The sequence below is a fragment of the Panthera tigris genome, chromosome F3, assembly GCF_018350195.1.
Source record: "Panthera tigris isolate Pti1 chromosome F3, P.tigris_Pti1_mat1.1, whole genome shotgun sequence".
Classification (NCBI taxonomy): domain Eukaryota; kingdom Metazoa; phylum Chordata; class Mammalia; order Carnivora; family Felidae; genus Panthera; species Panthera tigris.
The window spans coordinates 67,236,894-67,302,417 of record NC_056678.1 but is presented as its reverse complement, the minus strand read 5'-3'; the positions used below and the strand labels follow the sequence as shown (position 1 = coordinate 67,302,417).

At 60.8% G+C, this 65,524-nt stretch overlaps 6 protein-coding genes across 14 annotated transcripts in view; 1 reads left to right on the top strand and 5 right to left on the bottom strand.

The window, feature by feature from the left end:
• The window catches only part of NES (nestin), a 9,144-nt gene extending 7,717 nt beyond the window's left edge, over positions 1-1,427 (bottom strand). Inside the window, exon 1 of the mRNA XM_042976519.1 lies at positions 513-1,427. Coding sequence (XP_042832453.1) covers positions 513-1,292 — 780 coding nt within the window. The 5' untranslated portion in view covers positions 1,293-1,427. The remainder of the gene's footprint in view (positions 1-512) is intronic.
• Positions 1,428-16,557: 15,130 nt separating this feature from the next.
• Positions 16,558-21,743, bottom strand: CRABP2 (cellular retinoic acid binding protein 2). Of its 5 annotated transcripts, none has more exons than XM_042976009.1 (6): positions 21,433-21,743; positions 21,081-21,255; positions 20,531-20,761; positions 17,694-17,872; positions 17,431-17,547; positions 16,562-17,019 (listed from the first exon to the last, which is right to left on the bottom strand). In XM_042976009.1, exons 3-6 carry the CDS (start codon positions 20,598-20,600, stop codon positions 16,969-16,971), a joined length of 417 nt encoding a protein of 138 aa, XP_042831943.1. In that variant the 5' UTR covers positions 20,601-20,761; positions 21,081-21,255; positions 21,433-21,743; the 3' UTR covers positions 16,562-16,968. The 5 variants fall into 5 exon arrangements, with proteins under 5 accessions (XP_042831942.1, XP_007087956.1, XP_042831943.1 ...); XM_042976010.1 differs by having other exon boundaries at positions 21,081-21,236; XM_042976008.1 differs by lacking the exons at positions 21,081-21,255; positions 21,433-21,743 and adding an exon at positions 18,231-18,435 and having other exon boundaries at positions 16,558-17,019; positions 20,531-20,610.
• Positions 21,744-35,200: 13,457 nt separating this feature from the next.
• ISG20L2 (interferon stimulated exonuclease gene 20 like 2) lies at positions 35,201-39,636 on the bottom strand. Of its 2 annotated transcripts, none has more exons than XM_042975470.1 (4): positions 39,533-39,636; positions 38,154-39,002; positions 36,161-36,361; positions 35,201-35,466 (listed from the first exon to the last, which is right to left on the bottom strand). In XM_042975470.1, the coding sequence occupies exons 2-4, from the start codon at positions 38,883-38,885 to the stop codon at positions 35,353-35,355; spliced, it is 1,047 nt and encodes a 348-aa protein (XP_042831404.1). In that variant the 5' UTR covers positions 38,886-39,002; positions 39,533-39,636; the 3' UTR covers positions 35,201-35,352. The 2 variants fall into 2 exon arrangements, with proteins under 2 accessions (XP_042831404.1, XP_042831405.1); XM_042975471.1 differs by having other exon boundaries at positions 38,154-39,121; positions 39,533-39,619.
• A 379-nt stretch (positions 39,637-40,015) lies between these two features.
• On the top strand, positions 40,016-46,713 carry METTL25B (methyltransferase like 25B). The gene is made up of 8 exons (XM_042975469.1): positions 40,016-40,208; positions 43,103-43,227; positions 43,324-43,516; positions 43,945-44,007; positions 44,263-44,406; positions 44,855-45,336; positions 45,910-46,094; positions 46,466-46,713. The coding sequence occupies exons 1-8, from the start codon at positions 40,098-40,100 to the stop codon at positions 46,585-46,587; spliced, it is 1,425 nt and encodes a 474-aa protein (XP_042831403.1). The 5' UTR covers positions 40,016-40,097; the 3' UTR covers positions 46,588-46,713.
• MRPL24 (mitochondrial ribosomal protein L24) lies at positions 46,707-50,660 on the bottom strand. 3 transcript variants are annotated; one of them, XM_042975476.1, is made up of 6 exons: positions 50,640-50,660; positions 48,177-48,419; positions 48,005-48,100; positions 47,705-47,808; positions 47,303-47,433; positions 46,707-47,203 (listed from the first exon to the last, which is right to left on the bottom strand). In XM_042975476.1, the coding sequence occupies exons 2-6, from the start codon at positions 48,357-48,359 to the stop codon at positions 47,067-47,069; spliced, it is 651 nt and encodes a 216-aa protein (XP_042831410.1). In that variant the 5' UTR covers positions 48,360-48,419; positions 50,640-50,660; the 3' UTR covers positions 46,707-47,066. The 3 variants fall into 3 exon arrangements, with proteins under 3 accessions (XP_042831410.1, XP_007087953.1, XP_042831408.1); XM_007087891.2 differs by lacking the exon at positions 50,640-50,660 and adding an exon at positions 50,507-50,573; XM_042975474.1 differs by lacking the exon at positions 50,640-50,660 and adding an exon at positions 50,431-50,518.
• An 803-nt stretch (positions 50,661-51,463) lies between these two features.
• Positions 51,464-60,720, bottom strand: HDGF (heparin binding growth factor). Of its 2 annotated transcripts, none has more exons than XM_042975472.1 (6): positions 60,499-60,720; positions 54,593-54,669; positions 54,327-54,465; positions 53,480-53,665; positions 52,999-53,222; positions 51,464-52,817 (listed from the first exon to the last, which is right to left on the bottom strand). In XM_042975472.1, exons 1-6 carry the CDS (start codon positions 60,583-60,585, stop codon positions 52,811-52,813), a joined length of 720 nt encoding a protein of 239 aa, XP_042831406.1. In that variant the 5' UTR covers positions 60,586-60,720; the 3' UTR covers positions 51,464-52,810. The 2 variants fall into 2 exon arrangements, with proteins under 2 accessions (XP_042831406.1, XP_042831407.1); XM_042975473.1 differs by lacking the exon at positions 60,499-60,720 and adding an exon at positions 60,158-60,281.
• Between the last annotated feature and the right edge of the window lie 4,804 nt (positions 60,721-65,524).

Below are 65,524 nucleotides of genomic sequence, written 5' to 3'. Positions count from 1 at the left end.
CCATCGCACCGTGCGAGGGGGAGCAGCTGTCCCAGGCCTCTGGAATGTGCGAGGAGAGCTGAGAAGCCTAGACACGGGAGAAGGGCTGGTGGCCGCACACCCAGGGCCCCTGACCCCCCCCCCCCCGTAGGAGGGAGGAGGGCAGTGGCCAGACCCGCCGACTCCGCGCTGCGGGGGCGCGGGCGGGGGCGGGTAGCGGTGTCGCGCGCATCTTCCGAGGGAGAGGCCCAGGGACCGTCCGGACAGTGAGGAGGAGGCCACCGCGAGCTTCCTGCGCCCCTCTGCCCTCCCGGGAGGCGGGGCGGGGGGTGGGGGGGGCGCTGTGACGGGGCCCCGAACCCCCGCCGTTCCCGCCCTCCTCTAGACAAAGCTGGGAAAGTCAAGGGCCTCCGGCCCCAGGTCGGCCTCCCTGAGAAGCGGCCCCCGCATCGGCAGCCCCTCCGCCCCCGCTCCCATCCCCGGGCCACCCCCCCCCCCGGGGCCCGCCCCGCTCGCCCGCACCCCGCGGTCACCTGAAACTGCTCGGTGGCCCGCAGCCGCTCCTGCCAGCGGCCCTCCAACCGGTGCTCCAGCGCGGCCCGGCGCTCCCGGAGGCCGCCGCGCTCCGCCCGCAGCTGCCGCAGCTCCAGGCGGCCCTCGCGGGCGCCCTGCACGGCGCGGCCCAGGCGCTCGCGGGCCTGGCCCAGCGACGCCTCCATGAGCGCCACGCGCTCCTGGTAGCCGCGCACCGCCCCGCGCCACGCCTCGCCCAGCCGCCGCGCCAGCTCGTGCAGCTCGGGGGCCGGCGCGGGGGGCCCACGGGGCGCGGCGGGGCGGCGGGGGGCGCGCGGCCGGGCGCTCAGGGCGGCGCGCTCCTGCTCGTGCGCCGCGCACACGGCCTCCAGCTCCCGCTCCAGCTCCGCCGCCCGCGAGCTCAGCCGCGCCCGGGCGCCCTTCTCGGCCTCGGCCTCGCGCCGGCTGCGGGCCGCCTCGGCCGCCGCCCGCTCCCGCGCCCGCCGCTGCTGCTGGCACCGGGCCGCCACGCCCTCCACCTCCTCCGCCAGGTTGTCGCGCGCCACCTCGGCCGCGTGCTTCTCGCGCCAGCGCCGGTCGACGAGCGCCCGCAGGGCCGCCAGCTCGTCGTCGGCGCGGGCCCTCCACGAGGCGTCCCCGCTCTGCGCCCGGAGGCCCCCGAGCTCCGCGCCGAGCAGCTCGTTCTGCTCCTCCAGCGCCTTGACCCGCGCCACGTAGGCCTCCAGGCGCCGGTTGAGCTCCCACATCTGAAAAGATTCCTCCCCCAGGCAGCCCTCCATCTTGCTCGCAAGGCTGGCCCGCCGACGGTGGAGAGACGCGGGGCGGCGGGGGCAGCCAGCGACTCTCGGAGCTCCGAGGACGGACGGGGGACGGAAAGGGAGTCCGGCGGGGACAATGACGGGGCGGGGCGAGGAGCGGCCCGGCGACTGGTCGTCCGCGGAGGGAACGGGGCTATTCATACTCCCGCCGGGCTGGCGGGAAAGGGGGCGGGACCCGGGCCTTAACCCCTGGAGTTCGGGAAGCGGGGCGGCCCGCGTCCCTGCGCCCCGCCCCGCCGTGCTGGAGTCGCGGGGAAAGACGCCACGCAGTGGCCTTCTGAGGGAGGAGGCCGCGAGGAAGGGTCATAGCCCCCCATAAAAGCGGACTGTGCGCGGAACGGGGCCGGTGGAAGGGGGGCCCGGGGCCCGGGGCGGCGGCGGGGCGCGTCTCAGGAGGGGCACCGCTTCTTGCGCTCCTCGGAGGCTCGGTTTCGTCATCCATACGATGGGGGCAGTGGTGGGAGTCTCACGGGGCTGCCGGACGTGTCCCTGCCCTTCAGGTAGCAAGTGCTCACCCTGCTGAAACGCAGACCGACGACAGAGGGACACTGCCCGGCACGTGCTCACGCCCCGGGAAACCGAGAGGTCCGGAGAAAGGTGCGCGCCCCGTGACTCACCTCCGGCCTTCCTACCGCTCTTCCGGGTGACCTGAGGTTCGCAGACCCACTTTTCAGGGGGGTCGGAGCCCCCCCCCATCCCCGTGCTCCGGACGGGGCGCCCCATCCTGCTCCCCCCCCCCCCCCCGTGTCAGGGGGTTTTTGGGCAGAGGGTGCCCCCTGGTGGCGAACAGATCAGGCCCGGAAAGGGCCGCTCTTTTTCACAAGCAGCCTCTTTTTCACTCAGCCTTTGTAATGTGCCAGATCCCGTTCCAACGTGTTACTGACAGTCTCTGCATCCTCAAAACGTCCCCTTGAGGGTTCTGCAGTTCTGGAAGCGGAGAGCTCACTGGGGTGGGAGCACTTGGGCGGGCCTTCTGGAGGAGGGGGCGTCCTGGGGCTGGGTAGTGAGGGGCAAGGAAGATGTGCAGTATGTAAAGGGGAGGCGGGGTCAAAAGGGGAGACTTGGGGATCTCCTGCTCACGGAAATCCAACTTAGGCTACGAAGTATGAACCGAGTACCTGCTATGTGTCAGCACCCCGACAGAGAACGGAGAGGGCTTCTGGGTGGGCGGAGGAACAGGGTCAGTGACCAGAAGGCCCTGCCACCAATACCCCACCCCTGTCCCCAGGCCAACTGCGCTTTGGAATTGGCCCGGGAGGGGTGGGGAACAGAGGAACTGAGTCAGTGCAGACCGAGGCTGAGGCTTCTCCGTTCTCACATGACCTCACAAAGCCCGCTGTCTGGCTTGGGATGGCGGCTCCCAAGAGCTGTGTCCAGCAGAGCTAACTTCCGGTCTGTCCCCTTTCAGATCCTGGCTGCGGGGAGAGATGCCGCCTACTCGTGATCCCCTGGGGTCCTTGATGGGGCTCCCTGGAGGGATGGGGGGGGTGGCAGTGGGGTGGACAGGCCCTGGCACTCTCACCCAGGTGGGAGACATTTGACACTGTGTCATGCAGAGAGCGCCGGGTCTGACTTTTGTTACTTTCTGGCTAAAGGACCTTGGGCAAGCCACATAACTTCTCTAAGCGACCCTCAGTTTACCTGGTTGGTAAAGGAGGTTACTATGTATCCATTCCCCTAAGTTTGTTCTGAAGCTCAAACAAGACCAAGCGTCGGGAGGTCTGGGAGGGCCATCACCATGAACGCCATTACACTGGAGCAAACTCTCCCATGAACACTCTTGGTGAGTTTGGGGGTCGTGGGGAGCAGCGATGCTCTAGAATGCTGGCGAAGAGTGTGCTACTGATTTTCCTAAGGCAGGAGAAGGTGGGGACAAGCACAGCCTAGCAGAGCTGCAGCAATGCTCAGCAGAATCTAAACAGATAACCGATCCCTGAAGCAATGACAAATTGGGGAAAAGAAGGCCCTTCGTGGAGGCCAGCAGGTGCTTAAGGGGCACAAGCAGAGCCACATGGCCTCCTCTCCTCCCCCTGGGGTTGCGTTGGATTACCCGGATTTTTGTGAGGCCTTCGGCTGCACTCGCTCTATGCCCGGGCTCAAGACACGTGGGCCACATGGTACCACAGTGGGCAGACACACAGTTCAGTGGCCATCCCCAGAGATGTCAGAAAAGTGGGGAAGGCTCCATGGGCCGCCACTCAGAGCTCTGTCCTTGGTCTTGACTGTCACACGTTTTTGTTAAAGACCAGGATGAAAGCATAGAAGCTGTATTTGTGGAATCTACAGATTATGCAAGAACTGAAAGATTTTGACAGGATAGAAAAAAAAATGAACCAGGTGACATTTAATAGGGATAAATGTAAAATTCTGTTTTTTATTTCTTTTTTTTTAATTTTTAAAATGTTTATTTTATTATTTTATTTTATTTTTATTTTTTTTTTTTTTGAGAGAGAGACAGACAGAGTGTGAGTGGGGAAGGGGCAGAGAGAGAGGGAGACACAGAATCCAAAGCAGGTTCCAGGCTCCGAGCTGTCAGCACAGAGCCCGACGTGGGGCTCGAACTCTCAAACCATGAGATCATGGCCTGGCCGAAGCTGGATGCCCAACGGACTGAGCCACCCAGGTGCCCCTGTTTTTTGATTTCTAAGTCAACAGCATAAGGAAGGAACAGTAAGCGGGAGGGGGTGGTGAGGAGATGAGGGGGTGGGGGGTGAGAGGCACCTGGGTGGCTCAGTTGGTTAAGCCTCCGACTTCAGCTCAGGGCATGATGTCACAGGTCTGTGAGTTCGAGCCCCTATCGAGCCCCTGGTCAGGCTCTGTGCTAACAGCTTGAAGCCTGGAGCCTGCTTCAGGTTCTGTCTCTGACTCTCTGCCCCTCCCCCTGCTCAAGTGCATGCGCTCTCAAATATAAAATAAAACACAATTTAAAAAAAAAAAAGGAACAATAAGGAGTAGAGTGTGCAGCGAAGACAGCCCGAGGGTCTTAGCAGACCACAGCTTGTCATGAACCAACACTGTAAAGCGGGTGTCCACACAGGCAAGTGGTTAATGGATGCGAGGTGTCCACATCAGAGGTGCTGACATCCTCATTGCCCTCCACACCTGGAGTATAGTTCTAGATACTGTATTTTATTTTATTTTTAAATATTTATTTATTTTGGGGAGAGAGAGAGCGCAAGCGGGGAGGGGTGCAGAGAGAGGGGGGTACAGAGGATCCAAGCGGGCTCCATGGTGACAGCAGAAAGCCTGACGCGGGGCTCGAACTCGCAAACTCGCCCCTCTGGATACTGTATTTTAAGAGGGACCTTGATAGGTTGGAATTGATCCCAGAGAAAGAAGACTGAACGGCAAGAAAAGTTGGAGTCATGTTTGATGAAGACTTTCTGAATCTACCCATGTCCCAGCTGAGCTCCAGAACTAAAAGCGACAGCCTCTCAGCCTCTGAGCACCGCACACACCCTGAAGAGCTCCCCCAGAGCCACCCGGAAGGACTCTGTGCCTTGTCTACATGCACGGAGGCAGATGGGGCTGGAGGACCCTGTGTGCAGGTGCCCTGGGGGTGCAGCCAGCCCTGGAGGGCGGCCCGCGGCCTCTCCGTCCTCTGCTCAGAGAAGAGTGATGTCCCCCAAGGTGAGTGGGTGTGGGCCCCCAAGGGGACAGCTCCTCAGGGGCGGGGGTCTCCTGGACAGGGGGCTTGCTCATCTGCCCTCTGGGCCTCACTGAATAAGGGACACAGACTCTGGAGAGGGATGGCAGGGAACAGAGGGGGACACAGGGAGGGGCAGGGGAGGTTTTGTGTGCCAAGAGGTCCCCGCCTGAGGGAGGCTGACTGCCTGCGGCACGGCTCCCACCCCTGTTTCCCCCCTCCTACAGAGGAGAGAGAAGCTCAGACGGGTCTGCTAGAATGCTCTTAAGGGACAGGAGAGGGAGATAGGCCAGGATGTTATGGAGGTGGTCACGGAGATCTCAGATGACCTCATTTTTCTTACCTCCCACCTTCTTCGCCTCATAATGCAGAGGCTGGGGCATCTATCCCGAAGTCAGCCCCTCCTTTTCTCTCCCTGTCCCCGCTCCTTACCCAACCAGAGGACGGTGGGGCTGGCCTGGCTGCCTCCTCCGCAGCAGGGCACACAGCCTTCCCAGCCTCCATCCTGGCGAGGCGGCTGAGGGACAGCAGATGGGGTGGAAAAGTCACTGTACAAAGAGCCCTGTCCCTTTAGACAACTTGGACGAGTCAGTGTACCTCTCTGGGTCTCGGTTTTCCCATTTATTTATTAAGATAATACTTACGAGGCAATGTTGAATGCCAGGTGCACCATATGCACTAAATAAATATTGCAAAGGAATCACCAAGGATGAGTATGGAGGCCCCCCCGCCAGGTCCTGTGGACCTATTGGAGGACACACATGGGGGCCACAGAGCGTGATCGGTAGACAGACGGGCAAAGGACGAGGCAGTATAGTTAAATCTGGGCCTTTGTTGGGGCGCCCGGGTGGCTCAGTCGATTAAGCATCCAACTTCGGCTCAGGTCATGATCTCACGGTTCGTGGGTTCTAGCCCCGCGTTGGGCTCTGTGCTGACAGCTCCGAGCCTGGAGCCTATTTCAGAGTCTGTGTCTCCCTCTCTCTCTGACCCTCCCCCATTCATGCTCTGTTTCTCTCTCTCAACACATAAACATTCAAAAAAAATTTTTTTTTAATCTGGGGCCTTTGCCCTCAAGGCAGCAAGAGGGTTTCAAGCCAGTGGAAGGGTAAATCTGGTCAGACCTTCGTTTTAGGAAGATCACTGTGGAGGGTGGAGGTGGGGTGGGGTGCGGTGGGAGAGAATGGTCGGTCAGGAGGCTGTGGCCACCACCAAGGTGGGGTGTGATGAGTGGGGAGGCCGGGAGTGCAGAGGACGGAAGAGACGTGGGAATTCTTGGAATGTCAGTTCCAGGAAGAGTGACAGGTGGGGATGGGGGTGTGGTGCTGTGGCCTGGGGAGACGTGCAGGGCGGGCCTGCCATTTAGAAGGATGATGCACCAGCGGGGCGGATAAGGGGGCCCGTGGGCGTGGACGAGGCCGTTGGGGGAGAGGACGTGGGGGTCCAGCTGTTCCCTTCGGTCTCTGGCCGCCCGCGTTAGAAGAGCAGCTTGCAAAGAGGCAGGGCGCCCCCCGGCGGGCTCCGGGCTCCGCGCAGACCTGTGCCCTGCGGCGCGGCCACCAGGGGCCGCTGCTGCCTCAAGAAGCGCGGCGTCCCCGGGGACCGATCTCTAAACCCTAGAGCAGGCGATCCTGTCGTCATCGTCCGTGGTTTTTGCTGGAGGAAACCACTCAGAGAGGTCAAGTGACCTATCCAAGAGCACACAGTCAGAACCTGAGCGCAGAGCCCAGCCTCAGCCTGCACAACCACCCTCTCTCCCGGAACTAAGCTGGTGGAGGCGGGGGGGGGGGGGGGTGTCGGAGGATGAGTCAGAGGGGACCTCATAGGGAGGTCTCATCCCCTCATCTTCCTCCAGGGCCACCATGGGCCCCACGGAGCCAGGGGGTGACCGACTTGGGACTCAAGCCCCTGTCCCTTGGTTAAAGTTTAGTCTTTCTCTCCCACCACCGGCGCCCCAGCCTGGGGAGAAGCAGACAGAGAAGAGCTGGACTGGACTGGACTGGAGCAGAGGCTGGGGGCGCGCTGGGGGTGCAGGCTGGGGGCTGGGGGCAGGCTGGGACTGGCTGTCCTGCCCACACGGAGCTCCCGGCAGGTGTTTGCTGACTCACTGACCGCACCCCAGGACTGAGTTTGGGCCGGAGCGGAGCACTGAAGGAGGGCACCGACACCATAGCATGCCTGTCCGATGAGCAGGCCCCTGGAAATAGTGGGGCAAGTGGGGAGAGCACCGGCCCTGGAGGCAGACCTGAGTTTGGGTCCTGGAGAGACACCTGACCTCTCTGAGTCTCAGCTTCTAAGGTGGGGACAGTAATACATACCCGACCTGATCCCAGACCGCTCACTTCTGTACCTCTGTCCGTCCTGTCCAGATTCCCAGCGCCTGGCCCTTAACGGGAGCTCAGTGTGCGTCTGTGAGGTGGGTACATGAATGAAGAAGGTGGTGCATCTGGGCCCTTGCCACCTGCCGCCTCTGGGTGCCCTCACCCAGGCCTCCTGCAGAACAGGTGCACGCCTCGCTCTCAGGCACCCTCTGGGAAGGGTCGCTGGTTCCAGGGAGCACACCGTCTTCAGCTCCACTGGACAAATAAGGCCACACTGTTTTTTATTTTTATTGTTTTATGTTTATTTATTTATTTATTTTGAGAGACAGAGAGCATGAGCGGGGGGGGGGGGGGGAGAGAGAGAGAGAGAGAGAGAGAGAGAGAGAGAGGAGAGAATCCCAAGCAGGCTCATTACTGTCAGCACAGAGCCTGATGTGGGGCTTGATCTCATGAACTGTGAGATCATGACCTGAGCCGAAATCAAAAGTCAGACGCTCAGTCGACCGAGCCGCCCAGACGCCCCCGACACCGTTCTTCCCAAATGTGCCTAGCGGTTTCCTCCCCTCCAGCGGCGCACAAACAGGTCCGGTTTGCGACACGTAGTCTTGGTCCGTCAGGTCATTAATCATTTCCCGCCGTGACGTGTATTCATTTGCTACGGCTGTGGGATCACATCGCACGGATGACCCTCGCGAGCTTCGCGCTGAGAAGGGAAAGTGAGGGGCAGAGCGTAAGTGTTCAAACCCTGCCTCACAGTGTGTCCTTTGGACATTGTGCTCATGGAGTGAAATGTGGGGCTCGATCTCACCGCCCTGAGATCAAGACCTGAGCTGATGGGGCACCTGGGGGGCTTAGTCAGCTGAGGGTCCGACTTCGGCTCAGGTCGTGGTCTCTGGGTTCGTGGGTTGAGTCCCATGTCTAACTCTGTGCTGACAGCTCGGAGCCTGGAGGCTGCTTTGGATTCTGTGTCTCCCTCTCTCTCTGCCCCTTCCCTGCTCACACTCTGTCTCTCTCTCTCTCACTCTCAAAAATAAATAAACATTTAAAAAAAAGAAAAAAGAAAGAAAATTTTAATAAATAGAGTTGGACACTAAACCCGCTGAGCCACCCAGGCGCCCCTATTGTGAAAGTATTTTTGAAAGGCAAATTAACGATAAAGCTAACGATAAAGCTAACGGCAGTTCCCTCTGGGGAGAAGGAGGGAGATGCTGGGGGGTGGACGGGTGTGCTCTTGTGTGTTCTATCATTCTTTACGGCCGGAGTGCGTGAAGTCTTTGGAAATACAGGCAGAGGACAGGGTATCTTAAGCATCTGAAGGCTCTTGGTTAAAAGGGCCCAGACTCTTCCGGTGTGGACCCGGGACCCAGTTAGGCCTGCGAGGCGGAAACTGTGGGGCCGGGTACCAGGCCGGACAGACGCGAGGTCCGAAGCCTCGCTGCTGTGCCATAGCAGGTGCCGCCGAGAGGGCGCGTGCCCGGCGCCGGTGCACAGACGGCTACCTTCTGCAGGCCGGGCCGCCTGGGATCTGTCCCAGGGCCTGGGCGGAGACAGACACCCCAACCATCTAGGAACGAGCAACAATCCGTCCTGATCCCAGGCCTGCTCTTCGGCCCTCCCCAGAGCCGCAGTGCCTGCCCTGAACCAGTGTTCCCTGACCCAAAGCAAGAGGCCCAGACGTTAATTCCAGAAAGAACTTGCTTGCGTGGTGGGACCAAACAGGAGTGGAGTGGGGTCAGAGAGGAGGCCCACCAAGCTGCAGGAGCGACCCCCCTCCAGCACCTCCTCCCCAGGGCTCGGGGAGGCCTGCGCCAGCCTCCCCCTGCCTCCCGCTGCAGGGGGAGGCTCCCCTGGGAGCCCTTTGGCAGATGCCGTGTCTCTAGGACACCTCCCACTGGGAGTCCAGGGCCCACCAGGAGACGGAGACCCACCAGGAGGGCATGTGAGGAGAAGGCGTTAGCTGTGAGTCCCCGTGTGAGGAGACTGGGTGAATGGTGGGGGAAGGAGGGACTCTGGGCAGCTGGGGGGTGGGGAGGTATATTTATCTTGTGAGCTGGTGGCATTAAAAATAACCGGGGGCCCTGAGTAACCTCCTCTGTCGGTGGATGCAACATGATGAGGAAGCAGAGTCTGGGATGAAGTCCTGCTCCCCCCCCCCCCACCCCTGGAAGGGACCGGGCAGGCGGGTGCCCAGGGAGCGAAGGAGGAGGGGAGCAGGGAGCCTGGCGGGAACAATGCTGGCTCCCAGCCAGGAGCTGGAGTGGGGGGCTAAGGCGAGGGGAGGGCTGGGAGAGTGGGGTGGAGAGAGAGCAAAGAAAGGTGAGGTGACGGCGGTGTCCCCGCCCGGGTGCGCCCACACGCTCCTCTGGCCGGTCCCCGAAGCCGTCTGAGAACGGAGCCTGTCCTCTGGGTTCCGTCCGATGAGGCGCTAAGGCCGCAGCAGGTGGCACTCAAGTTAGCCTTTGGGAAGGACTTCCCGGGAGGGCTGGGTGCGAAGGGAAGGGGTGAGCCAGAGAGGGCTGTGGGAGGGCGGACGTCTCCTTCTCCAGTAAGTGCCAGACTCCGCTGGCTCATGGCCTGCGTTCTTGCCCCGAGACAGGCTGCTGGAAGGGTGACCTCACCTTTCTGCCTCTGCATTTCCACAGTCCCTTGGCTGGTTTCTGCGTCGGAGCCGTGATGACAGGACAATTACAGGAAAGCTTGTCTGAAAGGTCTGGCCTCTGCGCGGCTGGGAGGGGAGGCTGGAGCTGAGCCCCGGGCAGCCTGAGGGTGGGGAGGCTACGCTGGGGAGGGGGCCCTCCTCCTGGGCGCCCTGTCCCACGCGGCGGGCTCCCAGGTCCCAGCCTGGCTCCGGAGCCGAGGGGGGGCCGTGGGATGACGTGCTTGGCACCTGGTCGGGGGTCGGGATATTTCCTCAGTGGCCCTGAGGTTGATGACAGGTGCCAGGGAAGGCGCTGGCTCTGCCCCCCACGGCGTCTGCACCGCGCTCACGCTCTGAAAATGGTTGTCAATAAATGCTGCCCATCCGAGGCCTGGCCTGGCCTCTCCCTTTGCAGGGCCTTGGAAACAGCGACAACACCTGTGGCCGTGTGCCACGCAGGGGGGCGGTGACCCCCCCCCCCATCTCCTTATGCTCAGACACATGCCTGGGTGGGCTGAGATGGGTGGGGGGCTGGGTGTCCCTCCCGCAGCACGCTGGGCCAGGGGAAGGTGGCTCCCCCCTCCCCGGGCGGCTCCGGGCTGAATACCTCTGGGCTGGACACCCTTGCCTTCAGGCTCCCGCTGAAACCTTAGCTTATAATCCCTCACCTGAGGCTGAACGGCCCCCCGCACCTGTCCTGGCCTCATAATCTGCGGCCCAGAAGGAGAGGGAGGCCCGGTGAGGGCACAGGCTTGCTCCACTCAGGGTGAGGGATGGAAAATAAGAACACAGGGAACAGAGTTCTCTGCACCCAAGAACCCAGAGAGCGAGAGGGTGTGGAGGGGCCCAGCTGACACCTGCTTTGTGCTAAAGCCAAGCAGCCCCCTTTTGTGTGACCAGTGATTTCCCTGACGTCCTAGCGACCCCCCAAGCAGGCCACACCCCTTTCTGGTCCCCAGTTTCCTCTCAAACAAAGGAGAGGCATGATCCCCGAGGGCCCTTCCTTCTGGGACTCTGTTCCCTGGTTCTAGAATTCCCAGCTTCTAAGATTCCACCTCGGGGCGGCGGAAGGGAGGGCTGGCTGCGGCCGTGGACCGTGCAGCTGTCGGCTGCTCAGGCTTGAGTCACCAGCTTGAATCCCAGCCTGGCTTGTCACACCTGCTCACCTCCAGGGGTGGGGGTGGGGGCTGGGACCTGAGTCAAGTCTCCTCCAGATGCCCCAGGTCTCCCCGGTGGCTGCCAGAGCTGCCCTCCCCTCTGCCTTCTGATCTCCCACGGCCCCTGCAAGCGGTTGGTTGAGTCCCCGCAGGCATTTGGGAGAGGCTGGCCAAGCCAGCGCAGTGCTGGTGAAGGAGCTGGGAGCGGTCTGAGGTTTCTGGGGCGCCGGGCAGGGGCAGAGGTCAGGCAGACATTTGACGAGGAGGCAGAAGAATGCAGGAGATGACCTTTTAAAGCCCTTCCAGTTGGCAGAGTTGGGGGGTGGGGGGAAAGCTCCGAGGGACGAGAAAGGGACCAGAATGTCATGGGAATGATGGTTCGGGAGGAGACCATGGGCTGGGGTTAAGTGGGGTCAAGCCCGTGTCACCCTGCCCCCTTCCGTGCCCACGACTGGGGCGAGGGGCTGACCCCGCCGTAGGGAGCAATTGTCAGGGCCCCGTGGGGAGCCTGGGAGCCTGGGGGGCGCCGAGGGGGCAGGGGGAGAGGGACGGGCCTCTGGGGCACCCAAGGGAGAAGGCAAGGGAGGCCCCCTGCCCCTCACAGCGCTGCTGGGAGGTCTTCCTCGAGGGGAAGGAGGCCAGGGCAGGACTGGTGAGGAAGGGGCAGGCCACCCGCCCCCCCCCCCCCCCCGACGTGGGGAGACCCCGGCGGCCCTGGCTGGTGGCAGGGGTGCTGCAGGCTGCCAGGTTCTTGCCGTTGCCTGGGAAGAGCCCAGCCCAGAGATCCTTATCCAGGACGGGAACAGAACTGGTTTCTCGACTGGCAGCGCCTGGGGGGGGGGCCGGGGACAGGAAGAAGCCGAGAGGTCAGGAGGGCAGCAGACCGGCAGGAGACGCGGGAGGGCCTGCCCAGGGGACCCCTGGCCGGCCCCCAGAACGGCCTCCCCCAGCTCTGCCGGGGTCCTGTTGGTGCTGGCACACAGTCTGCATCTTACTTCGCTTTCTCTACAGACCAAAGGGCCCCCCAGACCCCCACAGTCCTTCTACCTGCCCCCCATCTTTCCTAGGTAGGGCTGGCCCAGCCAGGGGAAATACCTGGTTGGACTCAGCTCCCCCCCATCTCCTACCCCCCTCCACAACACTCCAAGGCTCCCGAGGTCACTGGGGGAGGGGCAGGGGAGCCAACAGTCATGGGGGACCCGGGGAGGGGGACGCTCCTCAGAGCCTGCTCCCTTTCATCCCCCGCCACAAAGGGCCTGGCCGCCCCAGTGCCATCCATCTTGTGCCTGTGGCCGTCCTTAGGAGGCCCTTTGTCGGGACCTGGGGTCAGAGGGCCTGACCGGCAGGCCTCTCTCCTGACTCCCACCCCTGGGGCCCTCAATACCCTCTCCTCCCCCCTGGAGCTCAGCTCTCCTCCTGGATTCCCTCCTTCTCCGGGACCCTGTCGCCTCCTCCAGGCTCCTCCCAGCACCCCCCCCTCCTCACCTCCCTCAGGGTCCCCAGTCTCCAGCCCCACTTCTGGCCGCCCTCCCCTGTGGGTTCCTTCTTGTCACACGCAGGCATGGAGGTGCCTTTGGGCTCTGGGGGGCCCCGCAGGCTGTAGGCTTTCCCGTCTTGGGTCTGGCTGTGCCCCGAATCTCTTGGTTTTGACACCTCTAGGCCTGTCCCAGCAACGTGCTCCTGTCTCTCGCACAGCGTGCGGGTGTGTGTGTGTGCATGAGTGTGTGTGCGCACCTCAGTTCCCCTAAGATGTTGGTGCAGGTCTCCCCCCCCCGCGCCCGGCCAACCCCGGGGGAGAATCAGTCACACGTGCCCCCTCCCTGGTCTCTGCCCTCCTACCTTCTCTGGCCCTCCTCGCTCCAGCACTCGCCCTCTGGTCGCAGGACCAGAGGAGGTTCGGTGGCCCAGGTCCCCGTGCTGCCCCCTCCGTGCTTGAACTCTGAGAAGCCTCGATGGCAGAGAAGGTTCTGCCCACGGCGGCGTGCAGGCAGGGGATGGGGGCCCCTGTGCATTTTCTTCCAGAGGCGCTGCTGAGTAATGAAGGCCCAGGTAACGGGAGACGAGGCAGAGGAGGCAGAGGAGGCAGAGGAGGAAGAGGGCCTTCAGGGTGGGAGGGAAGCTGGAGGGACTTTCTCACGGGCTGGGCCAGATGGGTGAGGCGGCCCCTCCCTGATCCCATCTCCTGGTCCAGGACTGTAACTTCCCTGTCACCTCAGGCTGGAGGGCGGGGAAGTGCTGGGGAAACAGAGCCAGGAGACGAGCCTCACCCTCTGGGAGCCCAGTCTCAGGGGGGACACACAGCCATTGTCCTCTGGGAGCCCCCAGTCTGATGGGGGAGACCCAGTCTCTGCCCTCCAGGAGTTCCCAGTCTGGTGGGAGAGGCCCAGTCCCTTCCCTCAAGGAGCCCCTAGTCTGAGGGGGAAGACTTAGTCCCCGCCCTCCGGGAGCCCCTAGTCTGAGGGGAGGGACCCAATCCCTGTCCTCTGAGAGCCCCCAGTCTGATGGGGGAGGTCCAGTCCTGCCCTCATGGAGCCCCTAGTCTGAGGGGAGAGACCCAAACCCTGTCCTCTGAGAGCTCCCAGTCTGATGGGGGAGGTTCAGTCCCTTCCCTCAAGGAGTCCCTAGTCTGAGGGGAGAGACCCAAACCCTGTCCTCTGAGAGCCCCCAGTCTGAGGGTGGAGACCCAGTCCCTGCCTTCTGGCGTCTTGGGAAACAGAAACATGCCTCTAGTCTCTGCTCTTCTCAGCAGCTTGATTCCAGAAAGAGACAAACTGGGCGGCAAAGCAAGAACATATGCTCCAGCCACAAAGGCCTGCGGAGGGGAAGCAGAAAGGAGATGAAGCCGGGCCTCGGGTTGAGGAGTTACGGTGCTTCTGGATTAAAACAAAGCAACCGGCATCCAGAAAGCCTAGATTCATCTCTCCATTTCTGAAAACAGAACCACCGGCCCCCAGGACCGAAGCCAGAGAGCCGTTCTGGGCACTCTGCCTTTTCTAACCCCTGGTCCCCTGACTCGTGCATCATGGGGTCTCTACCCTCTGCCCCAGCGTCTCCCCAGCCTCCTGCCCCCCCCCCACCCCCCGCTTGTCTCTGCTCCATCTTTGCGTGGCAGCCAGAGGGATGCCACCCCCTTCAGTGGCTCATCAGTGGCTCATCACTGCTCTTGGAATCAAATAAGAAATATTTACCGTGGCCTCGGGCCCCTCAGGTTCTGCCCGGCCCGACCCCCGAAGGCCCCAGCTGGCCTGCACCCCAGTCCCCAGGCCCAAGGCAGCCCCAGACTGTCCCTAGGGCCTTCCCCTGCGATTCTCCCTGCCTAGAGTACCCTCCCGTCTGCTTCACCCCACTTCAGGCCCCCCGAAGTTCTCCGTCCTCCAGAGCACCTGCGCCCCCAGCACCTCTGCCCGCCCCCAGGGTAAATGAGGCCTCCTCTGGTGCTCTCCCCCTCTGCCCCCCTTTCCTTCAAGCACCTACATGGTTACGTGGTCTGTGCTTATGAGTTGACCGGTGCGTTTATGTCTTTAATCTTCTGGTTCCCCGCTACAGGTCTGTTCCCTCCCGCAGGCCCCACGAGGGCAGCCGTCTTGTCCATTGGATTCATTTCCAAGTTCCCAGCACCCAGCAGGGTGCCCGGCTCCCGGAAGGCTCTCAGGAAACAGTAGGCGGATGTGGACACGAAAAAGGGCCCACCATTGCCCCCACCCCCCACTCAGGGGACTGGGCTGCCCCAGGACTCTGGACATCGTGTCCCCACTCCGGGGCCCTGACCTTCTGCTCTCAGCTGCAGCACGTGGCCTCTCGTGGGGCAGGAGCTGGAGGCCCTGGCCCCAGGGCACCCCAGTCTTTCAGGGAGTGGAGGCTCACCTGCCACACACAGGCTGTGAAGCGTGACTGCTGGCTGTCAGCACTGCTGGGGGAGGGGCCACTGCCACCGAGAAGCCAAGCTCTGGAGAAGCGCTGGGCGCCCGTGGGCCAGAGGGTGCCTGTGGTGCAGGTACGGGGCAGGGGGGCGGGGAGCACACGCAGGAGGGGGTAGGGGCCACGTCTTAAATGGCCTCTGATGCCAGTTTGGACTGTATTCTGGACAAAAAGAGGGGCTGCAGCTGATGGGAGTTTTATTTTGTTTTATGGATTTTTGAACAAGGCACTGACATAATACAGCTCATTTATTGAAGAGCCCCCTCTCTCGCCCCCGGCAGCATTTTGGAGGGTGGGTCAGAGAGGTGGGACCCTCGTTTCCTGAGGGCTTACTATTGCTAGGTGCTATGTACATGCCTTTGTGAGGTGGACGTTGTACATAATTGCTATGTTATAGATTAGAAATCTGCAACCCTCCTCACAAGAAAGCGCTCCTTCCCATCCCATGGGGCTCTGGGGGGCTTGTCACACCGGCCCACCTGTCCCGTGGCCATGGCAGGGCACGAGGTCCAGGCCCCTTGCCCTGCCAATAGCCAGTGGGCTGAGGGACAGTCATGCGATCCAGCAGAATGGAACCCTTTCTGGGATGAAGATATGGACCCTGGGAGAGAGTCCTTCTTTTGGGGGACCCCAAGCTGTGACCATGTAAGCATGGGGCATCTGAAGACCATTTTCCATGATGGAGGGGAAACTTCTACGTGACAGGATTGAGCGTGGCCAGAGCACAAAGGAAACGGAGAGGACAGGATGGGGGCAGGGGGGGAAGAGGCTGGTGACCTTGCCTGGATTTGGCTGGACCCCACTGAAACTTCCCCGCACGTAAGTCATTGGATTACAGATCTAAGGCTCAAAGAAACAAAGCAACTCGCTTGAGGTCATGTAAGCATAAGCAGCCGGTGACAGAGCAGACCCCACGACGCCCTGACGGTGAAGAGCGGGGCAGGCCAGGTTGAAGGTGCTGTTGCCTAAACAGCTGAGCCCTGAGCCGGTCTGGTGGGGGGCCTTGGCCTGCGGGAGGGGGGCGGGCACTTGAGAGGTCACCATGGAATTTAGGAGGACGCGGTTGAGCCTGGACCCGAGAGTGGAGGTGTGGGAAGGGGCGTGGGGGCCGGCAGGGGGGGTGTGCAGGTCTCAGAGCTGAGATAGTGGAGTCCCATCAGGGGGAGCCCCGGGCAGGAGCGAGGTCGGCCTATGGGCATCGGTGAGCTCATCTGGAACCATGTGGGAGGCCAAGGCCAGGCCTGGGGTGGCCCAGATTGGAGCTGGAGGAGAGGAGGAACAATTGGAGGAGGAAGCTGTGTCACCATCATGGGAAAGTGGGAGTCAGCTCCTGCGGGGGCGGGGGGTGGGGGGGGGAGTGCCCCTGCTGAGAGGACTGGAGAAGGAGGCTGGAAGAGGGGAGGGGTGGGGGGGTGGGCGGAGGGAGGGACGAGGGGAAGGCCCATCCCTCCTCTCATCCTGCTGCTTGAACACCTGCCTCCCACACTGCATTTCAGAGGCAAAGTGGAACTCATGCGACTCATCTGTCCCCTTCCCAAGGAGCCAGAGACGGGTTGTATTTTTCAAGACATTTTAATAAAATTAACCAATAAATATTCTACACTGTGTAGGCTACCGGGACAAAGAGTGGAAACCAGAGGGCCATCTTTCCCACTGGGGCCCTCAGGTCCCCTCACAGAGAGAAGGGCTGTGCTCTGGGCTGGTTTGGGGCTGGGACTGCTGGCTGGGGAAGGGGAGTGATTCTGGACCAGGTGATCAGGGTTCTTACCATCCATCCCTCTTTGTTGGGGGAGCAGAGGAAGGGGAGGCCCCAAAAAGCAGAGCCCTGCTGGAGGCATCCCAGCATCCCCGGGAGTGAGCGGGGTGAGGGGAGAGCTAGCCTAGAAGGAAGGGGGAAGGGCAGTGGGGCAGGGAGCAGGGGCTGGGGGGCGGCTCTGGAAGCCCTTGGACGGTCGGCCGCTCACTCTCGGACATAGACCCTGGTGCACACGATATCATCCGCCGTCATGGTCTAAAAGGACGGAAGTCAGAAGTCATCATTAACCTGGAAGGCCCCTGGTCCTGCTTCTAGATTCAGAATGGACAGGCAGGGGCTGGCCCCCAAAATGCCCTGGTGTCACGGGAGGGAGGATGGCATAGACCGCCTGGGGCTGTGTCCCACATACTCCTCCCCAAGCTGTGAGGACGGATTGCCCAGATGCCACCCTGCCGCCTCAGCCCACATGGCTTGCTCCACACGGGACACCATTGCACGGCCACAGGGCAGCAGCCTGTGGGACAGGGACAGCTTAGTCCTTCCCCAGCACCGCCATCAGGAGGTGGGGAGGCCAGCTACGGTCGGTCTTGAACCTCCAGCGCCCTGCAGCGTCCCAGAAAAGCCCGAAGGTGGCACCGGGCTTGTGCTCAGCTGGGAGCAGCTTACCAGGACCAGCTCCCCGTCGTTGGTCAGCTCCCTGGTCCACGAGGTCTTGGGACCCTCTCCCTTCAAAAGCCTCTGCTCGCAGACCATTTTGTTCTCACTCTCCCATTTCACCAGGCTCTGCAGGAGAGAGGCCAGGTGGGCTGGGCCCGCAGCAGGGTGGGTGCCGCGAGAGGGGTTTGCTCCGCTGGAAGGATCCCAGAACACTCCGGAAAACGGCACGTGGTGAGGCGGGGCAGTGGAGGCCATGACCCCGAGGGACTCACCTTGCAGGGTCTCCCGTCCACCGTCTGCTCCTCGAACTCCTCTCCGATCTTGAAGTTGATCTCCGTGGTGCGCACCGTGGTGGAGGTTTTGATGTAGAAGGTGTCTCCTTCCTGCTTGATCTCCACTGCCGGCTTGGATGCCGCCGCCACGGCGATCTTCCTCAGCATCACGTTCACCCCTGCAGGGAGGTGCAGGCGCCCTCACTTCGGCCCAGTTCGCCTCACTTGCCGCCCTTGGTCCGCCCTGCTCGACACCCTCTGCTGGGGTGGACTCCACAGAGTCACCGTCTTCACCCCTGCCCAAGGGTAGGCCAGACCCGTCTTCACCCCTGCCCAAGGGCAGGCCAGACCAGGGATCCCCAGCCAGGCCCCGCCACTCCCATCCAGGAAGTAGGGGCCACTTTCCTTCCTGCCGGACCCACCTCCCCTGTCTGGTGCTGGGTTGGCCTTCATGTGCCCAGTCTCTGTCCCTCCCCAAAGTGAGGAGCAGGGATTATCAGTGGGTGACGAGGAGGGGGGCGGCTGGTCCCCTCTTACAAATGGCCTGGGGAAGCCAGAGATTCTGCAGTGAGATCCACTCGGCCCTGACATCCACGTGGCTCGGCCTCTCTGGCAGGCCAGGTGACTCTGGGCAGGTGACGGAACCTTTCTGGGCCTCGGGTTCCTCAAGCATAAAGTGGAGCCCACAGCATGGGTGACGTGTGCAGGACTTAGCACACGCGGCACTGGGTACACCTTCCAGCTTTCAGGAAACAGGAGCTCTTATTATTATTTTTACTGAAAAAAGGAAGTCGAAGAAAAACCCAGAGCTTTTTCTGCCAGAGCTCACCTGCCCTCCTGGCTCCTCTCCCCTGGCAGGATGGAAAGGGACACTGCCCCCCTTCCCCCCCATATGTTCCTTACTCTAGGATCGTCCTGACCTCAGTGGTCAGGTTTTCTCGTTCAGCCTCTGTGGACTCAGAGTCCCTGTGCCTGCCCCCCACATCCTTCCCCACACTGGACCCCTTCTCTTTGCTCCCCAGTCTCTAAGAAGGGTGGCGAAGCCAGGAGACAGCATCTGTCCCAGGAAGAAAAGCAGGCAGGGAGGCCTACCTGGCAGGGGCGTGTCTGAGCATCACCCCGCTTCCCCTGCTGGGCGCCCCCACCCTGACCTGGAGCAGAGACCTTCAGGGAAGCAAGGGGTGGGGATCTGGGGAGCCAAGCAGGGTTGGGTCAGGGAAGCCGAGCTCCCTGGCCCTCCTACAGACCTGGGTTCCTACAGAAACAAATCCTCTTTCCCCTTGGCACCAAAGCAGACCTGCTCTGTTCCAGAAAGGGACAGGGAGAGTGGATGGACTCCCCCAGGGGTCCCAGGAGCCCCCTTATTGGCTGTTGGGAGAAATGACCGAGGTCCCCGGGCCCGGTCACCTTGGTAGAGGAGGCCCATCCCACCCTGTCTCCACCGTGTTGCCCCCTGAAAGTCCAGCTCACCGTCTGACAACCATCTTCCCCGTTACAGGAACAGAATCCGCTCACACAGCCCGCCTACCATAGTGGATGGGACACGTATCCCCCAACACCACCTGGGCATGCCTCACCAGGAAAGGGATCCTTGACTGGGGCAGAGGGGGCAGGGAGGGGCCGAGGTTCCTGCAGAGGCAAGGCTGGGCGAGGCCGGGCTCGCAGGAGACCCCGCTCCAGCCAGGGCTGTTTGTCTAACGGGTCTGTTTTCAATCTGCCCCCAGCAGGGCCTGAAGAGGGCACGTGGCTCTGAGAGACCCTGCAGGGAGGACAAACAGACCACAGACAGACAGACCACAGGGTTGGGCTTGGGCTCTTAGTCTCCAGCTGGGCCTGTGGGTGTGTGCCCGGCCACCTCGGGCCTCATCCACTGGGGACAGGGGCCAGAATCCAGACAAGGGGAGGGAACGCATCTAGGCTTTCTGAAGGGAGAGTCTTCATTTTGGTTTTTAGTTTCAGCGAGGGCAGAGTGGGGAAGAAGGGAGACGTGCCTCGAAGGAGTGCTGGGGTTAGGGGGCAAGAGCTAATGGCCAGGCGTGATGGAAACAGCGTTCCAGACTCTTCGGAGGTCCAGACTCACCCACACACAAGTGCCCCCCCACTCCCCTGCCCAACCGGGGTCACTGTGTTCAGTCTAGAAATGGATGGCATGCTTACCCGCAGGCCGCAGGGCTCCCAGGTGGCGGCTTCCCAAATGCTCCCCTTCCCAGAGCCCCCTCCCAGCAGCCTGGGCTGGGGCAGCTCCCCACACACCTCAGGGCACCCAGGAGTTGGGAAACGCAGTGAGACTAGCCTCCACTCCCCCCACCTTTAACCCACACACCCGGCAGGGCTGCGGGTGGGGGGGGGGGTCTCAGGGGAGGGAGGGAGAAGAGAGCCCGCAGTTTTTCGGGAATGGGGGGCTGGGGTTTCACACGAAGCCATTTGTTGACATCTAAGAAAGTGATAATTATGCAGAGACTTGGGCCTCTGGAGCTGCCCGCCTAGGGAAGCATTAGTCTCACGGATGGAGGGCGGGGGCGCAGAGTGGAACGCGCTGAAGCGGGAGGCCGTGCGGGGACTGGGCTACTGGCCGCCGCGGGGGGCCAGGGGCGAAGAGGCGGCAAGGTCTCGGAGGGGCTCCCCTGCCCCACCCCCGGGGACACCGACCTCGTGCTTTCTACTCGATCCACAGGCTGGTCGCTCAGGACCTTTAGGTCCCGGCCCTGAGCCCCCGACCCAGGCGCTCGGCCCCCTTGCTCGGGGACGCCGACGCCCAACCTCCCCCGCCCGGATCCCCGCCCTCCTTTCTTTCCCGTGCCCACCTCGAGGCCCCGGGCGCCCGAAAATCTCCTTACCCAGCACTTTGAGCAAATCCTCGAAGTTTTCCGATCGGATGATCTTCCAGCTGCCGGAGAAGTTGGGCATGATGCTTTGGTCGGAGCACTGGACGCCGAGTCTTTTCGTCAAGAGAGATGTCGCCGTCGCCTGGTCGTGAGACTCGGGAGCCAGGACACGTCCCAGGACAACCCCGGAGCTGGCTTGGGCTCCCGCGCGGGCAGCTTTTATACCCTGCGCCTGGCCCGCCCCTGCTCGAGAGAGAGAGAGAGAGAGAGAGAGAGAGAGAGAGAGAGAGATGGCTCCGCCTCCCGCCCCGCCCCCCACCCCACCTGGGGGGCCCTGAGCCCCGGCTCCCCGGCCTCCGGATCTGGCCCCGGGGCCGGGTGCAGGGCTCGCCGGCCCGAGACAGCTGGCTCCCGCGCCAGGGGTGTCTGGGGAGGCGACACGGGCCGAGCGCTCGGCTCGGGCTCTCAGCCGGGAGGAGGGGGCGCCAGGCCCGGGGCGCAGATACCCAGGTCTCACGTCCTGCAGCGCGAGCCCCAGGGTCACGTCTCGCTCGGTCCCCACCTGACTCGGTGCGCTCGGCCCCGTGGCGCCCGGCACCCGGCGGCACTACCAGCGGGCGAACCTCGCTCCGAGCCGGAGTTGCGGAAGACGAGGCGGCGGGGCTCGGCTCCACTGGGGCCCAATTGGGTCCGGGGCGGCCGCCCCGAGCTCAGAGACCTGCGGGGGAGGCCAGGGGCTGCGGGGCCGGGCACCCGAATGAGGCAACGGCGCCCCCTGCCGGAGCGGCTGCGGGGGGCTGGGAGGGGCGCCCCCCGCCCCCCCCCCCAACAGGCCGGTCTCCCCAGGGTTTAGGGCTGCGGCAGTGCCGGGGGCCTCTGGGGACCCTGGAAGCTGGCGCGGGGGAGACTCCCACCTCTTCAGGGGTTGGGCGGGCATCGAAGGGTTAAGCAGGAGCCGCGGGCGCGAGTCTGGGGAGGGCAGAGGTCACAGCCAATCACTTGACACGAGCTCTTTATTAAGGCGGTTTCTCCGTCTCCCGGCTCCCCGGACCCCCCGGGGATCGCAGCCGGCGGCGGCGGGGAGGGGAGGCGGGGACCGAGGCGCGGAGCCCCGGCGCGCCGCGCTGCCACCCAGGTTGGAGGGAGACTGGGTGCCCCGGGAAGGGGGTGGAGCGGGGTCTCAGGTGTCACCGCCGTGCGCAGTCCAACGGGCGGAAGGAGAGGCCGCCCCCCCCCCCCCCCCCCCCCCCCCGCCAGCAGCTTCGGAGCGGGACATCAAAGGAGGGGGCCGGGCCCGGCTCCCCGCGGAGACCCCTGCGGGGCGGGCTGGGGGGGGGCCTGACCCAAATGGAGGTCCGGCCGGGAGCCCCGAGGCCGCCAACGGTAGAGCCGCGGAGGCGGACGGCCCGGCGGGCGCCCAGGACTGCGGCCCGCTTCCCTTGGCGAAAGCGCGCACGTGGCCCCGCGGCCCGCCGCGCGCCGCACCCAGGCCCCGCTCCAGGCCCCTCGCGAGGAAAAGCCCCACGTCTGGTCCCAGCGCTGGCCCCTCCCTGCCAGCGTGTCCGTGGGAGGGGCAGAGGACAGGCTCACTGGGACTCGGAACCCTTCTTCTTAGGGCCCTGGACCGGCCAAGAGGGTTGGGGGCCTTGGCTGGGGAGGAGGCCGGCGGAACAGAGCCCCAGGAGAGGGGCTGGGGAGCTTCCCCGAAGCCTGGACAAGTGCTGGGGCTCCCTCCGTGCTGTGAAGAGGGGAATCCCTGAAAAATGCCTGTGCGCAGACAGTGCGGCAGCCGGGGTGCCTCTGAACTGAAGGGATGGATGGCGGCGGGATGGCCCTGCTTCCCGGAGGGAGCTGCGTGCTTCAGCCGGGCTTTAGGGGTCCTGGGCTTGTGTGGGAGGGCTTCTCTGGGGGTGGGGGGTGGCCTGGGCTTCTGCAGTAAGAGGGCAGCAGGTCGCAGCTCTTGGAGGAAGGGCAGACAAAAGCAGAGGTGGTGGAGGGGAGGGGGGGGGGGGGGGGGGGAAGCCTGGGGCCTGGGGTTGGACGCCCGGCTGTGCTCCTCCCCCCACCCGCTGGCGCTGCTGTAGGTAAAGGGAGGGGGATTCGGTTCTGACAGTGAAATCAGGCTCCTGGCCAAAGGGATGAGGAGAGGCCTGGGGGAGGGAACAGGGCAGGAACCCATGCACCCCTCCCCCCGCTCCCGCGCCCAAGTCTTGGTCTTGCACCGGGGTCACCACGACCACCTCCTCTCCACACCAGCCCTCTGAGGCCCCTGCCAGAGGGTCCAGTCCCCGGCTCCGTGGGCATCTTTCCTGCTGTACATGAGAAGGGCCGGTGCGGGCCGGCTCCCCCACGGGCCTGGTGACTAAGGACGTTAAAACCTCACCCAAAAGATGGTCAGCAGGAGGCTGGACCTACAGGAGCACAGAGGAGGGATGTGGTCTGGCTGAGGATCCTGGCGAGCTTGGATGGGGGCTCTCTGGGGTGGGGGCAGGGAGGCCTGGGCCCATACACCTCCCTTCACTTCCTCACCCCAACCCCCCCACCCCTTGGCCAGGCAGCCAGAAGTTCCAAAGAGACAGAAGTAAGACAAAGGGAAGTCGGGTTGGGAAGGGAATTTTTTCCAGATGTGAGTGCTTGTGGTTTGGCAGCTCTGAGCCTGAGCTCCGGCCCCCGGCACCCCAACCCTGGCTGAGGGGGTGGGTATGGGGTCTGAGAAGCTAGGCCGGCGGTCCCAGCCCCCAGCAGCCCTGTGAGCCCACGGGCAGCGCGCTGGCGGCCGGGCAGGCGGAGGGGGCTCCGGGGAAGATGCAGGGGAAGGGGCTTAGGGGACACTGTGAATGGGACAAGAGGACTGGGGGTTGGGAAAGGGGGCTACCAGCGGGGGATGGGGAGCCCAGGGGCTAGGCTTGGAACCCGGCGGCGGGGAGGAGCTTAACCCCCACCCCACCGCCAGTCACTCAGTCACAATCAACTGGCTTTAATTTCCCTCCAGGATCAATAAGGAGAAGGAATTTCCCTAGTGTTGCTGGCCTTTTCATTATGACCAAACCTGATGCAGATCTGCCCCGGGGGGGGGGGAGTGCGCAACCCGATCTCCCTTTCTAGCTTTCCAGGAGCCTTGGTCCTACCCCTGTTGGGGGCTCCCCCAGGAATTTGGAGACTCAGGGAGGGGGCGCAAGGTTGATGAGAAAAGCTAGAGCAGCGGAGGCAGAATGGGGGTGGGGTGGGGAGGAAACTGGGCTAACAGTTAGGAAAGGAACGTTCTGGGGCTTTGTTCCCATTGCTCGGTGGCTGAGAGGAAAGTGGCTGGTTTTGCAGCGGAAGGAATGGAGGTTGGCGCGCTCCTGGCTGGGTGGAGGGGCGTGAGCACGAGTGGATGTAGATGTGTGCCCTACGGGGGTGGGGTGGGGGGAACGGGTCTGGGGCCTCTCCATCACTTCGGTGAGGATGGGGCTGGAGGGACCAGCAGCCCAGCTGGGGTTGGAAAGAGTGGGAGAGTCACGAATCCCACCCCCCTCCCGCCCAGTCATGAACCCCTTCCCCTCCCCGACCTACTGGGACCGGAGAAGATTCTCTGGCCAAACTCAGCACTTGTAGAAGAGCCTCACCCTGAGCAGTGTTATTACATCTGCTGGGTCAGAGAGTTTGTTGGCTGGGAGTCCTGTAGAAATTAAACCCAGGTGAGGCTGGACACTGGGTCTCTGCCACTCAGTGTAGGGGCAGCAGGGCAGGGCAGGGGGTCTGAGAGTAGGATAAAAGAGCCAGGAGTGGCCGGGGAAGGACAGTGGTGTCCCCTGGGTCCCCAGGCCGTCAGCATTCCACATGGGGCAGTGTGAACTCAAGCCTCCTGCCCCCTGGTCTGGTCTGACCCCTCAGGACCGAGGCGAAGGTTCCATTCTTGTCTGTCTCCCTGGGTTCAGGGACCCAGCCCTTTGCAAGGCTTTGGTAAGGCCTGGCTCCGACTCTCCCCACATCAGATTGCTGTTGTAGCAGGACGCACGGAGGTTAGACTGGAAAAGAGCTTCCAGTGAGCCGAGGTGCCGTCTGGGGGACAGGGCCAGAGACCTGGAAAGCAGGCGACTCACCTCCCTGCAAACCAGGGAAAGGGCGGCAGAGAATCCCGAGTGACCTGAAGAAAGGGGCAGCTGGACTCAGAGGGGATGACAGTGACCTCCAGGGCAGGTGCGGCCCGGCAGGGTCAGACGGTCGGGGTGAGGGGGGGCGGGGGCTGCCCGAGTCAGAAGTCAGTCAGAGCGACGAGGGTCTGTGCCCCGGCGCCCAGGCGGCTCCTCTGTTGTTTTTGGCTCTGGTGCCTGGTTCCCAGCTGCCAACGCTCTCCCCAGGGCTGGGCCGGGCCCCGAGCGGGGCAGGCAAGAGGGAGGAGGTGGGGATGCCCTGGCTGAGGACGTGTCCAGACTGAATCTTGTCCCCCGAGAGAGGCCCCTGGCTCAGCTGGCCTCCGGTCACACTGTTCTCGCTCCCTGCCCCCGGGATCTTTGCTTCTCTGTCCCTCTGCCTTTGTTCCAGACTGGTGCTTCCTGCTGGTCTGGCATAGGGCATCACCTCTCTCCCCACGCAGGCCGCTGCCCATTCTTGCCTGCTGCGGTCGGCGACAGGCACCAAAGTCGGGCTCCCCTTACTCTGGTCTTCCTGCTTCTTGGAGAACCTCCAGCGTTAAGTCAGGGATCCAGCGTGGCTGGCACTGTTGATGGCAACTGCCAGCATCTGAAGCTGCACAGGCCTGGGCCTGACGCTGGCCAGCTGTGCCCCTCCCGCGCCCCCCCCCCCCATTTCCCCTCCGGAAGGAGCCCCTCCCCCTCCCAGGGCAGCACTACTGGAGGGAGAAGTCAGGCGGCACCAGCACCGTGACCCGCAGTTAAACTCCTCTTGGCTTTTATGAGCCAGTGACTGGGGCTGGACCCCTCTGCCACTCCCACCCTGTGCTGGGCACCGGCCCCTTAACCCCTGGCAGCCCAGGGCAGGAAAGGGAAGCCAGAGCAGAGACAAGTGTGGCAGTAGGCAGACGGCGGTCTTGCACAGGACTGGCTCTGGGGGCCCAAGCCATCTCCCAGATGCCTCCTCTCCCGCTCTCTGAGGACGGGGAAACTGAAGAAGAGCCAGAGGTCCCGGGAATCCCTCTCCCTGTTGAGATGATCAGGAGTTTCGGGAAGAAGGAAATCTGCAGGGCTGCACGCGGGGTGGGTGCTCTCTTCCTGATCTGGCCTGGGCTGCAGAGGGTGGGCACTGGGCCAGAGAGGCAGACTCTGGACTGGACAGGAAAGGGGCAGGAGGGAGGGGAGGGGGTCACGGTGCCAGAGAAGAGGCTGCGAGGTTTTGAGGTCTGGGCTTTGAGGTTCTGGACGGGGCTAGAAAGAGGGCATTGGACTCTGTTCCCAGGAGCCGGGGCAGGACAACAGGGGCTGATGGGTCAGCGTCAGGAAGGAGGTCGGCTAGAGGAGGACTCCTCGGCTAGGCTCCTGGGTGCTCCCTTTCCCTCTTCTCCCCGCCCCATGGAGCACGCCTGCAGGCAGTGACACCCAGTAGTTGGGCTGGGTGCCCCTGCCCCTGCCTGGCTCCAGGGAGGAGGCCACAGCCCCGGAAGCTAGATAGTAAGGACCAGCTTCCCCGACTCCAGGATGCTTCCTGCTGCAGACCAGGCCCAGGCTCGCCTCTCTGTAGGGCCAGTGGGCCAGACTCCCGGAGACAGAGGTGCAGGGGAGCGAGCAGAGTGGGGGAGGGCCCCAGAAGCCCAGCTTCCCAGTCCCTGCCCCCACATTCCCATCTTAAGTGGGCAGGGAGTTAAAGGACACAAGAGTTCAGCGTCTGGCCCCTTAGCAGGCTAGGGCCTTGTCCTTCCAGTGACCCCCCCCATCCCTGCCCCTCCTTACAGTCTGCTAGAGATGGGCGGTGGGGGAGGCCCAGACAGCCTGAGCCCTAATGGCTTTCCCCGGGCAGCATGAACAAAATGGGAAAAAGATGTGTGAGGTGGGCAGCTCTGATTTCCTCTCTCATGCGGGCGCCAGCTCTGGTCTGGAAAATGTTAGCTGTCAAAGAGAGAGAGACTGAGCAGTCTCCGGCCTCCCCCTGCCCTGCACTCCCTACACCACCCCATCTAGCACCGGGGGCCCCCAGCCCGCCTGGATTCCCTGAGGGCACCGGGCTGGTGCCTGTGAATTTCACGTGGTCGGGCTGCCCCGACCAAGCCCCACCTCCCCTGCCTGTGTCTCCTCCGCCAACCTGGGGAAGACATCCCAGGGGCAGTTTTGGCACTTGGGGATTCGCAGGGACACGTCGTCCCTGGGGGATCAAAGGAGCCAGTGGCAGCGTCTCCTGGATTAGGCAGTCTCACACCTCCTAAACCCCAGAGCTCTGGGACCAGCCTCAGGTTTTCAGGTGATCTGGGTTCCCCGCCGAGCTGAGCTGGCAGTAACTGGCCCAGAGACGGAGCCGTCCTGGGTCCAGAACACTCGTGGGGTGTGCCTCTCGCTGCGTGTGGGTACTGTGGTCTCTGTGGGCCAAATCCCCTCTTCTGAGCTCCGGCACTAGGCCCCCAGGAGCCCCAGGGAACTGAAGCCAAGGCGAGGGGAGGCGCCCACTGCCTCAGAGATGAGGGTGTGTGTGGAGGGAGGGTCCCAGCCGAGGAGGAAGCTGCCAGAACACTCAGCCCTTTCTCCAGAGGGCCCCTTTGCCGCTGCCTGGGCTCCACCCTCCCATCCTTCAGGAAAGCTCCCGCTCTCGCCTGGCTGGAGCTGCTGGGCTGGATTATCTGCCTCCCTGTGGGTCCTGGGTGTGGGCTCCGTCTCCCTCCCCCGGCTCCCAGGGCAGGGGCAGTCAGCTTCCTTCCTCCTTTGATTATGGTTGGATCCCTCTTATGGAATCTTTCCAAAGAAGCGACCGAACAGGATTCCACAGGGGTGGAAGGAAAAAAGAGACCGACCCTTCCTTGGCGGAAGCTGTCCTGACCCAGGGATGCCAGACAGACTGGGTTCCTGATGCTGCTTGGAGCTGTGACAGTGGGGCCAGGGCCGCAGGTCAGGCCTTGAGAGGAGTTGTGGCAGGTTCCAGGCTCTGAGCTGTCAGCACAGAGCCCGATGCGGGGCTCGAACTCACGGACCGCGAGATCATGACCTGAGCCGAAGTCGGACGCTTAACCTACTGAGCTACCCAGGCGCCCCCATTCCAGATTCTTAAAAATACTTTCCCTCCCACCGCCTCTCCCCACCCCCCACCTCTCTCAAAGTCCTGTGCGTTCTATATACTCTTTCAAAGAAAGCCCAGAGTTGGCGGTGTCCTGAAATGGCTATACATATTCAAGGCAGCCAGCCTGCAGGTCAGGACAGCCAGGGGCCTGGGCAGCGAGGGCTTGGGGGGACGCCCGGCTGGCCAACCCACTAGATGTCACTTACCCATGTCATCACTGCCTGAAAAAGATCTTGCAATCTGACCGCCCAGAGCCCGCAGCCAACCCTCACCCCTGACCGCGCTAGGTCCTGACCTCTGAGGGTGTGGGCACTCCCTGAGCTCTCTTTGGCAGGGGGGCAGGTGTGTACAAGAGCTCAGATGAGAGTTCAAAGGCCAAAGTGTCGGCCTTGATTTAAACAGTTGTTCAGGGCGTGCGTGGCTGGTTCGATCAGAGGAGCGTGTGACTCTTGATCTTGGGGTCGTGGGTTCAAGCCCCATGCTGGGTGTAGGGGTTACTAAAAAAAATAAATTGAAATGAAATGAAATGAACGTCTGTTCAGGATCAACCGCACCAAAGATCGCCCATGTGTGTGAAGTTCATCTGTCCTAAATCACGGCGGCCGGGGATCCCGTCCTCTCGCCTCGACAGGGCAAGAGCCTTCATGGTCCTCTGTCCCCATTCTGTCCCCTCGCGGCAGCCCAGGGCTGGGAGGGGGTCCTTTACACCTCAGTCAGGTCAAACCAGTCCTTTGCTCAAATCCCTGCAACGGCTCCGTCTTGTGCAGCTACAAGCCGAGTCCTTACAGCGGCCGGCCGAAGGTTCAAACTTCCTCCCTCCATCCCCCCTGCCCACCGACCCCACCTCCTACCACTTGCCCCTTGGCTGGCTCTGCTCCTGAACACACCAAGTGTCCTCCTGCCTCAGGGCCCTGGCACCTCTCACTCTCCCTGGAATGTTCTTCCCCAGATTACACGACTGCTTCCTTCACTGTTTTCAGGTCTCTGCTCCTATGTGCTGCCCTCAGAGACGACTTCTGTAAACAGCCCATCTACAAGGCGCATGTGCATATACGTCCGCCTCCGTCCTCACTGTCCCTCGTGCCACTTGTGACCCCTGGCCGCAAGGGAAGCCCACGTGGGCTGTGCTGGCCTACAGCAGAGTCTGGCACACAGTTGGTGCTCAATAAACATCTCTTGAACAAATGAATGAAGAGTAAGCAAATGACTTCAGCCACAAGCAGTGACTATTAAGGCAGAAAGAAACAATCGGTAGCACCTTTCATTAGCAGTCTTGTTCTTTTTTAACTTTATTTATTTAGAGAGAGAGAGAGAGAGAGAGAGAGAGAGAATCCCAAGCAGGCTCCACACTGTCAGCCCAGAGCCCCACGGGGGGCTTGGCCTGAGCTGAAGTCAAGAGTTGGACCCTCAACCGACTGAGCCCCCAGGCACCCAGTACCCTTGTTGATTTCATCATTTACTTAGTTGTCCTGGATAAGCGCATGAAGGAAGTACTTTGACAAAAATGAGGTCTGAAAACGAGAGTGGCCCCGCCCTAGCCAGGAGAGCTCCGGATTCTTCACGCTCCTCAGTGACGCCTCAGCCCCCCTTTTAGAAATGCCATGTGCTTGCGGGCGCCTGGGTGGTTCGGTTGGCTAAGCATCAGACTCTCGATCTCGGCTCAGGTCATGATCTCGGGTTCGTGAGCGGGAGCCCCGCAGAGGGCTCTGCGCTGACAGGAGCCTGCTTGGGATTCTCTCTCTCCCGATCTCTCAATAAATAAATAAACCTAAAAAGAAATGCCACATGCTTATGGCCACATCTGCCCGGGTCACTGAGGATCCAACTCAGGCTCCGCCCTGCCCGGGGCTCTGAGCCTGCAGCGGGCCACCGCGGGTCTCTGACTCGCATCCAACAGCTTAGCCTCTCGGGGCCGCAGCTCCTTGGGCTCCAGCACACCCCAGCCTCCGTCTGCAGCCTGCCCGGCCCCGACCATGTAAACTCTCCACTTCTCTATGTGGACTGCCCAAAGAGTGAGGCCAGAAAGAGCCAGGACAGCCAGCCAGTGCAAACTCAGGTTCTGACGTCACCCAGGACCTCTGCCCTTTCTTGCGTCCTCCGTCAGCTCACTCTCTTGTCTCCACGGCTGTGCCAAACGTCTGTTCCCTGGTTTGTGGCCCATGCTCTGCTTGGACTTAGTAAGCCCTCCAGGTCACCAGGTGCTGCCTGGGAACATACCCATCGACCCCACCCTTGCCTCTTTCTTTTGGTCCCAGAAGACAAGGCACCCCTGTTCCTGGACGAGGCTAAGCTCAAGACGCCATCTCCTCAGTCTTTTGGGACCTGGTGTAGTGCCCACCTTCCTCAGCACTTGTGGTCCACGGCTTTGCTGGCAGCATCTTCAGACCGCCCTCCAGATCCCTCCGGATCGCCGCCCTCCAGACGCCTCCCGATCGCCGCCCTCCAGACGCCTCCCGATCGCCGCCCTCCAGATGCCTCCGGATCGCCGCCCTCCAGATGCCTCCGGATCGCCGTCCTCCAGACGCCTCCGGATCGCCGCCCTCCAGATGCCTCCCGATCGCCGCCCTCCAGATGCCTCCGGATCGCCGCCCTCCAGATGCCTCCGGATCGCCGCCCTCCAGATGCCTCCGGATCGCCGCCCTCCAGATGCCTCCGGATCGCCGCCCTCCAGATGCCTCCCGATCGCCGCCCTCCAGATGCCTCCCGATCGCCGCCCTCCAGATCCCTCCCGATCGCCGCCCTCCAGATCCCTCCCGATCGCCGCCCTCCAGATGCCTCCCGATCGCCGCCCTCCAGATGCCTCCCGATCGCCGCCCTCCAGATGCCTCCCGATCGCCGCCCTCCAGATCCCTCCGGATCGCCGCCCTCCAGATGCCTCCCGATCGCCGCCCTCCAGATGCCTCCCGATCGCCGCCCTCCAGATGCCTCCCGATCGCCGCCCTCCAGATGCCTCCCGATCGCCGCCCTCCAGATGCCTCCCGATCGCCGCCCTCCAGATCCCTCCCGATCGCCGCCCTCCAGATGCCTCCGGATCGCCGCCCTCCAGATGCCTCCCGATCGCCGCCCTCCAGATGCCTCCCGATCGCCGCCCTCCAGATGCCTCCCGATCGCCGCCCTCCAGATGCCTCCCGATCGCCGCCCTCCAGATGCCTCCGGATCGCCGCCCTCCAGATGCCTCCGGATCGCCGCCCTCCAGATGCCTCCGGATCGCCGCCCTCCAGATGCCTCCGGATCGCCGCCCTCCAGATGCCTCCGGATCGCCGCCCTCCAGATGCCTCCCGATCGCCGCCCTCCAGATGCCTCCGGATCGCCGCCCTCCAGATGCCTCCCGATCGCCGCCCTCCAGATGCCTCCGGATCGCCGCCCTCCAGATGCCTCCCGATCGCCGCCCTCCAGATGCCTCCGGATCGCCGCCCTCCAGATGCCTCCGGATCGCCGCCCTCCAGATGCCTCCGGATCGCCGCCCTCCAGATGCCTCCGGATCGCCGCCCTCCAGATCCCTCCCGATCGCCGCCCTCCAGATCCCTCCCGATCGCCGCCCTCCAGATCCCTCCCGATCGCCGCCCTCCAGATGCCTCCCGATCGCCGCCCTCCAGATGCCTCCCGATCGCCGCCCTCCAGATGCCTCCGGATCGCCGCCCTCCAGATGCCTCCCGATCGCCGCCCTCCAGATGCCTCCCGATCGCCGCCCTCCAGATGCCTCCCGATCGCCGCCCTCCAGATGCCTCCCGATCGCCGCCCTCCAGATGCCTCCCGATCGCCGCCCCCATCTGTCCCCGCCCCCACTGCAGACACTGCTCAGATGAAAGGCACCAAATTGATACAAATAACAGGCCCTTTCCTTGGCTCTCATCTTACCGGTCCTCTGTGTGGCGTCTGATGCCATCCCCTCCCTCCTGGAAAGCCTCCTCTGGCCCATCTGATGGCCTCCCTTAGGCCTTCCTCCGGGGCTTGTAGGAACAGCATCCCCGAGCCTCTGGTCTTGACCTCGTGCTCTCCTTTATACACTTTTCTGTGTGACGCCCTCACCCTCCATCCGAGGCGCCCCCCGCTGTTGCCCTGTCGTGCCTAAGCTGCCTCCCCGGCTCTTTCCCCCCCGCTGAGCTGCAGTCTGGTGTCTTCTGAGTCAACCCAAGTCGGCCTCCTCAGAAGCCCGATCTTCTGCCCGCCGCACGCACCACCCTCACGGCTGACGGCCCCACGGTCTATTCCTGCAGCTCAGAAAGAGCAAGACGGTCTCTGATCTTCCCGCCCTGCTCTCTAGGTCATGGTGATTCCACCTCCTCAGGGACGCTCAGGTGCACCCTCCTGCTTCACGGACTCAGGCCCCGGTCACTGCTCATCCAGGCTCGTCCACAGAACCCCTCTCCTGAGAGGCCCTTCTCCAATCCTGCTTCCATCTGGCTGCCAGCAGCGTCTTCCTAAAACACAAATGTGGCCACATCACTCCCCGGCTTTAAATCCCGCAACGGCCCTGGACAGCTTGCCACTGAAATGGATTTACTGGTTTCTCTTTTTCAGACTGTAAGCAGCTGGGGGACAAAGACCACGCCGTTTCCCTGGGGTCTGCCACAGGACCTGGCACACAGCAGGTGCTTCGTCGATATCCGAGCAGGGGATTCCAAGTCTCATCAGGTGCCGCCCGGACGGGTTAAGAGCGGAGTAGGGCAGCGGTTAAGAGCGGAGGCTTCAGGCACAGCTGGCAGGTCCGAGTGCCAGCGCCAACCCCCAGCTATTTGGCCTGGGCGCGATTTCTTATCGTTTGTCAACCTAGGCTTCCTTGACTGCTGTCCTAGAACAGCACCGCCTACCTTCCCGAGAATGGCACAGTGTGCCTACAGGACTTAGCACAGTGCCCGACACAGGGACACAGTCAAAGACCAGGGGCTGTTGTCATTATTATCGATGGCAACCATTAGTTACCCATCAGGGGTAGAAAACAATCCCAGGATCTTAATGCTGGAGTCCTTAAGCCCCAGAAGGAAACCGACAGCCACCAATGCGGAATGCGGAATGCGGTGAAACTAAACTTGAAACATGTTATCAGTAACTTGTATCAGTATCAGTATCAGTACAGGGTAACTTGCTGTTCTGCCTGGGCTCGAGGGCTTGCTCCGCAGAGTAAATGCAAGTGCTCTGTGAGCAATACAGTGTAGACAGAAGATACACAGTGCAGACAGGACATACTCGCAGACACACCTGGCGTATTTCACACCTGCGTACGGTCTCTCCCAACACGGACTCGGGCTGACGTACCTTGGGGCAAGTTCATAATTACAGTCCTGTTGTGCTTCCCTATTGTCAGCTGTAATCATCTGTTAAACCAGGAATCAAACGACTCCTCCTTGCAACCTTCGCTATGGCCGTCAGCGGAGACAGGGCGGCACGATCACCTCAAATTCCCACACACACCGCCCTGCCCCTACTGAGAACCGCTTTGCTAAGGTTCAGGCTGTCGAGACGACGTTGGCAGGGTCCACTTCTCACGCGCTGCCCTTTGCTGACCTCACCCGCAGAAGGGGTCCCTGAATCAGAACACGTCCTTCCTCTCTGAAGAGAAAGCGTTAGAAGAGCTTGTGTTTTGCCGCGGTTCAGGCAAAACGCTTGCTGATTGGAATTCAGGCAGCAATCTGCAAGGGGCTGGCCACCCTCTTGGAGGAAGCCAGGCCCCTGGGGACAGAGGAGCAGAGAAGGAAGGGGACTTAAGGAGGCACCCTTGCGGGGCAAGCTGGGCTCTACCAAGAAAGTGTGAGGAGAGAAAACGCTGAGGAAAACGGTCACAAGGTCCTCTGGTCCCCAGGTTCTTCGTGGTGAGCCTAAGACAGCCCTTTCCAGCGTTGACCGAGACCAGGTGCCTTCAGGACATGGGGGTGCGGTGGGGTGGAGAGGAAGTGCAAGGGTCAGCTGCTGTTTACCCAGACTCCCACAAGGCCAAGTCCAGCCGACGTGTACCCCCAAAACTGAACTCAACTGAGATTTTTCGTCATCTCCCACCTTAACTGATTAAAACGTAACTAAGACTTGCTTTCGGCGTATTCCCGGTTTTGGGCGCGGCCCTCCTAGATCATTCCCACCTAGAGGTGCGTGTGAGGGCGCCTGGTACGTCTCTGCGGTGTCACGGACGTTCCGTGTGTCAGGCTCAGCAGGAACCAACTTGCTCTGAGCTCCAGAGCTGCCTGTGCAAGCGGGTCCCACGGTGCAGGACAGGACGGCAAGGCCACGTCTGAGGTCCGGGTTGGCTGCAGGAAATTCCCTTCTACCGGCAGCCACGACCGTAGCCCTGCCCCTGGAGCCAAAGCAGCCACTCGAGGGGCACAAGCCACACAAGAGTGCGGCCTCCACACAGTCTCAAGACTGTGCACAAAGCAATCCCAGACACGAGGTCAGACCCGTGACTCACCTTCCCAGGAGGGCGTGTGCCACTGAAGAAACGCTGGCAGGACCGACCAGGCTGGCGTCACCCAGCACCCTCCCGCCCCTGCTCCGTCCCTCCCGCGTGCCCACCCTGAATCGCTCTACTGGTCACACACCCGTGTGTGAAGGTGTCTGCATGGCTTGGGGCACCGCTGCAGGCGTGCTCGATTCATGGTAGGGGTGGGGACCGGGCACCAGAGCACACGGGCCACACACAAGGGCTTAGTCGGCGCTCCCTGGTGACTTCTGGCCAAAAAGGGCCCAGTTAGTGCCGTCCACAGAGATCCTGGACCCCTCACAGAATCACAGCCCTGTGAGACCTTGTCACAGAGACTTTTTTCAAAAAGGCTCTACGCCCAACGTGGGGCCTGAACTCACAATCCCGAGATCTAGAGTTGCACGCTCTAACAACTCGAGCCAGCCGGGCGCCCCACCTGGTGACAGAGCTTTTTAGCGTAAACTGAAACAGAAAACAGCACACGAGTGTTTTTCCATTATAAAAATTTATCAAGGGAATAATTTGAGTCCTTAAAGGTTTGCTTTAATGAAATAAAAGACTAAAAACCATGAAAACACTTTAAGTTCTTTTTTAACCTACCAGGTGGGATCTAAATTAAATAAATCCTCTAACGCTTTAGGAGAGACGTTGCTTTCCTAAATCAGAAAAATTGATCTCCAAGTCCCACTCTCCTACCCCTAAGAACTGAACCTCAGCAGGGATGGCTCCCCTAAGGACGGGCGCTATGTCTCCGATGCAGACAAGGCCAAGGGCAGAATCTGTGACACGCGGCGTGACCAGCCAAACAGCGCACTTCTGACCACGAAAGAGGGCACTGCTATTCACGTGAGGACCAAAGGCATAAAACGGACATGCGGCCACCCTAGTGATAAGGCAGTTTGGGAAACGGTTCCCAGTGTGCCCCGCCCCTCGAAAGTCAAAAGGCCCGCCTGGAGCCAAGCACCCTGGGACCTGCAGGTAGCACCATTTAGGAGGGAAACAGTCCAGGGCTGGTCCTGACACGGAGGCTTCCTCCCTCCGCGGGATTCTCAACCAGACACGACACGACACCGGAGGTGAAATTTCAATGAATACTAAGTCTGGGGTGGAGCCGGTCTCTCCCGGTTGGGGCAGCGAGCCGGGCCGCTGCCCAGTCCTGCTGCCCGGTCCTCCCGGGCACGGGGCTGCTCTCCACCTCTCGTCACCGGCGCCTCCGCGGCCGCTAGTCCTTTGGGGGATTCTGGGCCAGGTGCTGTTCCCACTCGACTTCAACCAACTTGTACAGCTCCATGGTGGCCTGAGCGTCTTCCACGGAGGAATGCCCGCTTTTCCCAACCTGGACGCCGGAGGAAGAGAAGAACGTGAAGCCACAGAGAGAGACTACGGCTTTCCTTCCCAACTGGCTCTCCGCGGCCCCCGGGGTGCAGGTGCTTCTGCAGAGTCTGTGGGCTGCGAAGGCCGAATTCCGGTGGGGTCTAGTCCCCACCCCATCTCAGAGGCTCCACTCCCACCCTAATGGCTCAGCCCTTCCTGTGGACGCAGGTGCTCGTCGGTCTACGCCCGGCCAGCACGACGCACCAGATGGCCACCAGGCCTTCTGAATCTTCCAGCTTCCCCAGTGCCTAACCACGCTCTACGCGACGCGTGGCCCCTCCTCCTCCGGCCAGGCAGGCCGCCCTCCTCTGAGTGCAGACGCGTAGACCACGCAGGGGGTCCCAGCACCCACTCTGCGGACTTCTGGACACCACCACGTGCTCTCCTCTCTTCCTCTCTTCTCAGGGCTTTGCACCCACCTGAAGGCTCTTCCCTGTCCCGAGCACCCTCGGTGACGCTCTGGGACGGGAGCTGTCACCCCACGTACAGATGGAGAGTCTACCGGAACCCTTGGTCCAAAGCTCTTCCCGTCAGAGCAGCCCGCCCACACCTCTCTACAACCAGAGCAATTCTGGGGCCAGAGCCTGGAACAAGGCCGCACGGAGGGCGCCCCCAGCGTCCGAGCCGCGGGCCTGGCCGCACTGGGGAGACACTACCTGGATGTCCCGGTTCAGAAGCTTCTTGGTGAGACACTTGAGGGACACGGTGGCGTTCTCTGGGCACTCGGCCTTCCGGTTGAGGGGCGGGATGTGGGAGGTGTCGCGGGTGAGGGACTTGGGGTGGGAGTACTGAAGGGCTTTGAAGTCGTTGTGGATGGCATGCCCCACCACTATCTTCCCTGCGAGGATCTTCAAGATCTGAAACAGGAACAGAGGCGGCGCTGGCGAGGAGGCGACGAAGCCCCTGCATCCTACAAGCCCAACGTGGCCATGGGTCCTTCTAGGCCCTTTTCTCCAAGTGCTCACCCGGCTCATCCTTGAAACGCCCTCTCCCACCAGGCTTCTTCCACCTGAGGCCCAGCTCCGCGCCCCGAGGTGAAAGCACCTACCACCCAAGACAACCCCGCCGCACCACGACGGTAACCCCCGTCCGGACTTACATCCCCAACGGCTCCTTATCTCCTAATTTCCATCTCAGCAACAGACCGATTTGCCTCCATCCCAAATCACACACACGCCTGAGATGCTCACGTAACTATCCAGGTCGGTTCTGGCTCGCTACGTGAAGACCTTTGACCCCTACCATATGCTGGCCTGAGACACGAGGCTTGGACAGATGGGGTCAGAGATGGCCTCCAGGGAGGTGACAGAAGCCCCAAATTGTACAGAAACTTACATACATGGGTTTTTTTTTTGGGGGGGGGGACGGGGAGGGTCTACGGTTTCCATCCGACTCTGGAAGGCCCTACGAGCTACAAAAGCTTCAGAACCTCTTGCAGACTAAGTCCGCGTGCGCCAGCCCCCGGCCTTCAGCTCTCCCCACTCACTCACCAGCCGCCCTGGAACCTTATTCCCGTGACCCTCAGAAGCAAAGACCTTCTCGCCACCGCAGGATCTTAAAGCGTGAGGGCAAACCGCCAACGAGGACAACCAAAGAATACGCCACCAGCTCTGAAGGCCGTTCCCCCGACGGGTTCCGAACAGGTTGTGAACAAGAACTAAAGCGCCCTGACTGGGACACGGCCGGCAGGAAGCCCTGGAAGCGGCAGACCCTGTGAACGGGGCTCTCGGCCCAGCCTGAGCGCTGGGGGATCACTTTAGGACGAGAGCCCCGCGGGAGCGCCACGGGCCAGGCAGGTGCGGGCTCCTAAGGGCACTGTGCGCCCCGCCACACCCTCCCCACCTTCCGCCTCTCCCAAGCGCGGCTCAGGGGTGCCCTGGTGCGCAGGCTCAGCTCCTCTCGGGTTCTTTCTAAGACCCAGCCCCCTCCCCTCTGCTGAACCGCCTCCAACTGACTGCAGGCGCACGAAGAACACCAGCGGAACACAGAGTGTCCGGAGAAAGCAGAGCAGGGAGGGGGTTGAAGTGGCAGAGAAGTGGACCAAGAGCGCCCTCTGGAGGCCTCCCACGACCAGCTGGCTTCCTCTCCTTCACCTCAGGTTCACCTTCCTTTTCCCGTCCCTCTGTGGAGCTCCCCGCGGCCGGCGAGGAGGCTGGCTCAGCGAGCGAGGTGAGAACCCGACACGACAGCCCTGTGTCGTCTGTCGCAGCTGTCGCCTCGGCACACCCGACCCAGGTACGCGAGTCACCCCTGCTCCCACCACCAGCACCAGCACCTCCCACGCTTGGCAGGAAGCCCTCCCTACTCTCCCCGAAGAGATGGAGCGTTCCCCCCCCCCCCCACCATCCGCGCCTGGGGCTCTGTCCCTCAGTGGTTACTTCTCCGTACGGATTCCCAGTTCCCCAGACAAGGATTCGACCGGAGAGCGAACAGTCTCAGCCAACCAAGTTCCCTCCACCAGCTAACTGTAGCCTTCTGGACTCCCACCGCTCTGCCCCAGCAGGAAGCCCTCTTCCCGTGGCGATCCACTCCCTCCTTCCCTCCTCCACATCCTCTGGCGCCTTCCTAGAGTGACATCCTTTGCTGAAAAAATGACGCGGACCTCCGCCCACCGGCCTCGCCACTGCCACTGGACCCCAAGCCTCTCACCTGGCTCCGAGCGACCTTGAAGGGTGTGGCGTTCACCATGTGCTGCTTCCGGATGCCACTCCATCTGGTCCGGTAGTCCACGATGTGGCAGGGGGGGAGGATGTACTCATCATAAAGCACATCTCCGTGGTAGCTGACGATGCTACATCGAGCCAAGGAACTGACGTGCCCCTTGGGTCCTGTGCCCACCATCTCGCAGTCAATCGCCACCATTTTCCCTGGTGTCTTCTGCGACGCCCCGGAGCATTTATTCTCCAAATGAGATTGGGTGGAGTTCTGTGGGGCGTTTTTCTGAGTAGGGTTCTTCTGGGGGCCCTTCTTCCGGGAGCGAGCTGGGTGGCTCCTAGTCTTTGGAAGAGCACTCTGGAACTCCCCCAGCAGATCTACTTTAGCCACGACAGACCCGGCCTTCTGTGAAGGGGCAGGGGTCAGCCAAGGCACCGCAGCTTTCCTGTCCAGGGACGGCTCTGGTCCGCTGCTGGAGGCGGCGGTCTTCTTCTTTGGAAGGGGAGAGACCTTCCAAGTGCCATCCACCCTAGGAGCTTCCCCTTTCTTCGGAGGGTCTGGGTGCAGCTTAGGCACCTTGCTAGGATGCTGGTTCTTCTTATTCAGAAAACCTCTCCGTTCCAAGAACCTCCTCTTCTTGACAAATTTTCGGTGCTTGGCATTCCCCTCTAATGCCTTTTTGGGGGGAGGTTCACCAAAATCCAAATTGAGGAGTAAGGTAGACATGAGGACAGTGGACGGCGGGAGAGCACTTGGGAGGAGCGGCTTACTGACGACAGGAAGACAGAGGACTCATCTTCTGCTGAATCCCACAGGCCAGCATCCGGAGGTCCGCAGGACACCCTGGGGAAGAGAGTAATCCTGACAACGGAGCCCATAGGCCCCGCGAAACAGTAAGACCCATCTCCGGACGACTTAAAGCTGGAAAGACATCAGAGCGACCGCCCAGAACAGGTACGAATCTGTAATGTGAAATAATGTCAGGGGCACGGTCTGCGCCAGGAAACTTCCGTTCTAGCGCGGCCCCCCAATTCACCAGCCACAGGGTCTTGAGAAGGCCACTTCCCCTCCCAAGAGCTCAGTCTCGTTCGCACCCGGAGGGGGCTGTAGGGCCAACCACCTCGAACTCTGCGTCTGGAAAGCCAGAACAGTGGAGCTGTACCATCCGCCCGCGAGGGCGTCCGGATTACCCAGGCATCCCCGCGCGGCTCCAGGCGGGGGACCACCACACGCGTCTCACGCCGGTCCTTCTCCCGACAAAGGCCCTCTGACCACACACACCCGCTGGGTGAACTGAGGCTTAGGACCCCCTACGTCGGCGAGCACGCCGGGGGTCCCCGCCACCGAGAGCGACCCCCCGCGCCCGCACCTACCTCCTCGCCGGCCCAGCTAAGAGCGGAAGCGCCCGGAACCGGAGGCGGAAGTCGGCGCGCGCCGGCGAGGCCCGGGCCGGCAGGCGCGCGGGTTGGACCGCGCCGGGGGCCGACGCGCACGCGCCCGCAGCGCCCCCGCCTCCGGGAGCGAGGCCAGGGACTCCGAGCGCGTGGGCGGCGGCGGCGGCGGCGGCGGCGGCGGCGGCGGCGGCGGGAGCGGGATGCGCTCCCCGGCCCCTCTAGCCCCGTGGAGGTACTACTCGAAGGCAGGGAGGCCGAGCCCCGGGGGAGGTACCGCCCCCACTTCCGGGGGAGGAGGGAAGTGCGCGGGGAGGGGCGGGCCTGGGCGCCGCGGCCCGCCTCTGTGACGTAGTGCGCGGCGCCCCGCCCCACCCCACCCCACGTGTGCGCGACGCCGCCTGCTTGGCGCTGGGGAACGTCGCGACCTGTGACGTCAGGGGACGCATTCCGTCTTCCGCCCCAGCCGCAGGCCCCCCGCGGGGCACTGACCCGGGCTCCCCGCTCGGCTCGTTCTCGCTCCTGACGCCACCAGCTGGACCCCGGGATGCCGGGCGTCTCCGCCCGCGGCCTCTCTCACGAGGAGAGGAGGCAGCTGGCGGTGAACCTCACCCGTGTGCTGGCGCGCTACCGTCCCATCCTGGACGCCTACATCATCGTGAGGCCACAGGGGTGTGGGCGGGGTGCTACCGGTTGTGCGGTTGGCTGGGTGCCCGTGGCAAGGGCAGAATCTGGAGAGGTGGCTTCTGCTCTCTTTTTTTCTATGGGTTTCGGTCTGTGGTCTGTACAGAAAGGGTTAAAACTGGGGTTACTCCCTCCCGGTTTTTCAGTTGACGTACGTATTAATATTTCCAGTATCTCGCTGGTTTCTCTAACTTTCCCAAGTCCAAAATAAAATGCGTGAACAACAGAGCCACGCTGCAGCTACGTTGAGCTCCCCCAGGAACCTGTGAGGTGTTCCAGGAACACACAAGTTCATTGATCCGAGCTTTGCATAAAGTCCTGGTTTAGCAGCCTACTGGACAGCCACAGCTTTGGAATCAGACCGGCTTGACTGCCTCCTTTACTGTGTTAGATGGAGGCATTGTTAAGAACTTCCTGCCACCTGTCTCTCAGCTGTAATAGCGATCCCTGTCTGAAGGATCGTTACGAAGAATGAGTGAGATGATGTGTATGTGGCACCAGCATCCACTGAATCGTTCGGCCCCCCCCCAAGCCCAGAAGCCATTATTGATTCCACTCTTGCTTTCACTGATCAACAGTCCAGTTCTTCAAAGCGTCCTGTTGGCTGTACCTCCAGAATAGATACTAAATTCACCCTTTGTTTCCGTCTCCATTGCTACCACCCTGGGCCAAGCCACCATCATCTCTCTCCTGGACTACTTCCTAACTGATCTCTGTGTTCACTTACTCTCCATAACCACTTCTTCATAAAGCAGCTTGATCCTTGTAAACTGGGAACCCCGGGCACCTGGGTGGCTCAGTCAGTTGAGTGGCTAACTCGTGATCTCATAGTTGGTGGGATGGGGTCCCGAGTCAGGCTCTGTGCTGACAGCGCTGAGCCTGCTTTGGAATCTCTCTCCGTCCCTCTCTGCCCCTCCCCGCCCCGCCCCAGGTATGCACATGCAATCTCTCTCAAAATAAATTTTTTAAAAATGTAAGTTTGATCAGGGCACCTGGCTGGCTCAGTCTGTAGAGTTTGCTACACCCTTGATCTTGGAGTAGTAAGTTTGAGCCTCACGTTGGTGTCAAGTTTACTTGAAAAACACGTAAATCTGATCGAGACACTGCCTTGCTTGCTAAGTGCTTTGATGAAATCTTAACTCCTTACCATTATCTAAAAAGTGCTAATGATCTGTCCCCTGCTGCCTTTTGAAGGCTAGCACATTAATCCTCTCCCACATTGACTCTACTGCACCTATACTGGCCTGATTTCTGCTCTATAAATACGGCAGGCCTCTGGGCCTTTGCACTTACTGGTCAGCCTGGAATGCTTTTCCTCCACAGGAAGGCGAAAGAAAACAGTGATTAAGGGCAAGAACTAGAGTCCAGTTGGTTTCAGATTCCAGCTTTGCTGCTTACTAGCTTTTTGACTTGGGCAAGTTACTTAACAGCTGTGTGTCAGTTTCCTTCTCTGGAAAATGCCAAGTAAAAATAGTACTTATCTCATAGGGTTGTTTGAAGATTAAATGCATTAATACATGGAAAATGCTTGGGACAGTGCCTGGTATATTAAAATATCTTACGAGTGTTTGCTATGACCTGAGGGTTTTTTTTGTCGAGGTATAATTGATATGTAACTTTGTATTGGGGGTATAACACAGTGATTTGATATTTGTGTTGCAAAATGATCACCATGGTAAGTGTAGTGAAACACACCCTTCACCTCTCAAGTTATCTTTATTGTGAGGAGAACTTCTAAGGTCTGCTCTCATCCACTTGCAAATATGCAGTCATCATCGTTAGCTATGGTCACTTTGATGTACATTACGTCTCCATGATTTATTTATTTTACAACTGGAAGTTTGTATTTTTTGAGCCTCCTCACCCATTTCACAAGCTCCCCAGACCAGTGTCCTGTCCGTACTCTCTCACGCTCCATTGTGTTACCGTTTTCATTAGCGTTTGGTCGTCTCTGTGGCATTTGACGTTACCTGAAATTATTTTTTTTTATGTAAACTCTGCGAGAGCAAGAATCTTGTCTGGTTCATTGTTGTGTCCTCTGAGCCTAGACTAGAGCTTGGTGCATGACCAAAGCTCCGGAGTTTGTGTTGAACAAATGAACAAATAAAAACACCCTGGCGTAACATCTGGCATATAAAGTGTGTGGTGCATATAATGGTAGATTGCTTTTTTAATGTGTTTATTTTTGAGAGAGAGAGAAGGGGAGAAAACAGGGGCGGGGTAGGGGCAGAGAGAGAGAGAGGGACAGAGGATCTGAAGCAGAGAGCCCGACACGGGGCTTGAACTCACCAACCATGAGATCATCTGAGCCGAAGTCAGATGCTTAACCGCTGAGCCACCCAGGTGCCCCGTGGTAGATTTTTTTTTTGTTTTTAAGTTGTTTTTTTGAGAGAGAGCACAAGCAGGGGAGGGACAGAGAGAGGGGCTCCCAAGCAGGCTGCACGCTGTCAGCCCAGAGCTCCCATGACCCGAGCCAGAATCAAGAGTCAGACGCTTAACTGGCTGAGCCACCCAGGTGTCCGTGTGGCAATGGTAGATTATCAAGCGGTGATGTACTAACGCCGCACAGGTCAGCCACCGTGGTGTTGCAGATGCCGACGCGAAGACACCATCCTTGCCCTTAAGTACAGTTGAGTAGAGAAAACGGACACATCCGTGAGTAGGGACGCTGCCACAAGAGAGGTGTCCAGGATGCCAACTGGGCTCCAGGAAAGGGGAGGCGGGAGCAGGCTTCAGAGGAGAGGTGACTCGGAGGAGTAGGAGGTGCCTGCTGGCCGCGGCCAGCGGCCCTTCGTTGAGGACGGGGCAGGGCGGGAAGGGCAGCGGCCTGTTGACCGCTCCCCCTCTCCCTCCTCCCTCCTCCCGCAGGAGTTCTTTACAGACAACCTGTGGGGCACACTCCCTTGCTCGTGGCAGGAGGCGCTGGATGGACTGAAGCCGCCACAGCTGGCCGCACAGCTGCTGGGGATGCCTGGGGAAGGGGAAGCGGTCAGGTAGGGGCAAGAGGGGCCCCGCGCCGGGGGACCCAGGGTGTCACTGTCGGGATGCAATGGAGCTATTCACCGGGGGCCCGGGCTGGCCTATCGCAGGTACAGGTCGGTGTGGCCGCTCACCCTGCTGGCCCTGAAGTCCACAGCCCATGCCCTGGCCTTTACCCGGACACCTGGCTTTCAGACCCCCTCAGAGTTCCTGGAGAACCCCAGCCAGAGCTCCCGCCTGACAGCCCCGTTCCGGAAACACGTCAGGCCCAAGAAGCAGCATGAGATCCGGAGGCTGGGAGAGGTGAGGTGGCGGGGTGGGGGTGGGGGGCGGGAGGACCCCTTAAGGCTGTGGGTTGCCAGGACGTGGGCACTTTGCACGGCCCGCAGGACCATCCTTGGCAGGCATGGTCTGGATGCTGGGTATTTTGTGCGTTCGCCCTCTCGACGGGTAGGTTGGTGGCTGTGTCTGAACCAAGGTCTTCCTAGTTTCCACCTCCGCAGTCTGCTCAGGGCTTCATAGCGGCGCTCTCCTCCTTGTTCACGCTGAGAGGAGCAAGGAGAGGAGGCTGAGCCTGGGGTCAGCACCTCCCTTTCGGTTCCTCTATCTCGTGTCCGTGGCACCCCTGCCCTCTTCCTGTGCCCTCTGCAGCGCCTCCGCCCCCGTTGGGGGTGTTTGCCCTGGAGGCCAACACCCAGTGGCCAGGAGAGCTTTGTTCCCTCCTCTTGTAGTTGGTGAAGAAACTGAGTGACCTCACGGGCTGCACCCAGGTCGTGGATATAGGCTCAGGCCAGGTGAGTCAGACCCTTAACATTCTGAGTTTCACGTCTGGGTGTTTTGTTGTTTGAGTCGTGGCGACAGAGGGCTGGAGGCAGGTCGTCAGGCTGCAGGCCCAGGGAAGCAGTTGCTGGGCAGTGGTGGAACTAGGCAGGGCAGAACTTGAGCCTCCTGGGGGCCCGGGACCCAGGCGTCCAGGTCACTGCTAGGGAGGCTGACAGCAGAGAGGCCGCTGGACGGGGCCGTCTCCACCCTCCCTCTCGTGACTCCAGGGCCATCTCTCCCGATTCATGTCCCTGGGGCTGGGGCTGACAGTGAAGAGCATCGAAGGCGATCGGAGGCTGGTGGAGAGAGCCCAGCGCCTGGACCGGGAGCTCCTGCAGGCCCTGGAGAAAGAGGAGAAGAGGAGCCCACAGGTCGGCCAGCTTTTCGTGCAGCCGGGGCTGCGGAACGAGGCCCGCTTGGCAGGCATTGGGCACCAAGGCCGACTCCTTTCTGTTTCCGGGATTGACGGCGTGATCCCCAATTCTGCTACCCCTTTGAGGGCCCCCCGTCACCCAAACCTCCTCATACCGTAAAAGCACTTTCTGGTTACAAAGTGCTTTCCATCCTGACGTGTGCTTCTCCCAGCCACCTGTGGAGCGGCCGGTCAGGTGTTCATTAGGCTCGTGACAGAGGGGAACCGGGACTCACAGACGAGGTTTGCAGTTGATGGTGATGGGCCCCAGAGTTCACCCAGCTCCCCCGTCCCCCGGTTCTCTCCCTCTTTGGGAAGGAGCGCAGGGGACACTCCCTTCCTGTGGCCGGAGGGGGCACAGGGACAGCAGACTTCCCACCTGCCTCTGTTCCGTCCTGCCTCCACAGGTGACCCGGGCCGGCCCTCGCCACTCCCCACACCACGTGGTTAGGTGGGTAGAGCCCACGGCCCTGTGCAAGGAGCTCCTGCTTCCCCTGGAGCCCTTGCCTCCGCGCGGGGCCCGCCTGCTGCTGACGGGCCTTCACGCCTGTGGGGACCTGAGCGTCGCCTTGCTGAGGCACTTCTCCTGCCCCGAGGTGGTGGCCCTGGCCTCGGTGGGCTGCTGCTACATGAAGTTGAGTGAGCCTGGCGGCTACCCACTGAGTCAGTGGGTGGCGGGGCTTCGTGGCTCCGAGCTGCCCTACAGGCTGCGGGAGGGGGCCTGCCACGCCCTGGAGGACTACGCCGAGCGGCTACAGAGAGCGGGCCCCGGGCTCCGCACCCACTGCTATCGGGCGGCACTGGAGACGGTCATCCGGGGCGCCCGGCCCGAGCTTCGACGGCCAGGCGTGCAGGGGATCCCCAGGGTCCACGAGCTCAAGATCGAAGAGTGAGGCTGGGGGGGGCGGGGGGGAGACGGGCATCACGGACTGAAGGTCTGATTTCCCTCCCATCCTCACTTGTTAGTGTGAAGGAAAGATCTATGGGGTGTCGGGGGGGGGGGGCGGCTCAGTTAGTTTAGGCATCCAGCTCTTGATTTTCGCTCACACGCATCATGATCTCTGTCATGGGCAGAAGCCTGCTTGAGGTTCTATCTCCCTCTGCCCCTCCCCTCAAAAAAAAACCAAACAACAAACAAAAGAAGATCTAAATGTGCCCAGGGAGTTGATTCCGAAGTCTGACCGGACGGCTTCTCAGAATTATTTTAGAACCGAGTTGTCACTCTCTTGTCAGGGGGCCGTCCAGGTTTTTAAGTGCTAAAACTATGGTCAGATCATTGTATAGATGATAAATTTGGGGACCAATCTGCTGCTGGACAGACAGTTCCCGGCCAGGGAAACAGGAAAACGCATACTAGGGTGGCAAACCCGGCGAAGCTGCCATCAGATCGGGAGCGTCCAGTCTGGGTGGGAGGGGAGGCTCCTGAAGCCAAACTGAGCATGGTCTGTGGCTGACCCCACAGATACGTGCAGCGGGGGCTGCGGCGGGTGGGGCTGGATCCCCAGCTGCCACTGAACCTGGCTGCCCTCCGGGCCCACCAGGCCCAGGAGAACCGAGTGGTGGCCTTCTTCAGCCTGGCCCTGCTCCTGGCCCCGCTGGTGGAGACGCTGATTCTGCTGGACCGGCTGCTCTACCTTCAGGAGCAGGGTGAGGGTGGCCCACAGCAAGGACCGGGGGCGGGGGGGGGGGGCTGGAGCTCTGAGGCTCCTCCTTCCGGCCCCAGCCCCCCAGCCCCGCGGCGGGACTCAGACTAGCTGCTTCGGGTACCAGTGGGGTGGGAGATTTGTCCACGCGCATTCCTGCTAAGTCGGGCTCATATCCCATCTTGCGTTTTAAGCAAGAACAACCCCAGGGGTGGGGGGTGGGGTCGGTGTCTGGGGTGCCCATATTCCTGGTAGAGAATTGGGTCTCCTAGACACCTCAGACCCCCCGCACAGGGAAAGGGGCTGTGCCCACAGGCCTGGCAGGGAACAGCTGAGTTCGTGATTCCTCCCTGAGTAGCCCTGCCTTTCTTCCAGGCTTCCATGCTGAGCTCCTGCCCATCTTTAGTCCTGAACTCTCGCCCAGAAACCTAGTTCTGGTGGCCACCAAGAGTCCCCTGGGTGAGGCCTTCTCTCTTCTGGAAACTGAAGACAGCTGACGAACTCCCATCTGGAGTTCACCCAGAGGACCAGCCTCCTGGCCTCTTCCTGGCCTCCTGGCCTCTTGCAGCTTCCTGCAACCCTGGCCTCTCCCTCCCCATGTTAATGTAATACTATGTCAAGGTTTATTTTTAATTTATTAAATAAGTGAAATCTTTATTTCTCGGCCATTTCTATCTTTCCACCCCCGCTCCCGCCAGCCTCCCTGACGGGTAGCGTCTCGTTACTCACGGGTCTCCCAGAACCCGCAGGCCCTGTCCCTGTGGAGGCTGCCTAACTTCCACCCAGGCTGTCACAACGTGAGGACAGACGCCCCTTCCTTCAGTCCCAGAAACAGGTGCGCTGGGTTAAGGCGCTGATCTAGCAGACGCGTGGGGGGGAACTCCTGGCTCTCTCTTGGTGTCTGAAGGAGAGGTGGCCTGGACCTTCGAGGCTAAGACAAGGAGGGGAGAAGCTGATCTCCAGCTGATTCCCAGGATCAGTACCAATAGACTTTCTTGTGTCTCCGCGTCTCCTGGATCCCCATCGCCTCCATCACCTCCTCCTCCAGTGTCTTTAAACGGGGCACGTAGGTTCTTTCTAGAGCATCTTCCACTGATGTGTCTTTGGGGCCGTCTGTTGAGCCAGAGGAAAGAAGATGGGTGGGAAATCCCCTCCCTCCCTCTCCTCCCACCACCCCCTGTCCCCATCTTCCTGCCCCTCACCCAGCCTCACCAGTCCAGGTTTCAGGGACGATGCCATCAGCTCTGGGAAACTCAGGTTTGGGGATAATTCTTCCTGATCTTGTGGAGACACGTACCCGCTCTCCTGCCTCCGTGAATCTCCACTCCACGTCAGTGGGTTTCCTAGTGGACAGAAGAGATGAACCCAGCCCGGGAACCACGTCTTCCGGCTACGTGCCGCCCCAAAAAGTCAACGGCTGAAAACATGAAGGTCACCATCTTGCTGCTGCTATGTCTATACTGGGGGTGACCCACAGGGGTCACGTCCACGAGAGGGATGGCCCCTTTCAATCTCCAGAACCCCCAACCCACCATTCTTTTTGTAGAAACGGGATCAACACCGATGGACACTCGCAGGGCGGGCAGCCCTCTGACCAGAGCCCCACGTGCTTGCCTGTCCACGGGATCCACGAGTTTGACCTGGCGGTGGAGCAGGGGTGCTTCACTGGGGATCATGGTTCCCCGGGAATCCACGGTCTTGCCCACATAACGGTAGTGCTGTCCAAAAGAGGGGGGATATGAGAACCAGGGGTGTGAAAGGGGGCCCGCCCACCGCGGCTCGGGGCATTCAGCCCAAGCTGGAAAACAACGTCAGCTGTCTCACTGTCCCTGCAGCTCGTCTCCTGCCTCCCTAGGCTGCTCTGAATGCGGTGACAGAGGGGACAGGCTTCCTGAGCGCCCCATCTTCACTCACCGTGTTCAGTCCCTCCAGGACCACCCAGTTGCGCTGCCGGATGACCTGGACCACTTTGCCTTGCTTCCCAGCATCCTTGCCTTCTAGGACCTCCACCTGCAGGAAGACGGGAGGGTCAGGGAGGGGGGCCCTCGCCCAGCCCCCCCACCACTCCACCTCATCCAAGGCTCACCCTGTCCCCACAGAACAGATGCCATTCTTCATCTGAGATGGGCTCCACGGCCACCCGGCGCCGCCTGGTCCCCGGAGGGTTCTTCCTCTTGTCTGCAAGAGAGCCTGGGCGGCTCATCCCATAGCGGTAGTCGCGGGGCAGAGTGACCTTGGATGCCAAGGCCAGCAGGGCAGAGAGACGCATGGCTGGAGGCTGTGAGAAATCCCCTGGCCAGGGAGGATCCAGAAACCTTCCTCGTCAGCTCTGAAGGAGACAGAAAGAAACAAGCGGGCAAAGAACATTTTTTAAAACACTTAGTCCCTTGCTCAGGGGATCTCATCTCACTGAGTCCTCACAAGATGCTATCTTCACTTCACGGATGAGGAAACAGGCTCAGTGACTTGCCCGCGGTCATAAAGCTACTACATGAGAGAACTGACATTCAAACCCCCAACGTCTGACTTCAAAGTCCAGAAAGAGGCCAGGGACCACGCGATCTAGTCACCCCTGAATCGAGGTGACCCAAACAGGGCTTGGCGCATAGTAGATACTTAATAAACAGTTACTAGGTCGATGCAGGAACAGCGGGATAGGAAAAACACAGGTAAATGGAACAAAAAAGAGGCACAAGGCCAAGGGGCAGGCATTTACAAGGAAAAACAGCAGAGATTAAAAAACAGTACTAAAATGTCCCTATGCCACTCGCAATTCCTGAACTCAGTCAGGAAATAACCACTCCTCCTCCCTAAGGCAGCTTCTTTTCCAAAGGAAAAGGCCCCAGAAGCAGACTTTAGGATTACCAAGTCCTACGTTTCCCAAATAAGTATATTTTCTAAGCCTCCCAATTTTGGATGATGGACTAAATCAGATGGGGTGGTGAGAGAATGGAGGGCAAAAATAGTTAAGTGCTTCCGTTTTTATTTATTTTTTTAAGAGAGAGCAAGCAGGGGAGGGGGGCCGAGGGAGAGAGAATCCCCAGCAGGCCCCACACTCAGCACAGAGCCCAATGCGGGGGCTCAATCCAAGGACTCTGAGATCGTGACCTGAGCTGAAATCGAGAGTCAGATGCTCAACGGGCTGAGTCACCCAGGCGCCCCATGAGTGCTTCAATTTACTGAGCACTTACTACCTGCCAGGTGCCATGCCGTTTTCCTGCATCATGCGCTACAGGAAAGGATTAAGGAGGGCATCTTTAAATCTATTTTAGAACCAAGAACAGAGTCTAACTTCAAAGTACAAATAAAGTGGGGGATTCACCTTCGAATGCTCCCTCTCTGTAAAGAGAGCTTTCCTACTATTCTTACTTTCTAATCTTATACTCTAATAAAACCTTTTGCCTGATGCTCAAAAAAAAAAAAAAAAAAAGTACAAATAAAGTGCACTCTAATGGGATAAAGAGCTGTGGGTTCTAGTCCCTGTTCCACCACCTTACTCTATGATCCAAGGCAACCTAGCTTACAAGCTTGTGTCCTCATCCTGAAAACTTTACAGGGTTGTCGGAGTCATTCAAACTACGTTTGATATTTTATCAAAACAAAGTACAGAATAATGCAAATCGTATTATGACTTCTGGGCAAATTAAAAAATACATATTGTGGCACAGGCTTAAATATTTATGCGAAGGCAACAGGAAACAGCCAAAGTACTTGGCTGGAGCAAAAGGGCACTATCTGGGGGAAGAGTTACTGTCCGTCTTATTCCTTCCCCACGACCTTTGTTTACATTTTCCCACTATGCGCCCCGGGGTGGGGGGGGGGGGGCGCTGGTTTATCTGAACCTTCGGAGTTTTCTTCTTTATACTTCTCAATGTGAAAAAGAAAGTGCCTATGTTATCTTCAACTAGCGTTGGCCTCAATGTTCCCGTGCGGATTCAACAAATGCTTAGGAGCACAGCTAGGTGACTGCCTTAGTGCGAGGAGCCTCACGGATTACTAGCGTCTGATCTTCCCGCCTTCCTGGGAGGGAAGCTGACAGGTGCGGGTACCCCAAGGTTCGTTCCCCAGACGAGGAAACCGGGCGCTGGGGGCCACTGGGCCTGCTCTAGTTCGCAGCTGCACAGGAGCAGGGCCAGCGTTCGGCCCCAGGACGCCAGCGGGGTCGCTGCAAAAGGCCAGGCGTCGGCCACTCTAGGTCTGCAGCTCCGGGAGGAGACCCCCAGAAGCCAGCCCCTAGGCCCTGCCCTCCTCTCCCGCACACCCTGCAGGGGCTGTCCCCGGGGCGGGGGAGCTTCCGCGGGGTCGCCCGGGCCCCGGTTCCAACAGTCTTCACCACCCACCCGCTCCAAGCAGCCGGAGCAGAGCAATCCCGGGCGAGTCCAGGGCGGCCACCACCACCGAGCACTCAACGCTCACCTCCGCTTCGCGCCTTGCCCCGCGCTGCCGTGCCCCCCCGCCCCCCAGCGGCGTCCGCACATGCGCCCTTCGCCCTCGTCCCTCGGCTCTCTGGGAAATGTAGTCTGAATGCAGAGCGGACGCTCAAACCAACCTCGCTCTGAAAGCCGGAAGTTGTAGTCCACCGCTACGGAGCGAGCTGGAAACAGGAAATTTGGTCGGGTAGGAAAGCAAGGAACACCAAGAAGCACGTCGGGAGTTGAAGGCAGGGCAGGATAGGTGCGGCGCTCGGCGCGTCTTTGCGCACGCCCTGCGTGGAGGCCGCTGGGAACCGTAGTTCTCAGAGAGGAGGGCTCCATTTTCTAGGGGATTGTGGCTTCCTGTTCAAAGCAGAGGGCTTCCCTTTCTAGGCTGGGCTGCGGCCAGTCCTCTGCCCGCGCGCCCGTCTGCAGCAGGGGACCGGGGCACACTAAGAAACTGTCCTGGGTTTTCTGCAGAAAGGAATGACACGTGGGCCCTTCCACTGCCGGTCGATGGGCTAGTCACAAAATGTCAGCTGTGGGAGGCACCTGCGATGACCTGGTCCAGCCGCTGCGCGCAACTCGGGGTAGCGGGCCGTTCCACGCTACCAGCCTCCGGGCCCTTCCCCACCAGCGGAGGGTGGCGGGCATCCCCAGCTCCTAAGCTCAGCAATACAGCAGCCCCTCCCCCCTCCGTGGCCGCCAGGGACTGCGGCCGGATGGTCAGCACGCACACTGCACTTCTCGTGCAGGCCTTTAAGGCTTCCCAGGTGGGAGCAGGGCACACGGTGGTTCAGCGGCGGCTGCTGGGAGCAGCGCATTCCTGGGTTTTTGCCCTCCTGTCTCGCAGCCTGTGAAAGGAAGCTGGCACCACTTCCTCCGTCTGGGAAGGGGGCCTGGAAATGGCCAACCCCCCCCCTCCCGGCCGCCCACCCAAAGAATCACTCAAAATCCAATGTAGTAATCAACGGGTTTTATTTTCCTAGAACTGAAATCGTCTACGGTTTTCAGAGCTAAAGTCCCAAAGCTACAGTCAGCAATTTTTCATCAGAGCCCAAGGGGGGGTGGGGGTGGGGGGAGACAGGAGACGGGAGAGAGGCATAGAGGCCGCTACAGAGGCTGGGCAAGGGCACTTATTCCCCTGTCCTCCCAGTGGGTTTCAGATCTGGTGACAACGCTGAGGAGACCAGGTGAGGGACGTGATGGGAACGGACACCAGAAGGAACACCAAAGCCCCAGCTACAAAAAGAAAAGTCATCAAACCCCAAATAGAAGGGAAGCCTCCCAGTGCACCTCGTAAGTGGGGGCAAGAGAGGGGAAGGAGCCGGGGGGGTGGGGGTGGCACACAAAGGGATAGGGGTCTTTAAAATTTTTTTTTGTAATTTTCTTTTATTAAAAACATCTCCTAAAAAATGTGTCTTTTCATGTCTGGGTGACATATGTGACTGTAGGATGGCCTTGAGCACTGTGGGGAGAGGGAAAAGGGCAGCTAAGGGGTCTCCCCAGGGCATCCTATCTCTGGCCAGAGATCCGAGGTGGACAGACGCTCCTCAATGCTCCCACCCTAGCTGGGTGAAGTCAACCCTCTGGACCTCAGGTCCTCGGCCCAACAACTCGGGAGCCCCCAAATCTTCTGACGATCATCTGTGACTCCCAGAACTCCTGGGGTCAGCAAAAGGAAGATTGGATGTTGCCCATCATCAAGGGTTTATGGAAGGGAGCCCCTCCCCTACAAGCTGTCCCACTTCCCCTGAAGCTAGGGGGCTGAGAGAACAGGTACGGGAGGAGGGGACAGGAGCGCACGAAGATGCCATCTTCCTGCCCACCCCCCACCCCTACTTGAAGATCGCCCCTCTCAGGCCCAGAAGCCTACCCTGTTGTTTTATTCTCCATCCCTTCCAGTCCTACCCCCGATACCAGCTAATCCAGAGGTCCAGAATGCTGGGGGGGGGAAGGGGAGGGGCAGGAAGGTGTCAGGAGGTGGAAACCACCAGTCCAGGCCCCAACAGATACCCTGGGAAACGGCTCCAGGCAGGGAGGGACACAATGGCCTCATTGCAGCCCACGAAGCAGAACACATGGCCCTGACTCAGATCACAGGGGTGTGGGGATCTGGAGGCAAGGGCCAGGTGGCCTGCCCCATCCAGGTCAATCTCCAGGGGCTGGGCTTAGAGTGGGGAGAGTTAAGTGGCAAAGGAGGGCGGGGCGGGGTGGGGTTCCCAGTTTGCAGGCCATGGCCAGTTTCCCCAGTAGCACCCAGACAGCAGCAGGAACGGGGCAGGGGCTCCTCTTGAAACATTGGTGGCTACAGGCTGCGGGGGGAGGGTTGGAGGGGAGAAGGGTTATGGGTGTGGCCTTGGGCTGGCCACACCCCAGCCAGTGTCCACGTCCTGGGAGAGCCCACCCTGCCTCCGTGGCAGGACCCCCCTCCTCCTCCACAGGTGGCTGGTCAACCCCCAAGCCCAGCTGCCTCAGAGCAGGGGGCTCCCTCACCTCTCACGATCTCTGATGCCTGGGGCCTCAGAATCTTCCTTGGCAGCCTCTTCCTCCTCTAACTCCTCATCTTCCTCCTGAGGAAGCCCCCGGCCAGAGCCGGGCTCAGAGGGGGTACGGTTCTTCTCCACCTCCACAGGGAGGGGCCTCTCAGCCTCCAAGGGGGCTACTTCCTTCTCCTCCCCTTCGGGATCTTCTGTCTCCTTGGGACGTTTTGGGGAGTCCTAGGTGGGGTTGGCAGAGATGAGGCGGGCTGAGGCCAAGGAGTGGGGGTGCCAGCCACCCACCTGTGCCCCTCTTCCACAGAGGCTCTTTCCTTGACATACCCACAACCCCCTTCCCCAGCCCTCCGCCGCTGAAGGGTCTCCTGTGCCCCAGCTTCTTGGCAAGGGACCCCCAGACTACGGGCTGGTCCACCCCAGACTGCAGGGTCTCTGGAGTAGCAGCTGGCTTCCCTGGGACCCAGGCGGGGATCAGTTACCTCCAGCAGGTCCCCCGCTCTCCTCTTCAGCGCCCCCTTCTCGTTCTTCTCCTTGGCCGGCTCATCGATGACCAGCTTCCCTTCCTCATCGCTGCTACCCTCTGCACTCCCTTTCTTGTCGCCATCACCCTCCGTGGCTTCGGGCTCGGGCTCGGGCTCATCCACAGAGCTCTTCTTGGGGGCAGACTGCGCGCAGAGACGGCAGAGGCTGAGTGGCACCTGCGTGGCCTGTGGGGGCCCCTCCCCAGACCCGCCCTCGGCCACTCACTCCTTCCTTCTCCCGCCTCGCCCCCGCCCCCCCCCCAGGTGCCCAGTCTCACGAGTGATTTGAGACCCACCTCTGTCGGATTAGCCCCGGGCTAAACCCACTGGCCGGGCAGGCAGGGCTCTGTGCAGGAGGGGGGAGGGCTGGAGCAGGAGGCAAAACCTCGGGTCAACTTCTCCCAAAGGGAGCTGGGACCCTTTCCCCGCCGACCCCCGCCCCCCACCCTCCCGCCTCATCCTGCCCGGCTCACGAGCACCTCCTCCTGGAAGCCTTCGTGGAAAGAGTTAAGGCCAAGTCCTACACTCACACCGGGTCCCTTAAAGGGCTGTCCCCACTTACCGCCTCTGTCCTGTCCTTGCCCCCCAGGCCACTGTCTAAATAGCACAATGATATACCACACGCCTCCCCCAACCCCAGCCCCTCCTGCAGGGCCCCCCACCCCCACCCCAGGAGCTCCTGCCCCCCCTGAAAGGCCTGGTTTCTCAGTCCTGAAAGCTAAGCATCCCGCGTGGGCCCGGGTTCCAAATGAGCCGGCGGCCACACCTGCTTTCCAGGGGGTCTTTGGGGCCGCTGGCTGCTCACCTGATAGCCCGAGGCCTTGACAGTAGGGTTGTTCTCGATCTCCCACAGCCCCTCGCTGAACCCTTTCCTCTTGTTGGGCTTGCCAAACTTCTCCTTGGACTCTTCGTAAGGGAAGAGGTCTTTGGGACCCAGGAATGCCCTGGGGAGAGAGGGGAGACTGTGCTCTGGAGCCCTCCCTGCCTGAGCCGCGGGGAAGGGGCGCCGACACCACCTGTGGCCCACGGCGCTCTGCCCATGGCCCTCCCCACCTCTGGCCCCTCACTCACGTCTCATGGGTCCCGAAAAAAAAGACTTGGTACTTGTTGGCTGTCGACTTCACGGCGGCCTCGGGCATCTCGTCAATCTGGGAGCAAGATGAGGAAAATTGAGTGTGAGCGGAGTCCTAAGGTCACAACTTGGGGCCGAGGTTGGCCTCCAGGACATATCTGTGTAAAAGCCGACGCAGAGGGGCCCAAGACGTCACCGAGGTGGCTTCTGAACCCTTTTTAGAGGTGGCACTTTGTTCAAAGTCAGACAGCAGGCCCAGCAGAAACCTGGAGTTGGCCCCCTCTCCTCAAGCCCGACGGCACGGTTCCACCTGCCCACAAGCCCACGTCCCGGCCAGCGTGGGTGGTCACCTCTTCCCCCGGGCTCTCGGCCTCCACCCTCACAGGACTGCAGCCTGCCTACAAGGCACCGGCCCCAGGGCAGCCAGAGTGGCCTTCCAACCGCAACACTTCGCCCCTGCTGAGACCTTCCCAAGTCCGCTCGTGATCAGAGCCCCCCGTACACCTCTTCCTGAAGAGGCCATACTCCCAGGACTGCCACCGATATCTGTCTGGCCTTGGGCAACTTACTGAACTGCCTTCTACCTCAGTTTCCTCATCTGTAAACGGAGACAGTCACAGAACCCAAGCCACAGGGATTAAATGCGGTTTGCCCCATGTGCACTAGCTCTCCTCCTTGGCCACTGGCTGCCCTCCCCCTCTCTGCTGTGGCCACGCTGGTCTCTGCTCTCCCCACACTCACTAACTCTTGGCGAGCCCTCCAACCGCAGCCCGGCATGGCTTCCTCCGGAGGGCGCCCCCACCCCTCCTGGCCCAGCTGGCCCCCCACAGAAGCCTCAGCACCTCTCCTTCAGAGGGCCGGTGCCATGGTTACCCACATCAACATCTGAGCAACGCCCATGTGGACTCTCTGGCCTGCACCTGCCCCGAGACTGGACAGCAGGTGCCCAGCAAGCAGCAGGCTCACGGGAAGATCTGCTGAATGAATCCATGAGACAGATAAAGGCCACTGCTCTGGTTACCGTGGAGGCGCAAGACCAAGGGGCTGCCTATTCAACAACCCCCCCCCCACCCCAGGGAGCAACCCCAAAAGCTTCTGGGGAACACTTTGGAAAGCCTCTTGATATAGTCAGACACTCTCATTTTACAGATGAGGAAATTGAGGTCCCCCCCCAAACGACAGAAGTTAGTGAGGGTCCCAGAGTTGGTCTCCTGCCACGTCCTGGGGGCACGAGGAGGGAAAGGCGCAGAGATCTGGGGTCAGAGGAAATGCACAGGCAGTGGCCCCAACAGCCTCCCCAGATCAGGCCCGAAGAGCCCAGGCCAAGCGAGCTGGGGGTGGGGGGACTACAACTCCCAGCAACACTTGCAGCAGCGGCCTCGGCTGCCTGGCTTCCCGCCGGACACGGGCCAGGTGGCCATGTTGACTGGGGCCCCACGCGCATTTAGGACAGAGACAGACAGCCTGAGGCATCGATTAACACCACCAGGACTGGGACACAGTGTCTGACCTGGGGGCCTGGGGACACAGGGAGGCGGGGTGCCGAGAAGGCGCGGAGACACACCCAGGAGGGGGCGGAGCCCCGGGCAGGGAACGGAGGGGCACCGGGCTCCAGGCACGGAGTCTTCAGGTTCCTGGGCACCTCCCCCCTCGCCCTGTGGCCTCTGGGGACAGAAGTCCAGCCCCTCCCCTCAGGAAAGCCCAGCACCAACTGGGCCCTCCCCATGACCAGGAGGTTGGGGTGTGATAGCAGGGGGTGGAAAGGCACGCAGTTCCCCCCCACAAACAGGATCCCCATCGCCATGACAACCCACCCCGCCCCCGGGGCCACTCAGCAACCAGGAATGTGACCACCCCTCCCCCCACTCTGGATTGGGGAGGAGGGGACACGAACACACCCCACCCCCACCCCACCCCTGAGCCTGGAGTCTGGCACCTGGGTCCCCGGCCTGCTGGAAACCGCAGCTAGCGCTGGAGGGCCCAGGCCCTTCTCAGGAAGCCAGGCCTGGGGTGCGGGAGGAGGAGGAGCCAGTCTTCGGCCAGGACACCTGGGTCTTGTGACCAGCTGGCTCCCCACCCTCCTCTCAGAGGGGGGCGAGGCAAAAAAAAAAAAAAAAAAAAAAAAAAAAAAGAGAGAGAGAGACTCCAGGGCTTAGAGGTCCCAGGAGACGTGCACAATAGCACGAACCCTCCCCTAGGCCTCTTCTCCACCCATCTCGACCCCAGGACCCAGGGCAGGGGTGGGGGGCAAAAGGGCCTTCCTGGGGGTGCAACAGGGAACCTCGTGCTCGGGGCTCACACCTGAGCCAGAGCCTCGAGGCGCAAGAAGGGTGGAAGGGAAGAAACTGAGGCTCAGGAGAGGGGGTGGGGTGAAGGAAGGGTCAGACAGGAGGGGACAGGAAGCTCTCTCCAGCAGCACAGCCCTCAAAGCGCTGCCCCACAGGGCTTTCCCATGTAAAGTGAACTCCCAGGCAGCTGAGCGGTGTGACAGGGGACCCAGGAGGCCACCAGCTGCCCAGCCTCAGGGGCGGAGGAGAAACAAAAGAATGGATGAGAATTAAAAATAGAACCACACGCCAGATACACCCGCCCTGCTGACTTCTAGCCAAATAAAGGGTGGGTATGGAGTTCAGAGGGAAGTCAGGGGCCTTCGACCCCAAAAGGGTCACCCTGCTCCCGGCCTCACCTTGACGGTGGTACCTGTGGGGGAAGCGCCAGGACAAGTGGGCTGTTTTCACTCAGTGGAATCCTCAACCCCTCACCTCACAAAGGGGAAAAGTCCCTTCCATCCTTCAAGCTACAAAGGAAACCACGTTTCTCGCGTTTCAAAGTGAAGGGCAGTTCTTTCCTGCGTATGGAGGACGTGAGGTCTCAAGAGAGGCCTGTACCCCCAATACAGACATATGTCTCCCAGGCGGTGCCTTTATATCCAGACCGTGACTCACAACAAGTGAGTCAAGGGTAAGCGGGGCAGGGTGGGGCCGGACCAGTGCTAGGGACCCTGCCGCACCCCCTCTACTGGTCAACGGGGGAGGGGGGTCTGCTACTTCTCAGCCATTCCAGAAATCCAGGCAGGTTAATTCTCCCAGGCGGGGGCCCATCCACTCCAGGCCCAACCCTCTGCATGTGCCTGGCTCCATCAGACCCGAGGGCAGGAAAAGCTGCCCCCCGGCCCCCAGGGCTCATGGCCACCCGCTGAAGCCTGATGAGGGACCCCAGGTGAGGAATGGGGGAGGCGACTGAACACCTCTCCCCAGTCTCGGACCAAAGCCGAGTCGGGGACCGCCTGTCCACACGTAGGAAGACAGCAGGGAAGGCTAAGGCCACACTGACTGCCAGCCAGGGTTCTGACCACCACACCCAGAGCCGAGCCCGGCCTGACCCAGGAACCGGAAAATCTGGGGCAGGAGACAGTTGGGGCCGGGAAAGTGTGGCAAGCCCAAGAGGCAGAAAAGAGAAGGTGGTGCCTGGATGTGGGGGAGGGAGGAAAGCTGGGTGAGGCCCTGTGGCTGCTCAGGTTTTCTGGGATTGTGAAACAGGAAGCAGAGAGAGGAGGAAGGAACCTGGGGTGGGGGGGGAATCCCAGAGTCTTGAAGGTTAGTTGTTAAGTGCTTGGAGATTCCCCCCAAGAAGTCAAGCCGAAGGAAGAGGGGAAGGAGAAGGTTAAGATGTCGTGTGGCACTGCAATCGGGACAGGTCTTGCCTACCACGTGGCCCCTCCGGCTGGCTGGGCTCTCCAGTCCCACCCAGTCAGCCGTCCTCCCCAGAAGCAGGGCCTGAGGAAGGAAAACCCACTCAGCGGCCTCCACCTGGCCATCCACGAGGCCTCCTTACTCCTCTTTGGTCTCAGGAAAGGCCAGGCCCCTTCACTCTGCCCCTCTAGGGGCTAAGACAGCATCCACGCATGGAGAGGAGACCCAGATTTGTCAGCTCTTTTGGCATCCCAGGAGGATCTATGTGGGAGATAAGAGCCTTGGGTGCACCGATCCCCAGATGTCACAATCGAAAGCTGGAGCACAGGCAGAGGGTGGCACCCTCCCTATCTCTTGGAGATCCAGTCTGACCTCCCCTCCCCAAGCCTCGCTCTATCTAAAAGGTCCAGGCCTCAACAGGAAGGCACTGCCCCCTGGTCCCGCCCTTCTGGCCTGGAGGCCGAGGAAGAAGACAAGACTAAATGGCATCCCCAGTCCCAAGGGCGGCCTCACCCTAAAGGCCACCAGAAACCTGAAGGTCTACCTCACAGGGGCCAATGTGGGCCGGTCTGTGTCCCCCTCACTGTTTTCTCTTTCCTGATCCAGAAGGAGTTCCCTGCAACCCACATTCCAGCTGCACGGCTTCCCTGGGGCCTGGCCCAGCCTCCAGACTTTGTCCCACCCCCCCTCCCCCAGGAGGTAGGAGCCGCAGCAGAGACCTGGGTTCAGTTCTTGCCCTGCCCAACAGGGCCTTGGCATCTGGGCCAAGAAGCCGGACGGATCAAAGGTACAGAGTAAAGTACACAAGTGCCCACAGGCCACATACCCCAACACACACGCAAGGCTGTCTGCGGCTGCTTCCTCACAACCCCCCTAACCCCCAGCCCAGGCACTTAGGCCCTGGAAGCTGAGACAGCCCCTCGTTTCCATTCGTGTCCGGACATCTAGAAGTTTCAGGGAACAGGGAGCTCAAAGCATATGGGGTTAAGCATACTCCTCGAAGAGGGTACAGGGTGAGGAAGGGACTCCTGGGTTTTCTGAGTGGCCCCAAAGTTGGCCTGGCCCTCTGAACAGGACCCGGCAGAGCCTGGGGCAACTTCCCAGCTCCAAGCAGGGTCGGGCCAGATAAAGACACAGACTCACGTGGAGAACGGTAACCTAAAGCCTGGAAGCAGTTCCACACTTGGCCCCCTGGCTTAGAAAGCTCCCTCCTCCCACTGCTCTCGGCCCTATTTCACTCCCCAGAGTCCTACCTCCAGGGCACAGGGTCACGACTGCACCCAATTGCAAAGGCCTCTCCAGACCAACTTGGAAGTTGCCAGAGGCGCTGCCCCCTGTAACACCCCCAAACTCCTCCAGCAACCTCCCCTCCCTCCTTCCCCCCCCTTGAGCTGTCCCAGTCCTTAGGGGAAACCTGAGGAACACAGCAGGTTGGGCTTCTGGGCCCCACCCTCCCACCTGGCCAGGTGCTGGGGGGGGGGGGGGGCAGGCCCTCAAGTTGGCGGGCTCAGTCAACCACATGGCACACTGGGCCGTTGCGGCGGGAGGCTCCTATCTAAGGGGAGAAGCAGCTGGGGCCCCCCCACCTCCAGGAACGGGCAGCCTGGACTGGACCTGCCGGCCTCCCAGGGGCCCTGCCACCCTCGGCCCCCAATTTGCGCTGGCAGCATATGGAGGGCTATTTTGGTGGGGCTGAGCAGCGAAGGGTTCTGGCAACTAATTTCCGAGCCAAGTAGATCCCCTCTCACGCCGCCCCCAAACATTCCTCGACCCTCCCAACTTCAGACCTCTCGCGGCCGCCCCAAACCAAAGTTTTCCAGAAGCGAACTCCGCCTCCGCAGATCCCTCCCCGGGCTGGGACCCTCCCGCTACCTTCTCGCTCCTAGCAGGGTCTGAGTGGGGGCAGCGATCGGGGAGGGCAGCGAGGGTCTCTAAGCGGGTCCCGGGGCGCCCGGGAGGGGTTCCCGACGGCCCCAGCCCAGGCCGCGCGCCCCGCGCCGCCGCGCTCGGGGGGGGGGGGGGGCCGCGCGGACGCCGCGCTCGCCGGGGCCCCCGCCCCCACCATTATGTAACCGGCGGGGGGCGAGGAGGCGCTCGCAGCGAGCCGGGGACTCGGCCGCCCCCCGCCCGCGCCCCTCCGCGCGCGGCGCCCGCGTCCTCCCGACTGTTACGCAACCCAGCCCGGGGCCGGGGCGGCGGGCCGCGCTGCTCACCCGGGCCGGCCAGTGCGGGTAGCCCTTCATCTTGGCGAACACCAGGTCCCCGCACTTGTACTCCTTCTGCCGGTTGGAGCGCGACATGGCGGGGCTCCGGGCGCCCCGGGCTCCGCGCCGCGCCGGCGAGCGTGAGCCCAAGTTTGCGCGCGCGGCGGTGGCGGCGCCGCTGCGCTCCGGCCCTCGAGCGGCCCCCGCCTCGATGGCGGCCCCCGGCCCCAGCTCCGGCGCGGCCACGGCTGTGCGCCCGCGCCGCTCGGACGGGGCGGGCGCGGATGCGGCGGCGCGGTGCTGCGCGCTCGTGCGGTTGTTTGTGTTTGAAATTCAATTGCTCCCTCCTCGGCGCGAGGCCTCTTCCTCCTCCCCCGCCGGCCCCCTCCCCCTCCTCCCCCGCTCCCCTCCCCCTCCCGCGCCGGTTCGATGCGCGCGGCGCTCGGCGCCCCGGGCCTGCCGCGGCCCGACGCCCAACCCGGGGCCGCCCGGCGGCGCGCGGCGGCACAGGCCTGAGGAGCCGAGCGCCGAGCTCGCCGAGCGGGCTTTGTGTGCAGCTGTCGGGGGGCGCCCGCCCGCACGCCGGCCGGGAGGAGTTGGCGCCCGGCTGGACGGAGCGGCCTGGCGCCCCTCCCCTGGCCCGGGGGCGCTGGCTCGCGGGGCCCGACGCGGCCGCGGGGGCCCGTGTGGGTCCCTGCCCTGCGCCCCCAGTGCGCGCCGGGCGCCGACGTGCGGATCGCCGGGGGTCCGAACGGCGGGCTGTGCGCCCCGCAGCGGTCTCGGCTGAGGGGCGAGGCTCCAGTTTGGAAGCCGGGAGGTGTCCGAGGGCTTGGGGTACAAAGCGGCCACGTTCTGGGTGCTGCTTCCTGGCAAAAGCGATCTGGGCTCCGCCGCCAGCTCAGCCCGCAGAGACGAGCCCTGTTCTCGCGGGGAAGAGACCGTACAATGCCAGTAAATCCCAGACCATCCGTAAACCAAGCCGTGAAGCTTGGGGAGCAGGGCACTGCTTCTTGCGGGGGGCGGCTGGGGGGGGGGGTACTGGGGAAGACTCTTTGAAGGCTTCCCAAAGTTGATGACTCGGATCTGGGTCTCCCAAGAGTGATTTTGCTGGATTCCAGAGACGACATCGTAGCCTAGGTTCTGTGATCACAAGTGGTAGAACCAACCCTTGAACTCGGGTCTCTCCCCGTTAAGCCAAACGGGGCTACTGTCATTACTTCTTTGAGTTGCTGTCACCATCGATCTTGGATTCGCTCAAATCCAGACACCTGTGTGGTCTCAGATAAGATAACTTGGATCTCTTACCGCACTTCCAGATCCTTAACATCTTGCAACTAGATATTCTGGATTTGAATAGGTAAAATAACCGTGCTTTTCTTCGCACAAGTTTCCTGATCCGACCTCAAAGCATAGGCAAGATCTCCCTGCAAAGAAGCGCAGAAGGCCCACATCCACGTGCCTTCCTCCTGAGAACCCGGACCCCCTCCTTGCACTTTCCTCAGTCAGTTTCCTCACCTGTGAGGTGGGATAACTTTCTGCCCTGACACCGTCTGGGGCATGGGGTGGCTGCTTATTAGCGGAGGCCTGCGTCCTTCCTATCAGCCCGCTGTCCCTACACACGGCATCCTTACGGCAGTGCGTTTTACAAGTTTTGCCTTTATAACACTGTGGCCTCCCGGCAGAATTCCCCCTTGGGCTAGGAGCCCCTCCGGCCCTGTCCCAGGCGCTGCTGGCACAGAGGGCCACTCTTGTTGCGATGCATGGCCCCAGCCTCCCGCGCGGACTTGTCGATTTGTTTCAAAAGCAAATCCAAACTTGTTGCAACAGAGCAGCTAGACTCCAGTTGGTGTTTACTTTGCAGAGCATTCCAGTTTGAAATGTTGTCAGTGTGATAGTCCACATTCTGTCAGGCTAATGCTTTTGTTTGTTCTTATTGTTAGCCCAGAGTCTTGTCACAAGTTTTTGAAGATGTTTCGGAAAGTCCTGTGTCACAACACGCTTCCTTTAAGCGTCCAGGCCAGTTGTTATAAATGTGCAGAGTTTGAGGGCAACAAGCATGTTCTAAACTGTTTAACGATGTCGTGTAGCCCAGTTCGTTAAAACCAAGAGCTCTATCCATTTCTCCACTTAGTTGCATCTTAATAGCCTGTTGGGAGGTGGCTGCCAGACTTCAGAATTCTCCAGCAGATCTCTTGGGCCCGGCATTGAGACCACCGTGCAGATCAAGGTTGAAAGGAAGCACCCAGGTTCCCTTTGTTGCCATAAGCTCCCAGGCCTTGCTTGCAATTTAATATCCAAGTTCTCCTTACAATAACATCCTCAACCACCTCACAGCTGGCCCTAACAATGAGCCCAGAGCTGCAGAGGGTCAGTTACACGGGTGGCCGGGCATAAGCCGGCTTCCCCGGGGAGTCAGGTCTAACTCCTGCTCTGCGGACTTCAGTGTGCAAGCGAATCTTTTGGGAATCCTCTCCAAGAGCGGATTCTAACTCGGTAGGCTTGGGGTGGCTGCATTTCTCACGACCCCCAAGGTGCTGCCGCTTCCAGTTGGCATCACCATTTGAGGGGTAGGAGCTAAAATGCACAGGTCACAGGCCCCTAGATGCCCAGCCCTGCTTGGAACCGCTTCACAAATGCCTCAGTGAAATCCTTCTGTGGAGGCTGGTGCCTGGTTCCACTTTTGTGTGAGAGGGAGGTCAGGACAGAAGTCAGGGGACTTGGGGCCCCACAGCAGAGAAGCCTGGGGGTGCAGAGCTAGCTCTAGGCTTCCGAAGCCAAGTCTCTGGACCTTGCTAGGTCAGGGGAGTGGTGGGATACTTAGTGTCCACATCAGGAAGGGAGGGACCCAGGGAGGGAGGTGTGCAGGATGCTCTGTGCTGGGTGCTAGGGGAGTGGGCAGTGAGGTCTAGTAGAAACGACTTGGGTTTGCCTGTTGGGGTAACTGGTTTGAATCCCGCTTTTGGCAAATGGCTTAGACAGAATTTCTAAACAAAATTCCCTTCCACTGTAACAACGTGATACAAATAGGGGCCCTTGGGTGGCCCCATTGGTTAAGTGTCCCATTTCGGTTCAGGTCATGATCTCACAGTTCATGGGTTCGAGCCCCGCGTGGGGCTCTGTGCTGACACCTCAGAGCCTGGAGCCTGCTTGCGATTTTGGGTCTCCCTCTCTCTCTCTGCCCCTCCCCTTCTCACACTCTGTCTCTGTCTCTCTCTCAAAAGTAAATAAACATTAAATTTTGTTTTTAATGTGATACAAATAGCTACCTTATGGGGTGTCCTGAAGTGAAAAGATTTGCCTCTGTGAAAACCTCAGATGCTTAATTGGTTCAAAGGAAAGTTTAGTTGCCTTCCTTTGAACGCCTAAGTTAGAGGTTCCGCTCCTGTGCTGGCTCTGTATGACCCCCTCCCCACCCCCTACCACCAGTTATATGCTCTGTAAAGTGGAGGAAGGGAAGGAAGATGGCTAGTTCAGACCAGTGTGGCTGTTTTTGGTGGTTTTTTTTTTTTTGGTTTTTTGGTTTTGTTTTTTTTTTTTTGTTTTTTTTTTTTTTTTTTGAAAGAGCACCAGCCGGGGAGAAGAGCAGAGGGAGAGAGAGAGAATTTTAAGCAGGCTCCGTGCTCGGCTGGTCTCACAATGTTGAGATCATGACCTGAGCCGAAATCAAGAGTCGGATGCTTACCCAACTGAGCCCCCCAGGTACCCCTGGACCAGTGGTTTCCAAAACCGTGTCTGCATTGCCCCCCAACGCATGCCAGCCAACGTAAAGGCGGAGACGTGCATTTCTGCATGTTACCAAGAGTCCGAGTGGCCAGGTGACCTGGTCCCAGCACCCTCTCCAGCACCGCCACTCTAGGAGAGCTACCTAACCGCCAAGTCTCAGTTTGCATGTCTGTAAAGAGGGGTTGTGATGAGAGATGAATGAAGGAACGTATTTCAAGTGTTTGCGCAGAGCCTGGAACATAGTAAGTGCCTGATAAATGTGTTATCGCGGTATTTACTGTTCTATTAGATTCTCAGTGCTATGTACTTTGAGAAGATGGGCTCCCCTGCCCCCGGCTGCTCAGGCAACAGCATGTGCCCGTTAAAGCTGGCACCTGCCGCCGTGGGGGCCGCTTGGCTGGGCGCCAGTCCCAGCCCCACCGCTCACTCACTCACCGGTTACCCAGCTTTCCTGTGCCTCAACTCTCTCATCTGGGAAAGGGCTGACTAGAATCAGTTCATGTGTGTGCTCTGTGGAAATGCTTAGAACGGTGCCTGGTGCATGGTTGGCTGCTATGCGTTAGCCCTCAGCTGCTAGTACAATATTAGATATTTTTCTTAAAAAATGCATATGTTCTGGGGCGCCTGGGTGGCTCAGTCGGTTGAGCGCCAACTTCGGCTCAGGTCATGATCTCACAGTTCATGAGTTCGAGCCCCACATTGGGCCCCTGTGCTGACAGCTCAGAGCCCAGAGCCTGTTTCAGATTCTCCCTCTCTCTGACCCTCCCCCGTTCATGCTCTGTCTCTCTCTGTCTCAAAAATAAATAAACGTTAAAAAAAAAAATTAAAAAAAAATGCATATGTTCTAACTCTTCTATAGGTATAATATCCTTCAAAATAAAATTTTTTTAAAATATTGATTTATTTTGGAGAGAGTGCAAGCGGGGGAGGGAGGACAGAGGACCCAAACCCAGCTCTGTGCTGGCAGACTGACAGCAGCGAGCCCTAAGTGGGGCCTGAACTCATGACGTCATGACCTGAGCCGAAGTCGGATGCTCAACCGACTGAGCTACCCAGGTGCCCCTAAAAAAATATTTTTTAAAAAGAGGGCTCTGTTGGGGAGCCTGGGTGGCTCAGTCGGTTGAGCGTCCGATTTCAGCTCAGGTCATGATCTCGCAGTTCGTGAGTTCGAGCCCCGCATCGGGCTCTGTGCTGACAGCTCGGAGCCTGGAGCCTGCTTTGGAATGTGTCTCCCTCTCTCTCTGTTCCTCCCCCAGTCGTACTGTCTCTCTCTCAAAAATAAATAACAATTTTAAAAATTTAAAAAAAATAA

Coding starts and splice junctions, on each gene's coding strand:
- CRABP2 (XM_042976008.1), bottom strand. CDS start 18,366: ATGCTTGAGGAACCCGAGGCCCAGAAAGGTTCCGTCACCTGCCCAGAG. Junction 17,873..18,230: donor CTGGCTTCCCCAGGCCATTT/GTAAGAGGGGAC, acceptor ACCTCCCTGCAG/GGGTGAACGTGATGCTGAGG. Junction 17,020..17,430: donor ACGACGGGGAGCTGGTCCTG/GTAAGCTGCTCC, acceptor CCGTCCTTTTAG/ACCATGACGGCGGATGATAT.
- ISG20L2 (XM_042975470.1), bottom strand. CDS start 38,885: ATGTCTACCTTACTCCTCAATTTGGATTTTGGTGAACCTCCCCCCAAA. Junction 36,362..38,153: donor TCAAGGTCGCTCGGAGCCAG/GTGAGAGGCTTG, acceptor TTCCTGTTTCAG/ATCTTGAAGATCCTCGCAGG. Junction 35,467..36,160: donor TTCTGAACCGGGACATCCAG/GTAGTGTCTCCC, acceptor TCCGGCGTCCAG/GTTGGGAAAAGCGGGCATTC.
- METTL25B (XM_042975469.1), top strand. CDS start 40,098: ATGCCGGGCGTCTCCGCCCGCGGCCTCTCTCACGAGGAGAGGAGGCAG. Junction 45,337..45,909: donor CACGAGCTCAAGATCGAAGA/GTGAGGCTGGGG, acceptor CTGACCCCACAG/ATACGTGCAGCGGGGGCTGC. Junction 46,095..46,465: donor GCTCTACCTTCAGGAGCAGG/GTGAGGGTGGCC, acceptor CCTTTCTTCCAG/GCTTCCATGCTGAGCTCCTG.
- MRPL24 (XM_042975476.1), bottom strand. CDS start 48,359: ATGCGTCTCTCTGCCCTGCTGGCCTTGGCATCCAAGGTCACTCTGCCC. Junction 47,809..48,004: donor TCCTGGAGGGACTGAACACG/GTGAGTGAAGAT, acceptor TCTTTTGGACAG/CACTACCGTTATGTGGGCAA. Junction 47,434..47,704: donor CTCGTGGATCCCGTGGACAG/GCAAGCACGTGG, acceptor TCTGTCCACTAG/GAAACCCACTGACGTGGAGT.
- HDGF (XM_042975472.1), bottom strand. CDS start 60,585: ATGTCGCGCTCCAACCGGCAGAAGGAGTACAAGTGCGGGGACCTGGTG. Junction 54,466..54,592: donor TTTTTCGGGACCCATGAGAC/GTGAGTGAGGGG, acceptor CTCTCTCCCCAG/GGCATTCCTGGGTCCCAAAG. Junction 53,223..53,479: donor GAGCGGGGGACCTGCTGGAG/GTAACTGATCCC, acceptor AACCCCACCTAG/GACTCCCCAAAACGTCCCAA.